General features: G+C 44.6%; 5 protein-coding genes across 6 annotated transcripts; 2 read left to right on the top strand and 3 right to left on the bottom strand.

Moving 5' to 3' along the window:
* Nucleotides 1-3,755: 3,755 nt before the first annotated feature.
* Nucleotides 3,756-5,267, bottom strand: LOC122621151. Its single transcript, XM_043798908.1, has one exon. The coding sequence runs from the start codon at nt 5,185-5,187 to the stop codon at nt 4,279-4,281; it is 909 nt and encodes a 302-aa protein (XP_043654843.1). The 5' UTR covers nt 5,188-5,267; the 3' UTR covers nt 3,756-4,278.
* Nucleotides 5,268-20,510: 15,243 nt separating this feature from the next.
* On the bottom strand, nt 20,511-40,102 carry LOC122622428 (la-related protein 1). 2 transcript variants are annotated; one of them, XM_043800847.1, is made up of 7 exons: nt 39,648-40,102; nt 37,312-38,305; nt 27,272-27,581; nt 26,554-26,621; nt 25,360-26,345; nt 23,042-25,155; nt 20,511-22,955 (listed from the first exon to the last, which is right to left on the bottom strand). In XM_043800847.1, the coding sequence occupies exons 2-7, from the start codon at nt 38,122-38,124 to the stop codon at nt 22,234-22,236; spliced, it is 5,013 nt and encodes a 1,670-aa protein (XP_043656782.1). In that variant the 5' UTR covers nt 38,125-38,305; nt 39,648-40,102; the 3' UTR covers nt 20,511-22,233. The 2 variants fall into 2 exon arrangements, with proteins under 2 accessions (XP_043656782.1, XP_043656783.1); XM_043800848.1 differs by lacking the exon at nt 39,648-40,102 and adding an exon at nt 38,899-39,204.
* A 615-nt stretch (nt 40,103-40,717) lies between these two features.
* Nucleotides 40,718-43,606, bottom strand: LOC122619207 (glutamine--fructose-6-phosphate aminotransferase [isomerizing] 2). Its single transcript, XM_043795972.1, has 2 exons — nt 41,618-43,606; nt 40,718-41,382 (listed from the first exon to the last, which is right to left on the bottom strand). The coding sequence occupies exons 1-2, from the start codon at nt 43,292-43,294 to the stop codon at nt 41,008-41,010; spliced, it is 2,052 nt and encodes a 683-aa protein (XP_043651907.1). The 5' UTR covers nt 43,295-43,606; the 3' UTR covers nt 40,718-41,007.
* A 491-nt stretch (nt 43,607-44,097) lies between these two features.
* LOC122620592 (peptidyl-prolyl cis-trans isomerase G) lies at nt 44,098-49,171 on the top strand. The gene is made up of 8 exons (XM_043798129.1): nt 44,098-44,499; nt 45,221-45,308; nt 46,035-46,064; nt 46,126-46,265; nt 46,325-46,469; nt 46,545-46,671; nt 46,738-46,932; nt 46,997-49,171. The coding sequence occupies exons 1-8, from the start codon at nt 44,196-44,198 to the stop codon at nt 48,998-49,000; spliced, it is 3,033 nt and encodes a 1,010-aa protein (XP_043654064.1). The 5' UTR covers nt 44,098-44,195; the 3' UTR covers nt 49,001-49,171.
* Nucleotides 49,172-56,509: 7,338 nt separating this feature from the next.
* Nucleotides 56,510-58,004, top strand: LOC122621540 (putative odorant receptor 98b). Its single transcript, XM_043799437.1, has 4 exons — nt 56,510-56,819; nt 56,912-57,098; nt 57,151-57,757; nt 57,954-58,004. Exons 1-4 carry the CDS (start codon nt 56,510-56,512, stop codon nt 58,002-58,004), a joined length of 1,155 nt encoding a protein of 384 aa, XP_043655372.1.
* The last annotated feature ends 12,771 nt before the right edge of the window (nt 58,005-70,775 follow it).

The raw sequence follows: 70,775 nt of genomic DNA, 5'->3' as shown, positions 1-70,775 counted from the left end.
GCATCCGCATCAGAGGAAGCCGTCTCCTGTCAGCCGTAATTTACGCGCATTCACGCTCACTCCGCTCGCAAATGGCAAACAAAAGACGCGGAAGGGCGACAGGCTCCGCAAATCGTTTTGATTTTGCACACACGTGACTGATTCACCGGCTGCCGGTGAAGGAATCCCCATAAAAGGCGGCTGACGCCACAAGACAGGCTCTCCAAGATGCGCTGAAGTTGCGCAAATGTAGTAAATGAAGCCCGTCGACGGCGTTTGAATGCGAATAATGAAAACTTGAATTTGGAAATGATTTGAGCTCGAAATATGGCATTAATTAAAGCTCTGCATATTCGATTGCTATGCAGTGTGAAAAGTTAATGCAAAGGGTCAGGGAAATCTTTTAACCAAAAGTAATCTCAACGAGTTCACAGCATTATTTAATTATTTGAACAATCGTTTTACCTCGGCTGCAAACACTGTAATAGCCAAAATACAAATCTCGTTTGGCCTGCCATTTGTAATGATAACAATTTAATTCAATAGAAAATAGTTTTGTGAGCTTACGGATACCCATGGAACATGACGTGCTTGGATAGCAAAATCAATTCCCCAGCAAACACACACAAGCACAAACACACACACACAAACACAGAAGTAAATGGGAGGTATGCGGGTGCCAAACAGGTGATCATTAGATTTGGCAAGTCGCAAACGATTCGCAACGTATTTACAACATTGAATCGACATTATTACGGAATGGCTGGCTGAATTGAATTGAATTATTATAACAGTTTCTGTTGTCAACGCTGCCAAAACGTGTGTATCTGTATCTTTTTGTGTATCTGTGTGTGCGTCGCGTCAATAATGTGCCTTTGTGTATTTGTATCTGTATCTGTGGCTGGCAAGTACGTGACAGACGCGGTTTGGCGCGATTAAATTACGTTTATGATTATATTTTGTTACAAACACAATGCTATCGCGCACACACACATCCACACAAACACACACGCACACACATCATAAACAATCGACACGCACACACGCATACATACTCAATCAAGAGGGCCATGTCACATTGTATTGAAGTGAAAATGGTTAACAATTGCGGCGGCAGCAACAACAAGGTCCCATTGAATGACGCTTGTGATGGATTTTGGATTTTCCTATTAAACACTCACTGCGCCCAACTAAACAAAAGCCTTAATTGAATTTTAATTTAATCAAGGGGTGGTTCCACTGCGAGCCAAAGTCAATCAAAATAATCGAACGTATTTGATTAAACGGCATATTCGTTTTTTGAAGCTTTCAACTCAATCAATAAAACTACCATTTAAGTGTAATTTCCAATAGTTTTGTATTTCGTTCTTCATTTCCGCTGAAGCACTGTGCACTGTTAATTTTTCACTTACCCTTCGACATCGACGAGATTAACCGCACTTTATGCAAATGGGATGCTCAAACACTTCTGGCAATCTCAACACTTTCGTGCTCCAAGGATCCACTTGAACTGCACCTCGAAGTCATCCTCTCGATGCCTCCGCCTCATCCACTCCTCCTACGGCCTCCTGACATTAAATATCATTCCGTCTGACGCTTATTGCTTATTGCAAACGGGCGGAAGGCAACAAAGGATATCGCAGTGGTGCTTACACATAATATGAAATTAATAACAATCATACGCCAAGTTGCCCGCCTGCCAGCTAGCCTCTCCAGCATCCCAGCATTCCGGCTGAGTTTGCCATTTGCCACTGACAGGCGCATTTGGGTTCATAAGTTCTGCTCGCGAAGATTTCTAAAACTGTCAGAAATTGCAGTAAAATTACGCAGGACATCGGAGGCTCGGGGAAATGGAAAATGGGAAATGGGAGGTGGTGGAGCGCAGCTGCCAGAACGCTTATTAAAATATAAATATGCTAAAACAAGAAGCGCGTGCGGACGCCAAATGGACGAAGGGCTTTCGCCCAGCGAAAGGCAAAACAACACAACAGCACAACGCAACACGGAGAGAGCACCGGGCAAAGTTAAAAAACTAAAGTTTTATACTATAAAATAATTTCAACTACTTGAAATAAGCACGAGAGCGCAGGGGGAAATCTCGAGAATTGGGCGAAGTGGGGGGAGGGGCACGGAAAAAAAAGAAACAAAAAGGCGAAAACAAAAAATTTACTACACAACACAACTAAAGTGGAAATTTCATGCGCGCTGTGGAAACTTTAGCACTTTCGCCCACCGCCTGGAAAACTGCATCGCCATCCCCCGGGAAACTCTGACAGCCAACAACAACAACAACCACAATAACGAGAGCAACAACTACTAACCATGCCAGTCAGCCAAGGCAGAAAGCAAAGTTGTTTCTTCGCAAACAATGCGCAGTTATTCTTTTGGCGAATTTCGGACCAAGGTTATTCCGATATGTATTATGCAGGCGCTGCCCGAGCTAAGGAATCTGCGTTACTGAAAATATTTAAAAACAAATAGCAGCAAAAGCAGCAGCAGCAGCAGGAGTAGCGGCAATCCATGGACTGGGCAAATACATTTTTGATTGACTGCTGGGCGGCACCGTTGGCTCCGTTGGCCATTATTCGATTTTCATTAGTGGATGCACACAAAGAGTACCAACTTCGGAGCGAGCGAATGCATTTGAAGCGCAATTAGGCAAACATTCTGGGCGGTATGTTCTGATGAGAGGCACTGCAACCACTCCAACAATCAATCAATTAGCCAATTAGTCGGCAAACTCATCACGCTCATCTATTCCCATGCAAAACTAACTAATTTGCGCACACAGCTAATCAAATTTAATTAAGACATCCAGTAAACATCGTGGCGAGCCGAGCAGCAAAGGCCTTACGCATACGCCTCCTTTTACCTGGAAGACAATTGCGGTGATGTAACTAGCAGCTGCTCCTGAAACTAATAGCCTTGAATGTAATAATAATCGAAATTAACTATGTAAATTGGAATGCCATTTGGATTTTTTCTAAGCAGATTGTTATTTGAATAAAAGACATGACAACGTGGCGAATACATAATGCTTAAAACAGCCTAAAACTATGCAACAATGTATTAAGATTTAATTGCTCTAGTTAACAGTAAGTAATCATCAGCTTAAAAGTATGCAAAGCCAACAATCTCATAACGGCTGCTTATAACCAGGCGTATGCAGAATGTTTTATCTGCCTGAAAGTGTGCAACAAAAAATACGTTTTTCATGCTCCGCGATAACATGGCGTATACATAATGTTAAAAATTATGCGCGAACATTTCATGTGCTCCCATTTATAGCATTGTGACCGCAACTGTTCTCTAACAAACTACGGGGCTTGAAGCCCATTGTCTGTTTGATTTTCCGGTGAAATATAGTAGTTGTACACGAAAGCAGGCCAAACTAAACTCGTTTCAAGTCCAAACATTTTCGGTTATCAATGCAAATGCGTGGCGTTGCTGCTCAGCGCCAAAAAGTGGGGCCACACCGCAAAAAGGCTTACCTGCAGACAATGCGTGCCACGCCCCCACGGCACTCATCGCCTGTATATGTATATGGCTCCACTGTACATGGCCAACGGCTGTGCTTTTGCTTGGAACTTTTCAGCTCGGTGTTACCTGCCACCACCTGCAGTTGCGTGTGGGCGAATAAATGGTCGATGGATGGGGCCTGGCATTCTACCAAATCGGTCGGACCTCGGGCAATTTTAGAGTTCTTTTATTGCCAACTTGTTAGCTGTTTATTTGGCGCATTATTGACTCAACCGCTACCCCAAAAACCCCAAGCAATTCCACCACTACTAGGCCTGGTGCTCCCGGATCCGGATTCCGGATACGGCGCCGTGCGTTTAGATAATCAACTAAACACTTCATTATTCCGTCCGGGGGGTGGTGCAAATTGCTTCCACTCCTCCGCCCACCATTTTTACGTAGGGGTAAATGTGCGAAAATCCTCTGGTTTATTTCGCGCATTTCCCATGCACGCGTTTTCCGCTGCTTTCCTCCCTTTTTTTTTAATTGAATGATAAAACATCGCTGCACAGCCTATTCCGATTCGCCGTGAGAGGCATTAATTTAGATTAGCGAACGAAAAGTGCGAGTTGAATGTTCTCAACGGGCTTTCTGTGTGTAAATAGTTGTTGAAAGCCCCGGCCCATTGAATTAGATCGCATGCATTAGATACTGGCACATCACCATACCGGTTGAATGGTTTCCTAATTGGTAAGCATACCATTCAATTTGAGATGAGATTGAAATAATGGTAAGTGCAAATACTTCTTTGCATATTATTTTACTTGTCTAGCTTTCAGTTCAATTGCCAAATATAGTTCCAACTGGGTATATGATAATCTTTCTCTCGCCATTCATGGGCAGCGTTTCATAGTGATAACCCCGATGCACACAAGCACTATACTTCCTCAGCTCGAATGCCCGTTTAATGGGCTCCATATCGACCGTAAAACAGTTGACCTTAAAGGTATCGAGTAGGTTCATCATGCCAATCACATCATAAACACTGGAAACCCGCTCATTCCAAATACTAACCGATGCGATTGGCAGGGGATATTCTTTTCTATATATCTGAGTGGCTTCGTAGGGCGTACGAAAAATGTGCATGGTTATAATGCCAGTGGGTCCTTCGCCCAGAAATTTTTGCGGTATGTCCCGCACCAACATGGGCGTGGCATCGGGCAGCACACGATCTGCAGGTCCTATTATAGTTTTCGGCCTAAGTTCGGCAATCTTTAGCAGAGTGCGCTTGTAGCACGGATGATTGGCCACCCGGGCGTCCAAGGGTTTCATCAGCATTTGAACTCGTTTTTCCATTTCTTCGACTAGAGATTCTTGGACCAAAATCACGCCTACCGCATCCAAAGCAAAGGGATCCTGTAGGGATTCGACTAGATGATGCAGGGCACAATTGAGATCGCCATCCTCGAAAATAACCATCATGCAGGGTGCATTCCACGCGTACCTAACTTCCTCTTCTTTGGGCTCCTCAGACTGCTCCTCCTTTTCGAGTTCAGAATCCATTTCCGATTCGTCTGCACTAGCTTCCTCCTCAGCCTCAGCCGATTTTTCATCGGAATTAATAGCTTCCGTTGGTGTTTTGATGGCATCGTCAATGATATCGGGCAGTGTTATCCTATCGGCTATTACACTTGGCAGGACATGCACCATTTGTCGAGTTATTACCGGATTGATCATTGTGTCAGCCATTATTTAAGTAGTTCTATTGATAATTTCGAGGATTGCAAGTATAAATTTTAACTCGGTTGTGAAATATAAACAAAAGAACACTAGAGACACACCATTAAAATAATGTATTATGGTTTAAGACCACAAACTATGTTGAATACTAATTGAAAATTAAAATAATTTATGAGGGAAAATAAATTTAAAAACGAAAACTCAAATTATTAAAAGGGGCGTACCAGAACAATAAACAAAAATTATAGTTCAATGAGCTTCCATTGAATTTGGCTGCTTGTGGCAGTGCTTGAATTTAAGAAAATAATCTATGAGCCGTAAATTCACAGCATATTTCACAAGATTTGGCCCGAGTCTCTGGATTTTGCGGAATATGAATTGGCCATTTTTCCACAATAACAGGCCTCCGGCAGTGAACAAGTCCAAAGCCAAGCTGTCTTGTTTGACATGCCTGAGGCAAATAAATATTAATGAAATGCATTTCATCAGCGATACCAAATTACAAAATGTGACTGCACTCGGAGCAGACCTAAGGCCAAGTTAATTCTTGACTGGACTTCAGCAAATCTTAAATGCAATTACGCTCTAGCATTTGTCGGATCTGCTTTTTGGTTTTGGGCTGCAGAGCAGTTAAGCTCAAGTTGATCCATTGTCAACTAATTGACAAATGAATGACTTGATTTGCTTGACAGCATTTGATTCGATGCTGTTGCCAAAATCGCAGCCAGCTCCTGAAACTGAAACTGAGCATGAGACGGAGACGTAGACGGAGAACGAGAATGAGAATGAGTCTGGGCCAGGACATGAGCATTTTACACTCATTAAGTTTAATTACATATTTTGCAGGGCCGGCTTGGGCATTCGAGGCTGAAGTGCCTGCAGTTGGATGAAGATTATCTCAGTTGAGTGGAACAATGGAGCTCCTTTGTGTCTGACTAAATTCAAAACCTAATAAACTGTCTACACTTTGGCAGTGCGGCATGACCACTTCGTTGGGCACTACAAATATGTGGCATTGAAAAAATAGTTTTTAAATAGTTTAAGCGAACTTAAATGCTAGCATAGGTTATAGCCATATTTCTTTATTAACAGCATTAAATATATTTCACCAACTTGCTCTCAATACACTTCCGTACGCTGAATTCATTGAAATCCATAAATTATTGTCGACATTTATGTAATCATGTTTGACGGCACTAATTAGGTTACAGTGATCAATTATCGGGTTTAAATTTAGTGAAGCTCCCATCAAGTTAACCCCTTATATGTATGTACTGCTCTTTAGGCGCTTTAAAACCAGCACGCATTACAAATCATTAAGGGGGTTATTTTGTTTAACATTTGTCAGACTGCAAGGATTCCACAGAGAGTTCCTTTCGGTTCCCCCATATCAGTACACGTTTTTTTCGGTTCGATGTCAAACAGTGGGATCGTAAAAACGATGCTCGTTAGAGGCAAAGTTTTATGCCTTTTATTACACGACCCAAGGAGGCATGTAGCGACCTCAATGTCGCCTTTTCATGAAGGATTCAGAGTTGTCAAGTTGCCAATTATTCTTCTTAGAAAATAGGCTTTCACGAAAATATTGCAACTATGTAACCTCAAATTTATGTATGTCTTCGAAAGTTAATATAGCTATAAGAGTATACTTGTTGAGCTTCATAGCTGGCACATATGTATTTCCTAGTTTAAAGTCATACATTTTTCAATATTTTGTAGTTTTTATATTTTCGACAACCCTGAAGAGGACGTGCAGAGTCTCCCGACGCACGTAAAACCAAATCAGACGAATGGACAAAACGTATTTGGGGTGTAGCGAGGCAGCTAGATTTTTATCCAGACCGAGCTGCATGATTGCATTTTATGCTTGTCTTAATTTTTTATGTCTACTCTGCGAGTGCGAGGCCATAAATAAAGCAACAATCAATTTTCATACGCACTCTTGTGCGACATCGCAGGCAACTGGAGTCGTAAAAACGTTGAGGAAAGGAAACCGAACTCCGAATTGTAATCGTATATTTTAACATAATATTATTGCACGCCCAGATGCGAACAAAACTGGCATTTGCAGCCCCGCACCGACTCACTTAAACATCATTAAATATGAAAATTCATCTGCAATTTATCAATTATTTATTTATGGCAATGCTCCTTTCGCATTTTACGCATGTGTTAATGAATAATTTTCTCGTTTTTCCCCCTTTGCTTGGGCCTTCCCCTCTGCCCCTCCGCCCCACCCCACTACCCCGTCTCCATTAACCATTGTGCGTGACTGAATGTAAGTATATGTCCTGTCCGATTCTGTTCAATCCATTCGGATTCGCTTTTGCATTTTTATTGCACTTTCCCGGTATGCAAATTGAAAGATTGCGATACGACTAAAGGATACCTCGCATATTAACGCATCAAGGGTAGCAATTAAACTATTTATAATGCTCATTACAGTAATTACCAACTACTAAATTTACAAAAATATATATGCATATGTAAACTCGATGTTAAACAATTAACCGTAAGTTTATAGTATAAATGAATTGCTTTCTGAATCGAAAGAGCTAGCTGCTACCTGTTACCTGCTACTTATCTACCAGCAAAGGGACTACATCTATGTACTCAGCAAGTACCCTGTAATGAAACAGAATAATACATGCATGCACCATTCAGATGAAAGGAAGAGTTTGAGAGAGTCCAGGGCCCATTTCTCAAATGTCGCACATTAATGCGCATGAAATTCTCGTTGTTGTGCGTTATTTTTATTGCACAAAAGAGCAGCAAATTGCATGCGGGTTGTTGGGGATGTGTGAAGACAGCAGCTGCCAGCGAGTACAGTGAAACAAAGCCAAACCGAACCGCGCCGCGTCGGCCCTTCTCCACCTCTTTAGGTTTATCTGTGATCCGAGGCGGGGTCGTCAACGCGGCATTTTTCAATCAAAATGCACACAATTTGCAATTTAAATGTTGATTTCGTTAATGCGGCGAATAACTCAATGGAATGAACACATATGGGCTGCTTGGGGCTGTGGCACTGAAACTGGCACTGGCTTTGTTATCGAACTGAAATGAATAGTTTATGCGGCGTCCGCACTTGTGGGTTGAGTTTTGAATGGGTTGAGTTTCGAATGGTTTTGAATGGTTTGGTTGGTTTGGATAGTGCGGATAAGTGCCGCGAAATTCGCTGCCTGGATGCGTTTTATAGCGAAGATGAATTGTAAATTGCATAGCAAATGAAATCAATTTTAATGGACATTGCTTATGTATTCGACAAATGCTTATTAAGCATTCATTATAAGCGAACCGCACTTTTATATGTGCACACGCATCGGAGCCATAAATTGTGAGAAAAGTATGGCCAGTTAAGCGGCTTATCAATGTTTGCAGATGCGTTGGCAATGGTAATTGAGTGCTCTTAAATCCGCTTCAAATCCATGTCGACTTATAATAAATTGCATGAGTTGCCCCATTTTTCACGTTTTAAAACAAATGATCTTTTTTAGAGACATTACTAATGAAATGAACCTGTCTTAAGATATTCATCTTTGTAGATACCCTATTAAGTAGTAGAGTAGTACCTACTTCTGGCACCCAGAGCGACCTTCTGCAATTGAGTGCTCCACCCTTCCGCAATTATTAGTCAGCCAGATCCTCCGCTGCTCCGTCAGCCATCACAGACCATTTGACAACTTGCTCAACACTTTCCGTCGCAACTACGCAACTTGACGCGTGGCCAACTGAGTGGGTGAGTGAATGGATGGATAGATGGCTAGATGGGTGGATGAGTGGGTGGGTGACGGGCTGAGTGAGTGGTGCCCTGAGTGGTGCAGTTGGCCCGGCCATGGCCATGTCTTCGTCGCCAGCCATCAGCCAGTCAGGCAGCAAATGAGCAAAGGGAAAATTACATTTGGGACGCCGGCGTGTCGCCTCCATTGGCATGCAACCCCAATGCCCCAACGTTTTTTTCGCTCTTCCGCTGCCGCCCACTGCCAGCCATCGAGTGCAAATTAAACCGAGCAGCGCACGAGGTTAATTTCACATGCATTTCACTGGCAATCAGTGCGTGCTCCACTCAACGGGTAATGCTACACGCAGAGAAAATGCGGCCTAGTTGGTACCTAAGTTGAAATCCTGCGATCGACGCAAAGAGGAATTCATCTACATCTTTCCAAATGGGAATCAAGCAGATCAAACTAAAAAGTGATTCATACCAACAGTACATAAATACATGATAAAATACCAAGAGAAGAAGTTATTTAATTTACTGCCAAGGGGCAACAGCCCATTTCGCTGAGTGTACTCCTGGTGTTAGTGGTGCCAGCCCCGGGTGGCGATAGTGGTGCTGCTGGTGGCACTTAGCCCAGGCTACTTACACTGCGCTTTGACTGCCTGATGACTGGGCGAGGAAGGAGTGGGAATGACTAGGTAATACGGGGGGTTCTCCTCTAATCCGAAACTCATTTTCCACCCCACGAAACGAATGGGGATGGGGATGGGAACTCCATCGGAGGGACAGGAACCGGGGACATGGCCCAAAGTGCAGTCCGCCCGGAGTTTCTTCTTGGCCCGTGGTTGAGATAATTGCGTGTAACAGGTGTGAAAGACGGAATTTACAATGGAGATAGTGCTCGGAAGAGCTTAAGAGGTTTCCAGCAGCTACACAAATTAACTTCAAGTCGTCGCATTTCGTTGGGAGCATACACAGCAAATAAAAGGGGTCAAATTTTGGACTACATGCAATTTATTAAACCTTTTACAGTGCTTTCAAAGGTAGCTCGTTTTTGTTGTAGGAAACAGCTTTTCCAATCAAATCAATACTTATTCTTTCAGCTAGATAGAGAGAACCATTATTTTTCAGTGAATTGAAAAGGCAGCTATCTCCATCAGCTGAAGTAAGGGGCACCGCAGGTTTCGAGGACAATCTTAATGGAAATTATTATTCAAGCACATTACGCGGCAAATGCTATCTGAACTCGCCCAGGATTCGTTCATCTACATACAGTATATACAATTCATTTGCAGCAGCAGCACCTCGAGGACCTCAAATTCCGTTTGTGTCATGAGTTTTGCCTTTTAATTAACACCGTCCATGGAGCAACAATGTTCCGGCACCAAGTCGCAACTCAAAAAGTTTCGTAGCTTATGCGTTTTTAGTGTCCTTTTGCCAGCAAAGGACTGACTGTCCTGGCAGCACTACGTTCTCATTAGGCGTTAGGTGAAACGAAGAAAAATTGCCATAGACTCTCCCTTTTGGCCCCCTTTTTCATTTCGTATCTTGTGGATACACGCAGTGCGCATGGTCCAATTAAATTATTGCCAGTGCTGTCGGCTAATAGAATAAGAAATCTTCTTTCTGCCAGCGCCACGCAAAAAGCATATGTTAATTTGCTTCCCAGAGTGCGAGTGCGAATGGGAGTGGGGGAGTGTGGTGGCTGGGGGGTTGGGGGGTTGGAAGGCGATAAGGTCCTGGGGCTCATTAGGATGTCCTTGCCACAACACTTGAAAGGGAATTTTTAATCCCGGCGTGCCAGTAATCTCCGTAGAAAACGGGCACGGCACTGAGACAAAGTTTGCCATTAGGTAAATGTGCATTGCCGCTCCAACAAATCGCAACAACTGTTAATGTTAATTATATTATATTCTGCCCCAGTCCTTAAAACACACACGCACACGCACACACCTACACAACGCACACAGCTAAAGCAGCCTTGGACTGGCTAAAAGTTTGAAGCCCATTTAAGGCCGAGAGTTCCAGTCAAAACAAATAAAGGGGTCCCAGCACTCAAGCACCTGACCCGCAGAAAAATTTCAAGGAAATTTTAGGGGGAATCCAAAGTCATTATGTTTGACACACATGCAAACCTTATAAGTAATACATCCAATATAAAAGATTCTTAGGTTTCACAGGACACCGGGTCACTACTTTACTACTTCCAAGGAAGAGACGTGCAATTATTAGTTATTCGACTAAGTGGCTCGATTATTTGAATACATCAAGAAAGTTCCCTCCATTTTTCCACCGCTAAGATAAACCCAAGGCATTTTCGGTAAATCACAAGTTGGAACTGCTATCTCGACGGAACCTTCCACCTGCATCATTACGGATATGTAGTTTCGGCTTGGTTACACGCACAGAAAGGCGTGGCGCATTTGCATGCAGCGCCGTGATGCAAATGAAACATAATGAAATTGTAAAAGTTAGTTTCAGCGAAAGATAAAATTTGCATTTCTCACAAAAGCCGCGATTCGGGACACGCGGAATTCGCGGGGCGCTCGACAAAACTTTGACATTTTTTTGTGGCTTGCATTGCATTTGGTGCGATTTGCTTAGAAATTGTCTTTAGCTTGCGCGTACTTGACATTTAAACGTGTGACAAACATTTCGGGGGGACAAGTTTATCGAGCCGAAGGATAAAGGATAAAGGCCAAAGGATACAAGCAGGCCACAGTGCAGAGGTTGCAAACTTTTGTATTTGTAAATGCAGATACGCAGCGACAGTTTGGGATGCACTGGAGCATGTGGTGGACGGAAGCGAAGCGTGAGAGCTCCCGGAATATTTAGCGGCGACATCCACGGGAAATGAAGAACGTGTTCGGAATGAGTTGATCAAACAGTGTAGAAGCTAACTTAGTTTCTAACTCGCAAGTTAGTTGTCTGGCGTTTTTAGGAATAAACTATAAATGCAGCTTAGCTGTAACTTCATTCTTTCAGCCAACAACCATACTACGAGTATAAAACAAATATTATTTATTGAAAATGTAGTTCTCTATGAATGGACCATAATTAACTTTTCGACTTTTTCGAAAAGTCTTACAAATGATTGGGTAATTCATTTAAATTGGAATTTCAACTGGAGAGCTTAATAAAACTCGCAATAAATCCAAAGAGCCACCTTTCGTTTGTTCAATTTACATATCAGATAGACGTTTATTGACTTTCCACGCCATTTGGCAAGTTAATTCGGTTTCCCGAATGCTGTAAACTATATTCAAAATTAATAAGTGGCCAGGAAAGCGTTGATGAGTTTATTTGCATGCGAAGAAAAATGCATATAATTCGTTAATTGCAATTAAAATATAACAAAATTTAACGCTCCACGGCCAGAGGATATGGCGAAATATGATTGAATTCGGACACGCATGCAAATTCCATACTTTTTAGCCGTGAATCCTGGAATCATGAATCTCTCGCTTAATATCCGATTCGATTTCGACCAGGCACTGCACTTTATTCACTATTATGGTGCATAAATAAAATCACAGCAAGAGGCCAAAAATGTCGGATGTCGACACGGACTGACCTCTGGGAAAATACGAAAAAAAAAGTAGGAAAAAGGCAGCGAGCCACTGAAATACCCAAATACAGTGCGAAAAATTGTGCTCATAATTTTTAGCAGTTGGACAATTTATTGTCGCATGCAATTAGGCGAACTCGTAAATTCTGCGAGACTGTCGCAACGCACAGGAAAATAAATAAAATTAAAGAACAGCTAACGGAAAAAGCGAAGCACAAGAAATGTATTTAAAGGAAACTATAATTCATAATTTGCTGCCCCGCAGCCATGGCTTTCTGCTCCTGTTTCGCCAGTTGGCTATTTATGAGCAATTGCCCGAACGTGGCCAAGATTCACGAAAGGATTCTTAAGATCCTGCAGCAATAAACACAGTCCAATACATAAATAAGTGCGCATATCAAGAGGCAAAATGTGTAAATATGCTTATTGTAAGCCCGAGCATGTTTGAAAATCTTAAAGTATCCAACTTTAGATGCGCTGCATTCCCGCCATGAATGCCACACTCATGGATTCAATTGTGGGGGCTAAGCTGGGGCTAGTTTACCTCTTCTCGAGACGAGAATCGTGCATTAGTGAAACAATTCTGTGGCATAAAGAAAACTCACCCCACCTGCCACCCACCACCTGCCCCCACCCACACATGCATGTGTGAGCTGCTCGTATCAAAGCACCCGGAGCAAACAACAAAACGGCCATTAGGTTGCACAATAAAAATGTTTAAAATACTATATGGTGGGGCATTCCGTTTGTGTGGAGCAACGAATCCGTGTTGAGGTATTGAAGAGTTGAAGACGAATGAAAAATGTTCTGCCACTTAATTGATTGCCACTGGAATGCATTACAATTAAAGTCGCACAAAATGTTATAAAGGTAAATAAATAAAAATATTCAGAAGCACAGATACATCATTTTTTTAAATCAAGGCAAATTAAATACATATTGCTTATAATATAAAATTCTGATAATACTTACTCCATATCCTCGAGTTCCTGAGTTGATTTTAGAGTATCCATCTGGCCAAGATGACCCAAGTTCCACCTTTTGTTGCCGGCAACCATTCGTGGCATTTTGTTGTGCATAAATAGCCAGACTGTTTGCGCTTTTAGACGCCCGGTACGTGTCTTGTGGCATGCCTCGTCGGCTTAAAGCCCGCCTCAAGCAGCCGAGTCAGGTCAAGCGGCTTTAATGCGGCCATGCTGCGTATACTCAATACGCGACCAGGGGCCAAATCAGGACATCTATTTTGCATGGCCGTCAATATAGACGCGCCAGCGTTGAAAGCCTGCCAGCGCAGCTTCACATTTATGACAGGCGGCTCTTTTTTTGCCATTAACCAAATGCGACGCTGATGAGCAGGGCACAAAGGGGGAAAAAACGCAGAAACACTGCACTTGGAGGCAGCGCACTTAGCGGGCATGCACTGTGAGAAGGCAGTGGTGTATTAGGTTCAGGTCATTTTCACTCTTCTTATATGCACGAATGGTGTCTAAATCACTTATTTATACTATGGAAATTAGAAGAATTCATTGCGAAAAGTGTCTGTTTCTTCGCATCTATATCCATTTTAAATAAATCTCTTGGTAAATATAATTTACTTCTCCACAACATGAGTGCTGAATTAATGACAATGATAATGTTCTCATTTTCTGGCGGTGCAAAATAGAGGGACAACTAGGATGGCAGCACGGCTGGATGGCAGGCAAACCAATGAGTGTCCTTTGCCGGCAGGATGGCAGGATGGCTGGCTGGCTGTATGGCTGGCTGGCCGGATGGCTTGCTGGCATAGCAATTGAAGTCGAGTTTGAAGTAGCATCTCGTTGGGCTATCAACGCCATCATTGCCATCATCATCAACGCCAGGACGAAGCCGCTGTCGCCGTGGCAAAGGGCAAGCCGGAATGGATCCTTGTTGGTGCCACCGACGCGGTGCCTCCGCCGATGCAGCTGCTGTTTTTATTATTGTTATGGGCCCATAACTGTCAGCGCAATAAATTTTCCATTTTGCTCAAGCACCACTCTCATTACAAATGCAACGTTGTCGTTGTTGCTATTGCTATTGCCATGGCCATTGCCGCTGAAGGATATTCAAGGAGCTGCCTGGCTGACTGCCTGCCTGGCTGGCTGCCTGCCTGTTTGCAAATCAGTCGGCCACGCAGTCGTGACGATGTCCATCAGCCAAGGCCAAGGGTTAATTAAAAAGCGCCAAATCAGCGCCATTAGCGCCTTCAATTTGCCGGGCTCTTTCCTTGTCCACTGCACAGATCCTTTGGCGAACTTCGTTTTATCATATTTTTGGAGCGGTTAGGTGTCGCCGCGTAAAACCCTTGCCCGCCAGCCATTTTAATTTAATTGCAATCCGACAGCGGAAGTGGACGCAGCGGGGCTGTTGAAAGGGTCCAACCGGAAATGCTCGCGGCGGTGCAGCTTTTGTGTGTTTAATTGCGGCGGCTGTTGCCCTCACTTAACCAGCGAACTAGAGATGAGCATTCCACTCAATGAAGCTGACGAGTTACTTGATTACAAGCTTAGGACTTATAATTATAAATATGAATATGAAGAAAACAGATAACTTATAACTTATCACACCTTAAATGTTGAAGTTGGCATAAGTGTATATTTTTACATATCTGTTTATGTTTAGTTAATGCTCCTGTATTCAATATATTTTATACTTTTTGATCCAGTCTCGCTATCATTTTCTGAAGGATTCCAGAACACCTACTTCTTTCCTTATCCTGCCGCCGCTGCTGTCGTTGTTCGGCCAAAATTTCGCATTCGGCCATGGAAAAACATGACGCTCTTAGTTTTGGTCCTGCCGTATCCTTGTTGCTTGCTCTCGTTTTGGCCGCTGGTCATCCGGCTGCCCAACTTTGGAACTGCCCATCTCCTTTCCGCTGGCCAGCGGCATTTGGCATCCGAGGAAAACATGTTTGCTTGCACAGGTGCAAATGTGTGTGTGTGTGTGATGGCGGCATGTTTTTTGGCCAAACACACACAGATGCACTCACGCAGATGCAGAGGGGCGGCACATCTAAAATTCATTGTTCATAAGACATGAACGCATTTTGCATGGCCCAGCGCATTCCCGTGTCGCCTGCAGGTGTGTTTCCGCCACGCCCCTCCGCCGCCCGCCTCACCGCCCATCGCCTATCCGGCCGGAGTCTGTTGTACTTCTGCCGTAGTATTCCGGCAGTTTGTTTACGGGTGTGCTGGTGTGCTAGTGAGTGTGTGTGTGTGTGTGTGTGTGTCTTTGCCTAGCGACTCATACAAAATGGCGTCGTTTGGCTGCAGGCGCATTAATTAATGTTTTGAGCCGCAACAACGACGGCATCAGCAAACAACAACAGCGCCGCTCCGGATAGCAAATCCAGTGCTCAGATACACTTAAAAATTTGCTGAACATTAGGAAATTAATTCATGATTCTGAGTATTTCATCAAGAAATCCAGAGAAACCGCTTTTACAGAAGTGTGGAATTATGCCAAGATCAAGATTTTTACAGCAATTTGACTTATTTCAAACGAGAGTCTGGTGCAAGTTAAAAATCAAGATAAAATCGTAATATATTCTCCGCATCTGCACATTTCAAATAAAAGGTTTTGAATCCCATTGAGCAGCAGTCAAACGATCACACATCGCATCCTAATTGCCAGCTTAGTTGGGACAGGGAAGTGGCCACAATTCACCGGGGCGATTTCCATTAGATACATTATACACACACCCCACACACACGCACACACGCACACACAATGGAGGGCTTTCAATTTAATTGCCACAGGTAAGCAAGGCAACCGATTGGAGTTGCCAATGTCTTCGACACTCAGTCAGGTCCTTGTGGTTGGTCCTTATAGGCAACACATCCCCCCCCCCCCATCTTCAGCTCCACTTCAATCTCCGGCTCCACCCGTTTGCAATCGCAAAATGCTGTCTCATGCCTGCGAAGCAAAGTCGCAGGATAAGACCGAAGCAAACGAACGCACACAATATTTCTTCATCAACAGCTTAAGGCGGCGGGCAGGCAATAAATTCTGCGCTGTTAATTTGTCACATGATTTTAGTTGGCCAATTACAACTATCGGACAACAACAGTGGCCGTGCTCCTCGGACAGGACAGGACACAGCACACACAAAGGATGGCCACAATGGCAGCTTAACTGACTGGCCAAGCAGCAGAGGTCCTGGGGTCACAGAGTGTACAAAAATGCCAACGGGGCAGAAAAAACAAAGCAAATGGGTGCGGGGGCTGGGAAACAACAACGAAAAAAAGGCAGCAGACGACAGGAGCTAGTGGCTGTGCGTGTCTTGGTATTTATCTAATTGTCCTTTAGCCGCACACCAATGCCAATGCCTTTAAGGACATTTTTAGCTTGCTCAATTCCTCCGCCAGATAAATGCTTGTGCGTTCATAAAAATACGCTTGTATACATCTAATTGCACCCTATGTGTGTGCTTGTGTGTATCATTGTGGAGCAATTGATCCTGGCCAGCCTGACGTTTAATAAATATCCGAGCACTGGCGAGTACCGCTGACGCACTTCCGTTTCCTGTTTATTGGCACTCGACTCAGCAGACGTCAATTTCGATACCCAAATTATGTGATTCTGTATGTGGATGGTGATGTTTCCGGATATTTGTTTGTTTTTTAAGGTCATTGTGGGACTTACTTGAATAATTTTACTATTATTTTTATGCCTAATAAGAAAAATTCTTAAAAACAACTATATATAAGCCCAACGCACATATGTTTCGGTACATTGGCATCTCTGTTCGGATCTCAGCCCAACGTTGTCGGCAGGAGGCAGACCTTGCGTTAATGTCCTTAAATAAGAAATTCATATCATTAATTTGATTCCGTCTCCCTGTCGGTCGGTGGGTCCTCGGCCAGCTTTGTGACAATTTGTCAGGTCTGGAGTGGGTGCGGGGGGTGTACTTGTGTAGTGCATTTCAAATGAAATGTAATTGCTGTGTAAGCCCTACCCATTAAGGTCCTGGCAAGTGCGTGGGCTACATAATGGCAATGCAAATAGTTTGAGTAGACCCAAACAGAGCGGAGTTGAGTCCGAATTAATGGAATTGCATTCCGGCACAGATCCTCGAATTTGCAGCCTCCTCCCAACAGAACAACTCGTCTAATTGGGCAAGTGAAACATGGAAATTAATCGCAGAAAATATTGTTCAGTATATATCAGTATTCCAGCCGTTGTTGATTTTTATACCAGATAGGCAGACATTAATTAACCCTAATAATCTGACGGAAGTAAATATTTTGAAAAGCGAATAAAAATGCGTATTTTAAACCTGCTTAATGTTTAAGCGACGCCATAGGAAACCAGTTGAAATTCATAGCCAGACTATAAATTTGATATATTTATTGCTCATGTACTGTATTTACCATGGTCAACGGCTTCGGTTGATTCCACCAATCATAGAAAACCCTAAAATATAATTAGTTTTTCGATGGAACGCGCCGCTACTGTGCAGCCGGAAACCATTTTATGAAATATTTTATTTAATTATTTCGACTATTGGGATCATTTTTTTGGCCACGCCATGCCATGCCAGTATTATTGCGGGTTCCGGCCATTTCTGTTGCGGTGATACAATTTTGACACAGGTTTGTCGACTACTGCCACGCCCCCTCGATCCGGCACACGAAATCCGGAATTCCCCGACCGGGTCGAACTAATTAGACGGCGCACCAAAGCGAAAATTTCGGTATTAAAATTGCTGAAAGCTCAAAATTATATTTATGGATCGCGGCAATAATTACGCTAAGCCAAAGTGCAAATTGTTATGCCTGTGGTTTCCCCGCGCCCCAAACTCTTTGGCCCATCACATGCCGAATGTTTGTTCAGCCTGTGGAAAGTGGGCGAGTTCTCTGTGTGCAATCTGTACTCGTATCCTGATGCAGTATGTGGATAGCAGGGGGGTCTGTTTAGCGACAACTTATGACAGGTTGTGTGGGTTGTCCGGTAGCAGAGCAAGGATTAAAGATTGTCTAAAGGGGTTGTAGAACAGCAGGCGTTATTAAAGCACAACCCTTTAACATACTCTATACATACTCGTATACATATTCTATTCTACAAAGTTCGTTGTCAGCAGGTGTGGCAAGTTTCAGCTGTTGAATGGAGCAGCAGTCACTGGATATTAGAGGAAATGCCAATAAATTGCAACATTGACGGGTATTCCAGTCAGCCGAACTCCGAAGCACACGACTTTCCTGCGGAAGCATGTGCGTGAGCTAAGTGCGGACAAAGTTCAAAGGCGACTCACACGTTAAACGCCCATTGAATTTAGCTTCGATATGAATGCGATATGTGACCCCGCCCCTGCCACACGAGAAGGGGTCACGTGTGATTAGACCTGGTCGCGGTCACGCCAGCCGAAAGGCCTTATCCCCATTGAGCCATAAATATTGGTAACACAATCTAAGCTCTGGCGGGGTCAGGACTTGTGCTTGAGGTGCGAAAAGTCGCACTGCCACTCGCACTCGCACGCCATCTGCCGACCCGCACCGCCACTCATTTCGTGGCGCCCCAGGACCTGAACTTCTGCCCCATCCAATCGTCTGTTTTAAATCGCTACAAAATTGGTTTTCAATTTTTAAACGCCTCGCCGGGCTATCGCCTGCTAGGTGCCAGGTCCTAGGTCCTTCGTCCTTCGTCCTCCGGTTCAGGTCCTTGCGTGCCTTTGCGTCTTGTCCTTTTGTCGACATAAGGCCGCACAAGCACTCATTCGGTGCACTTGGAAAAATAGTTTATTGTATTGGAATCGATTTAAGTACTTTTCATTTAAAAAACAAATGTTTATCTTAATTATTATTTGGGCAAAGAGAATAAATAAGGACAAATTTAGAAATTTAATACAATTGGGTTGAATTATGTACGCTGAAGAGCAAAGTTCATAATAAACTCTAGTGTAAATGCCTTTGTGGGTGGCGCTTATGTTTTATACATGATTTTTCCCCGCGCTCGACCGGATTTTGCGGAGTAGTTTGCTCTGGAGCCGGGAGCCAGGAGCCAGGCCATAATTCACGTAAGGCGTTAATCTGTGACACCCAATGCTCTCCAAAGCCAACAACATGTGTCGGGGATGGAGATCACAGCTGCTGCATGGGATGATGTTCGTAGTGGGAGCCCCTGCCTGCATTTTGTCGCCGGGTGAAATATGGCACACACACTCGAAGGGGTTAATTACTCAAAGGGACAATCGATTGGGCGTGTTTCGAGTCCTTTTGTTGTGTCATTTGAAGTGAAAAGGCAGTTCTGCCTAAATTTGGAAAGTTTCCCATACCAAATAACCGAAAAATGAGCCCATCAGCATTAGTACGAAACGCAGATATATTGGTTTTTTCAAGTTTTTTTTTATTCATTTTTTTGTTTTAGTTTTTCTACTCATTGTTTTTAACATTTTTTTGTGTTGGAAAATTTAAAAAAATTTTTTACTTTTTTTGTTCACGTTAGTTTAGAAATTTTTGTGGTTTCCGTTTTACACATACATGTCCATATATATGCATCGTATAATTAATTATTAATATAATAATAGTAGTAAATATTACTCTTTATGGTTTAAACTATCACGTTTTTCACAATAATCATTCCTTTCGTTTTGCTTAGTTTTCCTCTCGCATTTTTCATATTTAAGTAGCTTACAAAATTACTTTTAATAGAGTTTCCATTATGTTCATTTTGTAGGTCTGTGTGTGTGTGTGTATCGTATCATATCATATTCGTAGAGTTAAGTTTAAATTATTCATATAAAAGTTGCAAACTTAAAGGGCACATAAAAGTCAGTGATCAATGTGTGGTTGTGTGTGTTATCATAAACTAAAGTCAACACTTCATGTGAAAAACAAAATGGTTGTGGCAGAACTATGTATAATTACGCAACAGCCGATTGAATTGTCGTCGGACATCTCTCTCATTTTGTAATATCTATAATATTGATAGATCGGTTCGTTAAGCTCATACAGATACAGAAGCGTCTGGCCAATATGGATGTGATTGTGTTTATGTGTGGATAAAATTGTATCAATTGATAAGGCGACATTTTAAAAAGAAGCTGGGAAATATATTTACAGATATCTAATGATTACGAAATAATATTTAATGAAACGTTCTTTGCACTTTTCGTATTTGTGTGGTTTGTAGTGTGTGGTGTTGTGTGTTGAGTGTTGTGTGTATGCTTGCTTAAGCTAGATGAGCGAAGCAAAATCGAGGAGCTGAAGGACCTTGAGAGAGTTTCGCAAACTGCTCGACTGCAACTTCACCGTTTGCCTCTTATTTAGTTATGGTATTTTCAAACTGCAGTCACGCTTTAAAGTCTCTCTATATGTGTTTGGATATATGCAGATATATGTATATAGTTATTATCCGTATTAAGCTTAGGTTTGATTTCTCACATATGTTTAAGATTAGGTCTATTCACTATGCGAAACAAACTTCATTATTTCTGAATGCTTTTTTTTTCGTTTGCATGATTTGCCTTTTCGTTTTTTAAAGTTTTAAACTTTTTTTGGACTTGACAATTTTTGTGTGATTTTAAATTTTTTTTGTGTTTTTTTCTAGCTTTTTCTGTAGTCGTAGCTTTCTCGAATTAAAAGTTAACAAGTGCAAAAACTAAAGGTAAAAAATAAATGGTTTTGACATGCTTCTAAATGCTTGGCGGGGTACTGAGGTTTTCGGGGGTTAACCAATTCGATAGATTGGATTGATATAGACTGGGGGGGCAGTGCAGTGCGACAAGGGAAGCAGTGAACCCGAGTCCAAGTCGGATTCCTATTCCTATTCCGCTGGCGATTGCAATTGCGCTGGACTGGCTTGTGGTAAATGCTTAAATAACTAAAATTCGCTGGCACTTGAGCCCCGCTTGCCTCAATTGGGTTTAAGGATTACAAGATCTCGCTGCCTCTTAAACAAATACATTTTACATTTGCGCTAAGGTCACACACACAAAAAATAATCATAATTATAGTTAGTAATCATATTCTTATGTACGCGTTTTCATGGCTTCAGTGTACCTTTGCATATAAAGTTATATATGTATTTATATATATATATTTATGTATATATATGTTCTTTTGTAATTTACAAAATTTATTTGCATTAAGATCATTTGGTTTTTGTTGTTGGTTGTGTATCAATTTCGATTGATTGGTTTTCAGTTTTCGTTAGGTAATATATGCATAGGTTATATCGTTATCGTTATGGTTATTAGCTTTAACTTTAATCGTATAGTACAACAGTTCATGGCATTACGTCAACTATTAACGCTGCTCTAAGTAGGAAAATCTTTGCCTGGATTTTTGCATCGCATAAAAATAAGGAGAATAATCAACAGAACAAAAAATATAAGGGCAATCGTTTCGTTATTTTCCAAGATCATGGCTGGTTGGCACTGGTACAAAGCAGACAGACCCCGCTGTGTGTAGTTGGTGTGTGTGTGTGTTTTGTGTGAGCATTGAGCATTTCGTAAGCAACCATTGTTTTAGTTTTTTGTCGAGGGTATGCGAGAAACAAACATTTAGAATCGTAACTACTAAACCAACGCGCGCTAGGCAAATTGCAATAAACAAATTTCAAAAATTTCACTTAATTATGCTAAACGCTAACGACTGTTCCCACTTTACGCTTGACTCGAATACTACAAAAGAATAATAAGAATGAATAAACAAAAGAGTGTGGAGCCATCAAATACGAGTGCCCCCTGAAAACTAAGTCGTAGATATTAACTTATGCCTAATCCAAAAAGTGTCTCTGCATTATCGTGTAACTACTTCTGCGACGAGGATGACCCCGATACCGTTACCGCTGGCGTCGCTGCTGCCGTTCCCGCTGCTGTTGATGTTGCTGCTGATGAGGCTGCTGATGCAGCTGCCGCTGATGTGGTGGCACGTGCCGAGTTTGTCTGTGCTCCTGCTCCGGGCTTCGGCTTCTGTTGCTGCTGCTGTCGCTTGTGTGGCGCCAGGCCAGAATTGCTACCGCCGCGTCGCAACTCGTGCTGCGATCCCTGATTGCGATTGGCCACCTGCGGCTTGTTGCCCAGGGAGCCGCTGCGAATGCGCACTGTGCTGCTGCCGAAGGAGCCTGTGCGCCTGCGGTTTTGCTGCTGATTGTAGCCGCCGTATCCCTGCTGATACTGGTGATGCTGCTGCTGCTGCTGCTGCTGCTGCTGTTGTTGGTGCTGTTGCTGCAGCAACCTGCCCACATAGTCGCTGCGGTTGGTGATGGTTGTGTTGAGGCGGCGTCCGCCGCCTGCAACTACAGCTGTGCCATCACTCTCCGACACACTACGGTGGCGGTTAAGCTGGCGGCCTGGATTAAGACTGCCCACTCCTTGCAGCATCTCGTTGATCTCCGGCTCCACCACGCGGAAGTCCTCGATGTTCTTGAAGCTCTTCAGGTACTCGGCCAGCTTGGGCTGCACCTCCAACTTCTCACCGTTCTTGTAGTATTTCAGGAAAGCCCAGAACTTCTCGAGGCCGTACAGTTGACCTGGTGAAAATGTGTAAAATTAGTAATGAATCATATTTCAAGAATAAGGTTACAAGCTTTTTTTTATGTGCCCAATTAATTCTTACCTGTTTCATAATCGGCAACCGTCTCGTCCTGGAAATCCTCATAGACATTCGGTCTGAACTTCTTCTCCAAGCCGTACGAGAAGAACCGGAAGAGGCACTCAAGACCGTAACGGAAACCATTGCCGGCATCCTCCAGCGCCAACGACCGGAACTCGTTGTACATGCTCTTGTTGAAGTTCTCGCGCAGGAAGAACGACCAGAATCGGTACAAGGTGTTCATCTCCTGCGATTGACCGTAGCCCAAGCGCCGGCGCTCCTTGAGGCAGCGCGAATGGTACTTGTGGTAGGCCTGTTGGGTGAAGTTGTTCTCCTTGAGAAGAGCATGTGATGGATGCTGGAACACGGGCAGCGACTGTGGCACCGACGATCCAAACGATCCGTACGAAGAGGCGGTGGGCGATGTGCCCGCCGAGGATCCCATCGAAGTGGTGCGAGGACGGTGCTCCACGGTGTCGAGCAGCCAACCGACGTGGGCCTCCACTGGCGGATTGGCGGTGTGGCGGAGTTTCCTCTTCCTTGGCGTTCGGGGATCAATCGAGTGCGAGTTGGGAGCAGCATAGAAGCGGGCACGTCGAGACTTCAGAGTGTTGTTCAGCGTGGAGTTGAGAGTGGTGTCACCGACCAGGGTTTCATCAAGATCTTCCTCAAATGGTGGCGGTGGTGGAACCACCTGTGGCGGCAACACTGATTTGTTTCGGCCACCGGCCAGTTTTTCGAAGTCCGCCTGGGAAATCACATTGACAGTCTTGTAATCGGCAACCACATTGGTGGTGGTCCACAGATCCTCTTCGTAGTTGACCAGACCATCGTTGATGATGTTCTCCAGATCCTGGGTGATTTTCGTGCGCGACGTAAAGTCGGCGGTGCGGTCGTAGCCCTCGTGTTTAGGTGCGCGACCCACTTGGGCCACAATCAGCAGCTTGTTGATGTCGCGATCGGCAAACTCGTAATCGGACTCGTCGTCGTCGGAGAAGTTTTCGGTGAAGTTGTTGATGCGTCCGGTTCCGGGGGGTAGGGGGTCCATTAGCTCCTCGTCAAACTGGAAGTCTAGTTCTTCCTTTTCGGCATGGCACTGAGCGGATGGCGGAGCAGCTGTTTTGGATGAGGATTTGGAGTGGGTTTTGGAGTAAGCAGCATTGCCAGATTTAATGTTGTTGTTCGTGGTGGTAGTGGCGGTGGAGGTGGTTGTGGTTTTGGTGGTTGCTTTGGTGGCTGAGGAAGCATTGTTCGTGGTTACACACACAGTGGCTGATGATGAGGCGTTGGATGGGGCGTTGTTGGACGAGGACTTGGACTTGGACGAGGTGTTGTTCGTTTTGACATTATCGTTATTGTTGTTGAGCGTTTGTGAAAGCGGTGGCTGTTGTTGTTGTGGTGGTGTAGTAGCGTTTTCTTTGATAGCATTTGTTTTGGAGCGTCTCTTTACCTCTTTCCATATGCCATCCGGCTCCGCCACCAAAGCAGCTGCTGACCCAGCTCCATTGCCCGCTGAAGCAGCAGTTCTCTTGTCCGGCGTCGATGTCGACTTTGGCTTTACACTCTCAGCCAGTCCACTCAAATGTCCAGCCAGCTCAGCGGCACCACCCTCCACTTGCTGGGTCAGCGCACTGATCGCATTCACAGAGTTTAGAGCCGCAATGGTCGAGGGTCTCGACTGTTGCTTATCCTGCAACATTTTTGGCACCAGACTCTGGGAGTTCCTTGGCACAGGCGGTGGCGGAATGCTGCTCAACGGCTTTGTGGCCATCGCCGATGTTAGAATGGGCGGCGGCGAACCGACCTCAGTCTGCTCCTCCAGTTTCTCCTGGCCATCAATCGGCTCCAACTGCTCCGGCTCCAGTGTGCCGATGGCCTTTTGTTCCCCTTCGGTGACTTCCGGCACATCCGTGATAGGCCAGGTGGTTGGTGTCGTCTTGGTGCGCACCTTGTAGCCCTCGAAGAGCTCCAGTTTATCCGATTCCTTAATGGCGTTCACGATCACAGCCACATCGGTGGTCAGTGCGAGAACGCGATGGAACGAGGCGATCAGGGTAACTGGGATATAGCCCTCGGGGTCCATTTTGCGGCGCAAAAAGAAGTCGCCGGTAAGATTATCGACGCTGAAATAGTATTCACTATGGGGGGCAAATGGAGAGAGTTTGGGAGTCAACAAAGGGGTTCTTAGAATCAACGGAGATAATGCCTTTAGTCCAGTTTATAAATATATATAACAATTTAAAATTAAATGTGCCGAGTTCTTAACATGTTATAAATAAATCGACTTTTCTAATATTTATCCAGCAAAAGGCATTAGGCGAAATGTATCGATATATACTTACACTTGCTTCTTGATGGCCTCCTTGACGCTGTTGGCGTCCATTTCGATGTAGGCGGCGGGCACGTTGCCAAAGTAGTGGGTGCCCATGAGCACATACGAGGACTGCGAGTCGGCGCCGGCGGCGTCCGCCGGCAGATAGTTGGCATACTCGCCCGAAGCTAGCAGATGGCGTGGTATGCGATGAGTCGGGCGACCTGGTCCCTGTCGGGAGAATCCGCCCCGGCCTTGCCGCCCGCCACGGTACGGCGTCCGGTAGCGACGCGGCCCGCGCGTGGCTGAACCAGCTCCCGCTCCCGCTGACCCGGCACCACCCGCTGCTCCAGAGCGCTGCTCATCGAGCGCTGCGGTGGTGGTGCTGCTGCTGCTACGCCAGGAATCCACGCGCTCGGACGTAGCAGTCGCTGGGCGTGACCCGTACGGATGCCGGCCAGCGTGTGGATGCCGCGACTCGCCTCCCGCTCCTCCAGCACCTGGCTGACGGTCGTGGTAGACGCGCGGCGGACGGCGCTGGTCGGCACCATCGTCGCTAAACCGCCGATTTGGCCGGCCGCCAATCGGCTTGGGGCGACTGGACTTAGCCAGATCGATGGGCAGCGGACGCCACTTGTGCTTGGGTATCTTCTTTGTGAGGGCAGGCCCGGCAGAGGTGCCAGTAGCTCCTGCAGCAGAATTGGCCGCTGGCTCTGTGTCTCGCTGGGCTTTGGCATCATGACTCGTGCTGGCAACAGGTGCAGTTGTGGCTTGGCTGTTGCTAGTGCTGCTGCTGCTGGGATTGCTGCTGCTGGTTGTTGTGGATGCGACGTTAGACTCTGTGGCAACTTCACTTGAAGTGGTATTGCTGCTGCTGGCTGCTACTGCGGCTGCTGTTTTGGCTGGCTGCTGTTTTTTCGTTGGGTTGCGCTTGGGTTCGTTGCTGGTGGCTTTGCCACTGCCAGAAGTTCCGCCAATAAGCGTCGGCCAGTCACCAACGTTGCTAAAGTCGCTGGCCTGAAAGAGATGGATTCGCTGTTTAGAATGCTGTTTGTGTGCCTGCATGAAGTGGTGGCTATGGGCATCTTACGAAAACAAATCCCACATTAAAATGGTGCCATTGAAATGTATGATTATTAAGTTTCAATTCGACGCTTATTTCAATGATAGATTTTTTATGAGACATCACTATATACCATTTCGTTGGCTAAAGTTAGGTACCCACCTTTTGATTGACCTTCTTTTTGTCCTTTACCACGACTTTGGCAAGAGCATCCGCCTGACTGGCATCAACTGTAATGAAACAAGCAGTTCTGGGCTGAGCATATCGAAGTACAAGAAAAGTGTTTTAAAAATAAGAAATCAGGCCATGTCGCGGCATATGCGTCGCCACAAACCGACACCTTCTCTCGGAGCATCGGGTCAACAGAGAGCCGGAGAATCGGAGAGTCGGTGAGCGGGAGCCACGTGAGCAAGGACGGCAGAGAACAAGAACCAGAGCAGTCACATGGTGACGGTGGTCTGGTGGTCGGGTCCAGGTTCTCTCATCCTTCTCTTGCATCAAAACAACTCCCCAGGGGGTAGATAATATATATATAAATATATAGGAATTTACAGAAATACACAAATGTATTTTGCTTCTAAACATTACTGGGGAAATTGCCTTGACACACAACTAGATAAAGAACATGGTACTAAATCTTAATAATCTTCATAGTATACATGAGCTTTCTTGAGGTTGCTGAACTATTGAGATATTCGCAGCATGTTAATATTTTATGAAAATTCAGCATAATAAAAATAGATTGCTTTCCATAAATTATTGAATGTAAACATACAGCCACTTAATTTTTTGGCTCACATCTAGCAGTTATATTTATAGTTCACTTGAGATCAATTAAGTTAAGTACGGAAAGTTTTCAATCCTCCACTGGGGCACTCACCAGTTGTTGTTGTTGCGGTTTCAGTTGTTGCTGCTGCTACTGCTGCTGCTGCTGATGTGCTTGCTGCGACTGATGTGCTTGCTGCGACTGCTGCTGCTGCTGTGGCTGCTGTTGTCTGTGTGGTTGTTGTTGCTCCCTGTTGAGGTTGTTGTTGCTGCTGTGTCTTTTTGTTGCTGGCGGTGTTCTGTGCGTTGTTGTTTTGGCTGGCAGTTTGTTTAGTTTGTTGCTGCTGCTGTGCCTTGGGCTGCAAAACACGTTTGTCCAATGGTGAGGTTCCTGCCTTTGGGCTGCCGGATTGTTTGGCCGATATCTGTGGAAGTAGCAGAATGAAGAATTCAAGAATGTGAGTTACACTTCGCAGAGTTGGTAGCACCGAAAAACGGGTAAAAATCAATGCAACTCCAGCTCCAGCTCCACTCCCTATGCGCAGTGCCCCTAACCCAGATTTAGTTCGCGACGAGGGTGGCTGACTCCTATATCGACTTCTATATCGCGTATATATGTATGCATTTTGGAGAGCGGCTAATTTCTCGATCTGCCCACTGGAAAATTACCTCGTTTTGTACAAGAACTTTCAGTCGCCTTGCCTCGGTTCACTTCTAATCAGTTCTCACTGCGGGCTTTTCTCTTATCGTTGTTTGTTTTGCTTTTCATACAACACCTTTGCTAAACTAGCAATTGGCACAGTTGTTGTTCTTGCTGGCACTATTATTTTTATTGGGCCTCTGGCTTTGTTTAAACAATTGTCTGCTGGTTACGAACGACTGGTGCGTCCGTTCTCTCGAAACGTTGGATGAGTTCTGTGCGATAGCGACAGTTTTTCGACTCGAATAAGCCTCCGCCTCCGTTTTGCTCTGCCCTTTCTTCCTCTCCGGCTCTCCGTCGCTCCCGCTCTCTTTCCACTTTTCGCTGTCCACGCGTTGGCTACGTGAGCAGAAACGACGAAGTAGATGGCACAACAACAAAGGCGGAGGCGAGGGCATAAAGCACAGCAACAACAACTGGTTTTACAGCGCAACATAAAAAAGGGTACAGTAAAGCTTCGACTGTCGCCTATACTACAGTCCATACACATTTGCCTTCACACAAATGACTTCTAGTTCCATCTGAAAAAGCACCACTGTGGCCTCAGATCCAAAACAAAAACAAAACAGAAAACAGCCGATGCGCCGGTTCATGGATGCGTGAGAGAGGAGGAAGCGGAGAGCCGGAGAGTTTCGCCGGCGAGAGAGTGAGCGCAGGGCACCCTGTATCTGTATCTCAATCTGAAGCTCTATGTGTATGCGATGGATACAGGTTTTCGTTCAGTGTGCGTACGTGCGTTTATTTTATCGTTTTGTTTTTGCACGCATTTTCTACAAATGTTGTTTTGATCCGCATTAAAGTTCACACACCCACAACGCATCGATCATAGGTCGAAAACAGGTGATACGCATATCTCCAAACAAACAAAAACCTAACAATTATAAACATAAACATTGGCCATCTCGCTCGCTCCAGATGTAACAGTAACCGAGCATAAAAAAGAGGCAAAACAAAACAACATGTGATTTTCGGCACGTAGGCCATCCGAAGGAGAGCCGAAAACGAAGAAACGTGGTGGAAAAACTTCAAAACAAAGAGAGTGGATTAAGAAGAGAAAGAGAAAATCGTGTTAATGCTTAAATAAGCCTATAAAAAATATTACACACAGATAAAAGTTCACAAAGATACAATTGAAAATTGCTGCTGAAGTGACAACAAAAACAAGGCGTAAATTGGAACTTGAACGATATAGTTCTGACCTTAAAACAATATCAACTCATATATCATATCAGAAAACCTTTATGGCTTCCTATAAGACATGACAAATTATTTCACTCTCCTTGAAGTTACGTTCATAATAAACGATATCGGGTTTGATATAAATGTTATTTCCCTACCCTAATATATACAGTGGCGAGCAAAAGTGAGTGCATGTTCATAACTCTCGACTTTCATCATCTATAAAAGCAAAACTAAAGCAGGTAATCCAATAATTTTTTTTATTTTTGTTTACCTATCCTATTTTTAACAAATAGGACAAAAAAAACCGTAACAATATGTATTCAGCGAAGACTTAGAAAATAAAAACCAAAAAAAGTCGCAAAAACTCACTTTTGCACGTTATAAGAAAATAAAGAAAAAATTAATTTTTAATATATTATCCATAGAGCCATATTATAAATTACTTGATTTACTCGAGATGGCATACTCTCTACCAAGTTTTCAATGAGTTCCTTGGAAATTCGGTTCCATTCATCTTGTACACGCTCCCAAAGATTGGTCATGTTTGTTGGAGCTGAGTCGTACTGCCCGAGCCTTCGTTTCACGATTGACCAAAGATTTTCAATCGGATTGAGGTCAGGACTTTGTGCTGGCCACTCCATCAACTTGAAATTTGGTTCACCAATCCATTCCTTGACAATTTTCGCTCGGTATAAGCAGTGATTGCAGCTCAAAAACGCCGAAATGTGACATCCAGATCGCAACAGAAAGGTCGCAAAAAATTATTATCGGACTCAGATGCCCGACTAAGGAATAAGGAATATCCCAGATGAGAAAAAATAGGCTGCTAACACCTAAAGAAGCATCTTTGGCCATAAACAAAAACGTTAGCGAGTGGACTGCCAGAAGAGCGCTGCGCAACATTGGATATGCAGCGGCTGTTAAAAAAAACAAACCTGCATTATCCGAAAAAAATGTTAAGGCGCGTCTAAAATTTGCGAGAGAGCACAAAGATTGGACCACAGATGATTGGAAACGTGTTGTCTGGTCTGATGAGTCCAAGTTCAACCGTTTCCAGTCAGATAGTAAACAATACCGCTGGCGTAGATCCGGAGAAAGGATTCAAAGACACCATGTGAAGCAAACGGTTAAACATGGCGGCGGAAATATAAGTCTGCCCCCTGCATTTAATAGATGGCATTATGCGAAAGGAGGACTATCCGCATATTTTGCAAACCCATCTTCCCATTTTTATGGAGAAATGTGCGTATTCGGAAGAAGATATTATTTTTCAACAAGAAGGCGATCCGAAGCACACAGCGAAAATTGTCAAGGAATAGATTGGTGAACAAAATTTCAAGTTGATGGAGTGGCCAGCACAAAGTCCTGACCTCAATCCGATTGAAAATCTTTGGTCAATCGTGAAACGAAGGCTCGGGCAGTACGACTCAGCTCCAACAAACATGACCAATCTTTGGGAGCGTGTACAAGATGAATGGAACCGAATTTCCAAGGAAGTCATTGAAAACTTGGTAGAGAGTATGCCATCTCGAGTAAATCAAGTAATTTATAATATGGCTCTATGGACAATATATTAAAAATTAATTTTGTCTTTATTTTCTTATAACGTGCAAAAGTGAGTTTTTGCGACTTTTTTTGGTTTTTATTTTCTAAGTCTTCGCTGAATACATATTGTTACGGTTTTTTTTGTCCTATTTGTTAAAAATAGGATAGGTAAACAAAAATAAAAAAAATTATTGGATTACCTGCTTTAGTTTTGTTTTTATAGATGATGAAAGTCGAGATTTATGAACATGGACTCACTTTTGCTCGCCACTGTATGTAAATAGTTAGGACCCTTATTAAACATTTTCTTTTAGTGTAACGAATTGTGTCAGGCTTATGCTAAAAATATTGAAACACTTTCCATGCAGTTGATCACGTATTCGTATGAATTTCCAAGGATAAATGCATGATGTGTGCCAATAAACTATTCACCATTGCAAACAACATTCATTGCGAATAGTTTAGGAAAAGTACGCAATAAAAGCCATGACTCCACCCAATTGCAGGGACATCATGAGTCACAAGGATTTGTCATTTTGCGCAGAGGAATGTCCTTTTCCTATGAGTCACAAGGTAACCATTGGAGTTTGTAATTTTCCATTATGCGTACCTATAAGAAACACTTTCCCCACAAACCTAAGATTATCGAGTGCCACTTGTCAAGCACATGTTTCCAATACTATATTTACACAAGCATGGCTCTTATCACTTTTGGACATTTTGAACCCCCACATAATTGCTGACGTACTTGGCTGTTTGTCATTCATTTTGGAATACTATAATACCCATAGGTAAGCTATTTTCAAGCAGAGATTATACATTCATTAGGATGGCAGGTTCAAGGTCAATCATAGTATAAAAAGCAATCGAAATGGATTGCAGTGAACAAGTGATTCATAGGGAACTGTGCCATTGCAATTCACTTTTGCATACAGCACTACAAACTTGAACTTGCCTTTAAATAGCTCTTCAAGTATCCAGCGTTTTTCAGTTTTTCGCCATTAAGAAAACACCACTTTTAATGAATAATACTGTATATCTCTGGGATCTGCGTAAGTGCACCACATCGAGCGATCGCTCAAAGACAACTGAGGCGCCTGCAGTGCGAAAATACTATTTTAAATGGCACTAGAATCAGTCGTCTAGCACGATAGCAACTGAAATCGCACAAAATACGACAAAGAGAAGTACAAATAATGCCAAACAATGACCGAGAGCCGGGTAAACGTGCAAAAAGACCCACATTCAGCGGTTCTCGTTCTCTAAGTCAACAACCCAGCCGAATGGCTCGCAATCAGTTTGAGGTTATAGTGCAGGCGGGATCGGGGTTGGGTTATAGTATATACATTCTATACCCCTTTTTGAGGTTGCGAGTCGGTCGACGGGTCTTTCTGCGTCTTAGCAAATTGAAAAATACGAGTAGAATGCAAAAACCAGTCAATAATGCCGGCCGCAAGACATTATGTAAAATTATTGTAAAAAAAATTGAGAATAAAACCAGAAAACGTGCTCAGCCAATCGAGTGGCTAGCAAAAAGATGGAAAAAAAGTTACGCGAGCAACAAAATTAAAGAATTCATATGGAGAACAAATACCGACAATCAGCTCAGCTTACATGAATAGTAATAAATTTACTAACACACACAGAAAACTGATAGTGCTCAAATCTCTAGGTGTTATGTAGACCAAAAGATACTCAGGTGTTATAATACACAATCTCTCTTTAAAACAGATGGAATAAGAATCAATTTAACGAAATATTCTAGTGCTACTAGATAAAAAAATTTAGACAAAGATACAAAAAATACAAAACGGCATTCTATCTTATAACTACAGCATACCCCACAATTGATGGATAGGAAAAAGGTCGCCCAGCTTTAAACGCAAACAGTTTAATGACTACAATTCGTTTTTCTCTTTCTATTTATAGTTTCATTCGTGATTAAATTAAGCGATTAAACTACCAGCCGATTGCCATACGCAGAAAGCTGAGTAGAGTGCCAAAGCCGGGTAATTTTGATGCGAGGCGACGAACTCCATCGACACTCATCGCACAAACACCGATGATAACACTCCAAGTTTATAGGGGGTGTGTGCGAGAAGTTGTTTACGTTTGTAGCGAGTGGAGCAACTTTATTTAATGCGTAGCTGGCTTAGGAACATAAGTCTTATCGAGGTCCCCCCAGGGAGGTAAACAAGCCGAGAACAAATATGCTCAAGAATCTTGTTTAAATTCTATATTCCGCATTTAGTTGTGAAAGTAAAACAGACGTCGTCGCTAGGGATTTCTATAATTTGCGAATAAATATTTGAGGTAGTCTCCGTCACCTCATGGTTTTATAATCACTCACGTATCAGTATCGACTAAATATATATTATAATGAGTAAATTCCACAGATTACTTCTATCAGTAGTTTGAGTAACTGAATGGAACTTACATAAAGTGATTGGAAAAACAGTTTGCGCTGTGACCTTAACTCTACTTTTCATATTGTGACTTCTAGAAACTGCGAAAGCTCGAAAGTATTGCGCAAATAATTAGTGGATCGCCTTTTTCAGTGCAAATAATTACTCAAGGATCAACAGGTAGATAAATGAATGATAAAAGAACTGAGGTAGCGCTGCTCTACTGGCTATATAAATAAGAGATTAAAGGCAGCAATCAAAAGTGTGCGTTAAAGAATTACTTAATGTACTACCAACAGTTATCCAATACATTCTGAAGCACATCATCTTATCTTAAAACTTTTGTAGTACTTTATATGGTTAAATAATACAAGAAGGTAATTGGATCGGTATTACAAAACTGTTGGGAAATCTAATTATTTCATTAATTTGTTATACAATAAAACCAATTGGTCTAGGAAATTGCCTGTTGTTATGTGTACATTAAATTATCTTAAAAATTTAAATTAAATTAACACAGGGGCCCGATCTTCGCACATGTGCATCTATACTGTAAAGTGCATTTATACGTAAATATTTTGCCATTTTCTCTTGGCGACAAGGGAAAAATATTTATCGCAAGCACAAAGAAGTAGGAAGCGCAAGAAAATAAAAAGAAACGAATAAAAACTGATAATAAAGGCAAATACTGTATGTATCCATCCATATCAACCACAAAGATGACAGCAACCTGGGAAACAATGGAAAATGAATACGACTGCGATTGTACCTTGGGATTTTCCGAACCCAGCGTGAATGGAAAAGTACAACTTACAGCTCATTCGATACTTTGATAAGAGGCTTATGAAGCCTGAAATTCACATTTCGCTTCAGTTTGAAATTCGAATAGTACTGCAACGTAATATCCGGCAAAAGGGACGGGAAAAAGATATAACCCACAATGAAACGTCAACGTAATTGAGACAAATTAATGTTATTAATCTCCGGTTGCAACTGAATGCCTAAAAATAGAACATTGTGTTACAATGGATGGGGCCACAATAACAACAATTGCAAATATCGGTGATCATTGACTTTTAATGGGCTTATAATTACAGCAGTGAAGGGTGGTGGTTGTGGAACTAGTACATGAATTTAGTTCAAGCTTGACAGTTAAGTACTATTTGTTTAAATAAAACTTGTATCGGATGTCCACTGTACTCGGTGACACATTTTGTTTCTAAATTTGAGCCTAGAGTCTGTTTTTTAATTAAATTGTTAAGATGATTGCATATTTACTTTCGTTTTCATGTTCATTATTCTTTTTTTGTTTTGTTCCGTCGAAGAAAAAGAGAGAGAGAGAGCGCGCGCAAGAGAGAGTGTGGCTTCTTATCACTCTCTGCAATACGTAGCCCTACGTTACGTAGCGCACCGCAACGTTAGCGGGAGGAAGCGAGAGCGCGATAAGCAGGGCGTTGAAATATCAACAAGTATATCGAGTTTTAGCTTCCACGTCGGCGGCACACGCGATTTCCAGCCTTCCAGCTGTATATGTGTACATTATTCTAATTTTGGTTAGTTATACTGCTTAAGCGCCTCGCAACAGTAACGAACCGGCCATTTCACCACGTGGTGAGTTCGGTAACACGTGCCGTTCCAGCTGTTTACGTTCCTAACTTTTGAATTTCTGATTTCCCGTTCCGATCGCACTTTCTAATATTGAAAAAAATTAGAAAAAAAATAGTGGGAGTTTGCCAAGTTTTCCCAGCCGCGAACTCTTCCAGAACACACGTCAACGGCAACTGGCGTGGAAAAATAGACGGAAACACGAATTTGAATTGCTGCTCTGCAACGCTGCCGCTGCGCAGCTGCAGCTCTGCCAGCGTCGGCGTCGTAGTAAAAAACAAGTATCTATGATAACCAAATTTAAGCCACTCTTTTTCGATCTTTACCTTAATTAATTAGTTTTATTAACATTAATACCTTTTGATATTAATTAACATAACCCTAAATAATCCCAAAACTTTAAAGTTACATTTAATAAAACCATAGTCCTAATATAAAGTCCTTATTGTTGAATAAAAAAAGTAAGATTATTAGATATGTTAATTTTATTGTTGTTAAGGCAATTGCCTTGGTTGTCTTTTAAATATTGATTTCAAGTAGTCGAATAAGTTTATAACTTTTAATACAGTACATGCTCATTTAAACATTTAAAGCAATTTTGATGCATATTTTTAGCCTCAAATGCAATTAGAATAGATGTGGAAAATCGAATTAGCAACGCTTGGAAATTGTGAATCATTCCGAGATTAATTTCACAACGATATGCATACAATCAAAATGCAGTAGTTGTTTAAAACGAATTTAAGTGATGGCAATGTATAATTCGTTTCTGGCTGAACAATTATCATTGTAATCACACTAATGACTGTGATTAGCGAGCAGGAGACTATATCTACCTAAAAATGCACCTAGTTCTGCACAAACTTCAACTTACTAATCTCTAGAAATCAAGGTAAATCTTCTTGAATTTCTAAAAGCATTTTTAGAGCATTTTGCTTAGTTTCAGGTCCAAACTTCCGGATTAGTGCGATTTGCATAAGCCGAGAATGTCAAAAGCGAGCGAGATGTTTGCATATCCATGCCAAGTGGCTCAAAACGCTTTCGAAAGCAGAGCGAATTTCAAACTCCCGCTTGACGACAAGTTAGTTGAGTTATCAACTTTTGAACGTGTAAACTTTTGGCTTTCAGCTTTTTCCACAGAAAGAAAATTAGCCACACCTTTTTGCCTTTTACAGTGTGTGTGTGTGTTCTGCTTTCGCCCTCTGTTTATTTGGCTCTCCCTTTTGCGCACGCTTTCGTCATGTTTGCGGGGGGTAAAGTGAGTGGTGGGTGGTGGGAGGCGGCCGCCTGACGGGATAGATAAACGACAAGCGGCGGCTGACCTTGACATTTATTTTTAGTTGTGAAATATTTAACTTTTTCTCTCGTTCGTTGCGACACCGAAAACAGATGTGCCATTATAGATACACACGAAAAACAGAAACAAAACAAATGAAAAGCAAGAAATTTGAATTTCAGCTTCACCGCCGTAGCAACAAACAAAACAAAGTTATTGGGTGGGTGACAAAATTAATATACAGTCTGCACTTGAGAAGTAGAAAAAGCTTTGCATACATATTATTATGGAAAATATAAGTCGGTGCAAGCTTTAGAGGCTTTACTTTAGCCCAGATAAGCGAGCATGTTTTTGTTTTTGCCAAAAAGAACACAATTTTTAGAACGGCGAGCAGCAAACAAAAGGCGAAATACCGGCGGCAATTGGCGCTGACATTGCGTAATAAGAAACAGTCGAGAATAAATAGAAATAAACACAATTGCCCGTTTGTTTCTCTCGATTTTGTTTTGCTTTTGATGACAAACTGCCTGCCAGACATTATGCAACCTGCCGTTGTATATCTGTGAGATACAATTTTGCCATCGTAATCGGTTTTTTTTTTCTATGCATTCGCATAACGGATAACGGTGATAAGGGCATGAAAAAGCACAGCACAACAAAAAGCGGAAAACGTGTTTCCACTGCACCGCGTGTGCTTGTTGTTGCTGCCCCTCGCACTCTGGTTTATCGGTCGCCCTGCTTTGCTCCCTCTCTTCGCCTCCGCCATTCTACGCACATTTGTTTACCAACAACCACACACACGCACGCACACTCAGCACAGTGGCCACACATGCATGGACATGTTTTTCCATCATTTTTAAGACGCAATTTGAACAAAACAAAATGAAGGTGAAACCGAAAAACGAGAAACAACAAAGAGTGTGAACTTCACTTTGGGGTTCCCTAAAAACTGCCTTATCGCTATTTACAGTGGGTACTCGCATACTGTATCGGTACCATTTCATTTTCCATGACTTTACTGATTACTGTTCATATTGGTGCACTGCTTGTCTAGATTTTCTTAGGTTTCCAAAGTATAACTTATAACTTCCACTTCGGAGAAGCCATAAAAAATGGTCTTTAACATTAGTTTGAGGCATATTTGCATTGACTTTTGAATAGATTTCATTTTAACGGAGATGTTCATTAGCATTTCCCCATGTTTTGTTAGTTTATATTTTTTTTGCCAATGCAAATATGCCTAATTCTATTCTCTATTCCGGTGCACTTCTAGAACGTCTGACTATCTGAATACATTAAGATTTCCAATTAGGAGGCTCCAAAGAACACTCTGCGCACTAATCGAAGTATGAATAACTCTAATGAAACCCCTGCTATCCAAGATACACCCGCAACTACACTCAATCAAAAAGTAACACAAAATCAATCTTGCAATCACTCACCTTCCATGCGTTGACCTTGGGCGGTGGGGCGGCAATGAATCGCTTGGGGGGCGGAGCAGCTCCAGCGGCCCCCTTCTCGCCCGCCTGCTGATCACCGTCGCCGGACTTGGCCTCGTTGCCGCTGCTCCCGGCTCCTTCGATGCTGGCGCTGGGCGAGGTGTCCTTGCGGTCCTTGTGTACTCTCGGTCCAGCAGGAGCAGCGGAGGACACGGCTCCGGCATTGGATCCGGCTGCGCCAGCAGCTCCGGCTGCCGATTTGCGGGGACTACCGCCGCGTGGAGCACGGGGGCGCACTGGCTTGCGATCGGTGTCGGAGGATCCGGGGATGCGGCGGCCACCAGCCTGCTGGGATTTCTGACCATCGCCACGTCCTCCGGCCGGCTGTTGATCGCGCGGCTTCTCCTTGCGCGCCTTTTTGCGATCGCGGCGGTGATGCGATAGTACCGGCACAAAGTCGTTGTTGTCGTCCAATTCCGATGAGTTCTCGGCGGTGTTATCTCCACCGGAGGCGGCGGCACGCTTCTCACCCGTCTGGGCCAAACTAACGCTGCCGACGAGTGGGGCTTCACCGGCTGCCTCGGCGGCGGCGGTTTCAGCGCTCCACGACTTGAAGCTCTTCAGATTGGGCTGGTTCTCTTTGTTGTCCACGGTGGCACTGGTGGTGGTCGTGGTGATGGTGGTGCTGGTGGCGGACTTCTTGGTGTCCAGGTTTTGCACCACATTGGCGTAGGAAGTGGTGGCGCTGCCCGAGGCGGCGACGGTGGCCACAGGAGCGGCACCTCCCGTGGATGGCGTCTCCTCCTTGCTGGACATGCTGCTACTCCTGCGGTTTCTGCGACTCCGGTTTCCTCTCCAGAGTGGGCAGCACACTCGCTGCTCCTGCTCCTGTTCCGGCTTCGTCAGCGGCTGATCCTCGTTGTCGGGTCGGGGAAACTCTTGGCTGCTTCCTTGCCGGCTCAACGGGATGCGGTGGCTCGAGCGATTGGCTTCCGAACTGAAAGGGTTGGCAAGGGAGGGATGCGGTTAGTTTTTTCACAGTGTAGCTCAAGTATAACGTAAGCCTGCCTGTTTGTTGGATATAGGAGGAAAATCTATTCGAAATACTGCAATTACGTCATCTAATACCTTTTGCAAGAAAAGTTGTTATAGCTAAGCTTGACTGTATTGGGTCATTTACATATTGAATTATTCAGGGCAACTCTGCGGTCAATACTGATGCAATTTGTATAATACTTTGCATTAACTTAAAATTTTAAAGGTAGTTGAGAAACTTAATTTCTCGAATTTTAATAGTTACACTTGTAAAAAAAAATAATTTCGAATATATACTGAAACCTATGAAGAGATTAAAACGCAATTTAAATGAATACGAAACTATCCGAAACTAAAAGTTCTTCAATGGAAATACGGAATGTCCATTAAGCCGAGCTTTACTGTGCCTGCTAGGATTTTCCAACTAGATTGCGAGATGGGCGAACTCGAGGTGTTTGTTGCTCAATTAAAGTGATTAATCTCAAGTTCGCCCCTCCTGCATATTTATTTACTTAATGCAACTATTACAGCACACACACAAACACACACACATACACTGCACTTTGAACTTGGGGTTTTCGCAACGGGGATTAATATTCTTGTGGGACTGCAGAAAAGCCTCCCGAGGAGTGCGGTGATTTTTTAGGAACTAGCCATCGGAAAGGAAAAGCCTCTCCCAGCGGCCGATTTTCTCGATTTTCCTCAGCTGTCACGCTGCTCGGCGAATTGAATTAACTGCCACGGATTTTGCACGATTATATACTGCAGTTTGGGGGAGCGGAGAAAATCAGTTGCGAGGCACGACCAATCGTGAATCGAGAGGTATTATATTATTATGCAGCAGCCACACACAGCAGTGTTCCAAAGAAGAAGAAGAAGTGAGGTTAGATTTTTGCCCCACACAAGAGGAAGAGGAAGCAGCAACACAACGCTAAGCGACCAGGGCTGCGGCAAAGCGCGCTGTCCACTTGCCAGGCTGGAGTATAACGTAATGGCATTGCGTAGAACGTAACTGGACTACGACAGGAAATCAAAAGGAGTTAAAGGCTCAGATAAAATAAACTAAGTTTACAGATATCATTTGGGTTAAGCATACACTGTGGCCCGCAACAATAACCCTGTTTTTGCTTCACCCAATATTATGCAATATCAAATGCACTCGGCTAACGGCCTGCAGTGTTGTTAGTGCCGCCCTGGTCAGGGCTTTGAAAACAGCTGATTTCGACTGCAACTCGCCTCGAATTTCAAAATGATGCACGCGGTCACACACACAAGCAAAGGATCAGATTGATTTGAATACGCACCAGAAAATGAAATGGAAACCAGAATTGTATTTTATTCCGCTATCTCTCCCACTTCTTGTTTCGTATGCTTCGTATGTTCACTACGCACTTTCCGCTCCGCGTGTGAATACGTACACGAGTGTGTGTGTGCGTGCGTGTGTTGTTATTGTTGCTTTGCTTTTGCTTTTGCGGGTTTCCTCGCACACACACTTTCGCACTGCTACGCTCCTCGAATCGCTGCCTCTCGCTCGCACTCACTCACGCGCTGGTGGTCAGAACGTTACGAATATTATTTATCGCGTTTTTTTCGCAATTCCACACACACTCGCTGCGTTGTTTGTTGCACCGTACTTTCGCCGTTCACTGGTCTTGTCAATTAACCGCAATTAATCAATTAATTGGAGCATTATACCGCCGAAACAAAAATCAAAATCGGTTACCAGACATGTGGTTCTACGGGTCCAAAAGAAAAAGAGCAGGGTTGTTGTTCAATTCGTGTTCGTTGCGTTGCGATAGCTATCGGCTGCTGCGATACCTACGGTTATTAGGGATGGACATATCAGCGCGCATCTGATTTCCTTTAGTTTTTGTTGTTTTAAATTATGATTAAAATTCATAATTCAAAAATGCAATTATAAATAGCTTTTTAAAAACATAAAATTTTTTTCCCATTTACCACTTGATTTTAAATCATAAAAAGAAAGTTTAAATTTATGCGATCTATCGATTTCACACTCCTCATGTGCCTAATTTTAGGAATATTACATTTTAATTTTGTTAACATGTTTAAAATTTATCAAATTTCCCAAAATTATGCATAATAATAAGTAATTATTTACTTATATCTAAAATACACGTGTTAACATAACGTAAGCAAAATATTTATACGTTTACAGCAATAACGTGACGTGGCGTTTGATTTTTAAATTATCTACCTTTAAATTGTTTAAAAAGGTGGTTAATGCCAGATAAGCATTTTATGTAAGAAAGCTTTAGTTTTTAATATAAACTGCAGTGTAGTGTGTTCCTATTTGAAGATATATTCAATGCTGCGACCTTTTCCATTCCACTTTTAATTCAAAACAGCAAGATACTTTTAAAGAAAAACTGGAAATATTTATATTTCAATTGCACATTCACAAGTAGTGGGTCCACAATACAAAGGGTCAGCACAGGCTACAAATGCTACAAATGCATGGGTTAAACAGACTCGGCTTCAGCCGGATGGGGCACAATGGGTTAACGGAGTAGGTCGGATTTTAATCCGAGAAAATACCAGAAGATTTCAACTTAAGAGCTAGGGTTTGTTTTTGTTTTTGTTTTTCTCAGGCAGATACTAAAATGGAATTCTTGCGCAGCGTGAGCCAGATAGTTGGGTTGCCTACTCCACGGTCACCGACTTGGCCAGGTTCCTGGGGCAGTCCACGTCGCATCCGCGAAGCACGGCGATGTGGTAGGACAGCAGCTGGAGCGGAATCACCGTGAGCACACCCTGCAGACAGTCCACGGTCCTGGGGATCTGCAGCGAGCGCGTGGAGAAGGACATGGTCTCGTTATCGCCCTCCTCGCAGATCAGTATCGGTCTGCCTTTGCGGGATGTCACCTGCTGCAGGGCATTCATGCACTTGGTGTACACCGGATCCCGCAGCACGATCATCAGCACGGGCATCTCGTCGTCCACCAGGGCCAGTGGTCCGTGTTTCAGTTCTCCAGCCAGGATTCCCTCGCTGTGCATGTACGTCAGCTCCTTGACTTTCTGCAATGAGCCAGTAAATTGGATAAATTAGCTTATAAATCGTGGGACAAACATAATGATTAGTTGAGGTGCACTTGGCAAGTAGTATATTACTGCAATAAACAAGTTAAGTGATTTGTTGACGTAGGTTATTTTCCATCAAGCAATACCATTACGTTCTCATGCATATATTAGGATGAGATCTGATTAAATTACAGCTGACATAGATGAAATGCAAAGAACATTCATCACTTACCAGTGCTCCCTCCAAGCAGGTGGCGAAATTGAAGCCTCTGCCCATGATGAGCAGCGACTTGTGCTGGTACAACTCCTTGGCAAGCTGCTGCACCTGCGAGTTCAGATTCAGGACAGTCCTAATGTGCTCGTCCAGCTGGGACAGCCCATTGATGATCTCCAAGCGGCGCTGTTGCAGGGAGAGACGATCCTCCGACATGACCAAAGCGAACATGACCAGCGAAATGAACTGCGAGGTGTACGCCTTCGTGGAGGCCACTCCGATCTCGGGTCCAGCGTTGATGTGGACGCCACAGTGTGACTCGCGGCAAATGCTGCTGCCCACCGTGTTGGTAACGCCCACGATGAGGGCTCCTCGCTGCTTGCAGTACCTGAGGGCCATCAGTGTGTCCGCTGTCTCACCCGACTGGGAGATAAAGAAGCACACGTCGTCCCTGAAAATGGGCGTATTTCTGTCCAGGAAATCAGAGGCCAGTTCTACCATAACAGGTAGTTCGGTCAGTTCCTCCAGCAGCTGCCTGGTGGCCACTGCACTGTGGTAGGACGTGCCGCACGCAATCAGCATTAAGCGGCGACAGCGCTTGATCTCCGGTATGTACTCCTTGATGCCGCCCAGAACCACGGTCTTCGTATCGAACCTCATCCTGCCGCGCATGGTGTTGACCACTGATTCCGGCTGCTCGAAGATCTCCTTCAGCATGAAGTAGTCGTAGTTGCCCTTCATGATCTGCTGGATCTCCATCTTCAGGGTGATAATCTCGCGGGCGTGCGTATCATCGGAGGATTTGTTTAGGCGATGAATGCTGAGGGTGCCATCGCTCTTGACAGCGGCCACATCGTCATCTTCCAGGTAAATCACCCGATTCGTGTGCTCTATAACGGCTGAGGCGTCGGAGGCGAAGAAGTACTCCACTTCCTTGCGCTCCAGCGGCTGAAACTCGGCTTTGCAATCGCCGGGCGGCAATACTTGATAGGCCTGCTGCTGCGGCTGACCATGTGGGCGATGGGCCTTGGCGTACAGAATGGGTATGTGATCGGTGGCCAGCTTGGTCTTGGCCTTGATGCCCACCAAGAGCGGCGATCCCCGTCTAGAGGCCACGCACTCGCCTGGGAAGTGCCTCGACTTGAAGGCGATGGCAAAGGCGCCCTCCAGCTGCTGAATGGCCTGCTCCACGAGCTCGCCGAAGGTGTAGCCAGGATGCTGCTGCCACAGGTGGTGCACCAGCTTGGCAATCACCTCCGTGTCCGTGTCGGACTCGAACACATAGCCGCGCTTCTCCAGCAGGGTCTTCACGTCCTTGTAGTTGGTAATGATGCCGTTGTGCACCACCACAAAGCTGTTCTCCTCATCGGATCGCTGCGGATGTGAGTTGAGCTCGGAGGGCACACCGTGGGTGGCCCAGCGCGTGTGTGCTATGCCTATGTGGGTGTCGATGGGCAGGGAGTAGTCCTGGCCCAGGCAAACCTCCGCCACCGCATCCTCTAGGACTTTTACCTTCCCTGTGCGCTTCACCAGCAGAATGGCCTGTGCCTCGCCAGAGTTCAGCGCATCGATGGCTATGCCCGTGGAGTCGTAGCCACGGTACTCCAATCGCTTCAGTCCCTGCAGCAGGAGATCGAGGACCTCCTGACGCGACTTGGGCGTCAAGTAATTTAGATACGCAAATATGCCACACATTCTGAAATGCAATTGCTCGTCTTTAAATTTTCGAGTGGTTGGAGGATTTCCACGTCGCAATGTAAACTTTCCGGTCAGCTGAGGCTGATCGTTCGCTTCTGAAGCGGTCGCAATGCGATTGTCGTGTTTTTATCGCGACACTGGCGGGAGTTTTTTTGTTTTTCTCTGATAAAACCAATTATTTGCTTTTTCGGCGAAAAGAACACGTCTTCGCCTTGCTCTCTCGCTTGCACTCACACTCCCGCCGCCCTTGCGCCGCTCTTGCGTTCTCGTTCACGCACACAGCTACACACACACGCGAGCTGCCATGTAAACATTGGCTTTGTGTGACCGTATTACAGCCAGGGATGGAACGGCTTCTGTAATGAATTGTAATTATTTTTCGTATGGAAGTTGCTTTTAAATAATATAATACTTTTAAAATTGTTTACTCATATATCACCTGTCTATTTTATCGTAAAAAGGTCTGAATAATATATCCAGAAAAACCGAATTTCAATTCATTGTTGTTTTGAAAACAATATTTTTTTTTTCAAAAAAATGCGCATTGAAGATATGATTTCAACCCCATGCACAAGATATATTCGGGATTATATTAAAAAGAATGAACTGAAAATTGGTTGCTGTAAGACTCAAATTAAATGTTTTGGCTATGAATAACCCCGATATTACAGTATTTTAAAACGCAAATATAAATTTATTAACAAATTTAGCAAATAATAAAGTAAAAAATAAAATGTCGATAATCAAAAAATGCGAAGTGTTGGATATCGATATTTGTAACTGTATGTTTTTGACATCCCATGTTTTAAAAAGAGCTGGCAACGCCGACATTGTGCAACGCGAAAACGGCGAGAAATACGTATTAACCAGCATTTATTGGCGAAAATCGGCGGCAATTATGACGGTAAACAAACGCGACGCGGGTGCCACGCGACCGCGATGCTTCTTCGACATTTCCCTGGGCGGACTGGGCGTGGGCCGCATTGTTTTCGAGCTCTACAGCGATGTGGCGCCCAAGACGGCGGAGAATTTCCGCGCACTCTGCACGGGCGAAAAGGGATTGGGCCTGGTCACCGGCAAGAAGCTGCAGTACAAGGGCGTGATATTCCACCGGGTGGTCAAGGACTTCATGGTCCAGGCGGGCGACTTCTCTGCGGGAAACGGCACCGGCGGCGAGTCCATCTACGGCGGGACATTCGAGGGTGAGTTCTTCCGGTCACATACAGATATCTATGTATATATGTATGTATGTACATGCGTCTGCCGCAAAAATCAATACAGTGGGTATCTGATAAGAGGAACAGAAAACAGAACGGATTATACAGGATTTTAGAAGCCAAGATTCAGAGAGATTCAATTTACAAGTAAAAATGGAAAAAACTTTCAAACGTTTAAGAACGACACTTATTTTGGTAGTCATTATGCCTGATTGTATGATTCCTATTTGGGCCTTTTAAAAAGTTCCAACCAATTACCTCTAAACTACACTACAATAATCCACTTAGTTTAACAAGCTGCAAAGATTTAGAAAGAAGATCTGTGTAGAAAAGACTAGAAACCTTTTGATGTGCCCTTATTTTCATATGCACCAGCCAGAATGAACAAATACCCCATTTAAATGTCAAAAATAAATGCGCATTTCGCATCGTCGCTCAAGCGACTCAATTTAAATGTACATTTTGGCATATATTTCCATTAGAAGTATAAGGGAATGGTGCATACTCATTTACATGTTGATAATTATACGTCTGGGTGGAAAATGAGTAGAAAATGGGTCAAATATGCAAATAGAAGCGATTTTAGGCAACTCCAATTGCATGCGCATTAAAAAGTTGTTTAGAAGATTGAGGTTTTTGAGGTGCTCATCTAGGGCTTTTAAGCACCATGTGGAATTGGTTTAAGCAATCTTACTCCTCTTTCCAGATGAGAGCTTCGACAAGAAGCACGATCGTCCCTTCCTGCTGTCGATGGCCAACCGGGGCAAGAACACCAATGGCTCGCAGTTCTTTATGTAAGTGCTCTCAATGGAGGGCCGTAACCGGCTGGTCCGGACTAACGTGGCCGTAAATTTAGTTTCAGTTCTGTTTCAGGCACCGATAATTCAGCTAAAACTCTCTTCGCCTTCTTTTTGATCTATACTTAAACCTCTGTTGTTGTTCATTAATCTATTGCCATTTAGCCTTAGCCCGTGGGCAGTAAAGTGTGTGCTTGCGTCCCACTGACCAGCGGACAGATGCATCGCAATCTGTCCTCCATCGGCCGATGCACCGCCATCCACCATCCCCAGTGCATTTGGTCTGTGGGTCCAAAAACCAAGTGAAAGACGATGCAGCTCTTTCAGCTCCCTGGTCTTTGGTCTCTAAGTCTCCGGGCCTTGGTTCTCGTTCCTGGGTCTCAGTGTGTGTCTCTCTCTCTCGCTGTCGGCTCTTTGTGGATCTTTTGGCGGAATCTTGGTGTGGATCCTCCCGATGGATCTGCTAGATGACGATGTGCTGGCCATGGCCAGCTGCAGCGACTCTTGTGGTTGGTGGCTTGCCAAAATCCTGTGTGCCACCTCTGCCACCTACACCTAGAAACCTTTAAACTTTGTTGCACATGACATTGTCTCCACCTCAACCGACAACAACAACAACTGAACCAACAACACCGATTTCAACTACAACTGCCTACTGCAGCCCAACAACCAGTTAGCCAAAGTGTAAAGAATATTTTTCTCTTCTTCTGTTTCTCATTGTAGTACAACACAGCCTGCGCCACATTTGGACAAGTAAGTTAGCCCTAAGCACGTTAAAAGATCACTTTTCTGACGTCATGTTTCCTCGTTGCAGTATCCATGTTGTATTCGGCCAAGTTATATCGGGTCAGGAGTTGGTGCGACAATTGGAGGATTTGCCCGTCGATCGGAACTCTCGCCCGCTGCAGGATGCAGCCATTGCCAACTGTGGCGAACTAGTTAGACAGACAAAGGGTACGACTGTCATCCATTTTCACATACCTATTATACTTGACATGCCTTTCGTCACTTAGCCAAAAAGGAGAAGAAGCGAAAGAGGCGCTCCACGGCCACTGATGAGTCACAGAGCGAGGAAAGTGAGGCTGAGGCCAAGGCCGAGCGCAAGGACAAGAAGAAAAAACGCAGCCGCAAGGAGACAAAGTCCAGCGATAGCGAAGAGTATGTGATAGTGCAATAACTTGTATATATTCGGTTTATAGTTTTTATTTTGTAATTCGTTTCACATTTGTATAGCGATGAAGCAACCCGTGGCAACGGAAAGCATGACCAGAATCCGCAGGATGATGACGAGGATCGCGAAGAAGGCGAGCTGCATCCGTTGGTCACGATTACAAAGATAGATCCTAACGAGATACCAGAGGTAGGTGAACTGGATTCTCTTTTTCTATTATTGCATATCCATATTCTTGTATCCTTTTGTATTCAGGTATCGAACAAATTCCTAATGCGCGCAGAGCGATCAAAGTCGCGAGATCGCGAGGACCGTGGAGCACGTGGACAGGAACGCGATCGAGGCAGGGATCAGGAGAGAGAGCGCAATCGTAACCACTTCGGTTGGTCAAAGAAACAGGCACCGCCCACATCGCGCAGCGGTCGCATTGTCAAAGGTCGTGGAGTGTTTGTGAGTATAGAACGAAAACTACTTGTAATTTTATAAACAATTTCTAATATGAACAACTTTACAGCGCTTTCGCACCCCGTCGCGTAGTCGTTCGCGAAGCACAACGCCGCCTCACTGGAAACACGCCCAGAAGCGCACCATCAAGTTGTCCGACTTGGAGCGCATCGAGGAGGAGAGCAAGATGCGCGAGGAGGAGGTGAAGCGTCGCGAGCACGAGAGGAAGCGTCGCCACGAGGAGGCCACGAAGAATCCCAAGCAGTCGTTTTTCGAGCTATCCCATGCCAGCACGTACGGTGGTAAAGTAACTCCGGATAGGTTCTCTCCAGAGCACAAAACCAAGTCAAAGGACACCGGTGATCGCGGTAAAGCCAAGGAGAGAGAAAAAGCCAGCGAGAAGGATAAAGCGAAGGAAGTGACACCTGTCAAGCGCCGCAAGTCCATGGACATGAACGCCTTGGACTACGAGCAGCAGACAGAAAGCGAAGCCGAGTCCGAAGACGAGGAACAGTTGAAGGTGAAACCACCAACCAAGCAGGATATCAAAGTGGAGTCATCGACCAGCAAGGATCGCAACGCTAAACGCGATGAGCGCAAGCCCGAGGACAAAGCCAAGCCAAAGCGCAGTCGCTCCCGGAGCCCTCGTCGCCAGTCCCCTGCACGTCGTCAGCAGCGTTCGCCCGCCCGACGTCCTGGCCAAAACATTAACCAATCCAATCAAAATCAGTTTAATCGTGGCAATCGCCGTAATCCGTTCGCAGACAGGGATCGCCGCCGTCGCTCGCGCTCCCAGGATAATGAGTACCGCAATCGTTTCCCCCTCTCGCCAATCAGAGGACGAGGCTCGCCCAGTGGCGACCGCCGGAGGCAGCAGCGTTCCCGCAGTCAGAACCGTAGGCAGGATTCACCCAGCCAGAGGCGTCAGCTGTCGCCGGGCAGAAAACGTCAGGATTCGCCGGGTAGGAAGCGTCCAAACTCAACGGACAGAAAGCGACGAGACTCGCCTGAAAGAAAGCGAGAGGATTCGAACGACAGGAAGCGAGAGGCTTCTCCCAACTGGAAGCGTGAGGATTCACCTGGACGGAAGCGCAAGGACTCCGCCAACAGAAAAAGGGAGGATTCCCAAGATAAAAAGATACAGGACAGCAACAAACCGGAGGATTCTGCGGGAAAGAAACGGGATGATAGCCCGAGCAAGAAGCGAAAGGATTCTGACAAGAAGCGTCAGGACTCTCCTGTGAAAAGACAAGAATCGCCTGGCAGAAAGCGTCAGGACTCGCAAGACAAAAAGCGGCCAGATTCGCCAGGCAGAAAACAGGATTCTCCTGCCAAAAAACGAGCGGAGTCCGCCGACAAAAAGCAACAAGACTCTGTTGCCAAAAGACACGAATCACCAGGCAGAAGGCGTAAGGACTCGCCGGAAAGAAAACGCAGGGACTCGCCTGACAGAAGGCGCAAGGATTCACCGCCCAGACGACGCCAGGAATCCTCCGGCAGAAGGCGTCAGGACTCCGATGGCAGAAGGCGCCGCGAATCATCCGGCAACCGACGCAGTCGCAGCCGCGGACGCCGGCACAGCTCGTCGCGCAGTCGCAGTCCCTCAACTAGTCGCTCCCGCCGCCGCCGCTCGCGCAGCCCGCTGCCCAAGCTCACCTCCGCGCTGCCCATGAGCGAGGAACGCGAGAAGGCGGCCCGCGAGAAGATGCAGAAGCGTGCGGAGGCCGCGCTGCTGATGAAGGAGCACATGCGCAACGAGATCGCCAAGGAGGAGGAACGGCGCCTGGAGAAGCAGCGCCAGGACGACATGGAGAAGGAGCGCACCACCCGCGAACTCAACGAACTGGAGCGCCTCAAGGCCGAGACGCTCAGAAAGCTGCAGGACGAGGAACGTGTGGATTCCGTGGGCCCGGAAGCGGTTGCTGCCACCGGAAGTGAGGCCAAAACCGATGCCACCAGCACCAGCGCCAGCACCAGGAGCAAACGCGAGTCCAGCACGGAGGATCGGCATCGCGACAAGAAGCGCAAGCACAAGAAGTCCAAGAAGTCCTCGGCGCGATCCGATTCCGATTAATCAAAATCAAACTAATCCTAGACCGTAGTTGACACCCCTAAACAGCGACAGACCTGGTCATGTTCCACCAATTTCAGGCCTCCCTCGAAATTGCAATTGTAAAAATCGCGACCCCCAAGTTTTTGTAGCTAAGTCCGTTTAATAAAGCTAAACGTCACTGTACTGATCGAATGTCCTTTTATTTATTTATTTTTTTATTAGTAGTATTACTAGCTACGAAGCTACCGTCTACGTACATTTATTTTATACCTTTTTTGGAACTTGCAAAGATTGATACATATTTTGGTTTTCCCAACAAACTAACACTTTTAAACGTGTTATATTTATAAACTATAAATCTGAATATTATTAAATTGTTTATTGATATGATTTTTAGTACTGGTACATATAATTTATAAAAGACAATAATTTAAAATATTTATTTTTACTATCCCAAAGCCCTGGAAAAAATGCAGCCGTGTTTCGCACCTAGCCAAGCCATACGCCAAGGTGGTGAGCTCGGATACTCGCTTAGTGCAGCCCATACAAAACGTGCCAGTGCCATTTGCTTGGCAGCACTCTTTTAGGAAGGTTCAGGCACTAGGTGGCGCCACTTCTACGAGGACTTAAAGGACATTTATGTTTCTCTATTTTGTGATTTCTTGCAAGGCCTTCTTTCGCGCTAATTGATTAAATATTGCGTAGGAACAATATGTATTAACTAATTGCTGATGTCTTTAAAATATATACTTTTTATACATATTTAATATATATTTTAAATTTCCTTTTGTACCATCTGCAATCAGAGAGCTTTCCAACATAATCCATCCACCACACAAATCCAAAGAGTTGCAAAGCAAAGTGTAATTGTTGAACAAATTACGCTCTGCAATATATTTTTAATTTCCGAGCAGATTTGTCGGAATTGCAATTTTCTTACTTGTTTAAACGCTCTAATTGCCAAGGGAACTTGCATAAACACTCGTATATCCTCTGACCAAATTGCCCAGTGTTTGCCTAATATTCTTATATTTTATGTGCATTTCTTTCGGACCGAAGACGACCCTTTGGTTTCGAGAGACAAACAATGGCGAAGGAAGAAAAATAACAAAACTGCAAGTTCAACTTTTGGGCTGTGGGTTGTGTTGTGGCTGTCGTTGCAAGCTGCAGGTGCAGCATTCCACAGCAAGAAAATGTGCCATAAAATGCAATATCTCGAAGGGAGTATATTATGCACATGGAATGTTACAAAAATGCATAGGACCGGAAAATCAATGAACAAAGTGTTACATATTTTTAGACACTTTTATAACAAAAGATTTTCGATTGCTTTCTTCTTTAGTTTAAAAGGATGTAAATTTGAACGTAAAAATCTTTATTTGTAAATCCGATTCAATTTTATTGATTAATTTCATTTAACAATAGAGGCGCACACATTTCGGCCTGGCATTTTGTTGGTTTTTCCTTGTGTGTCGGTAGTTTTTCCTCTTGTAGCTCGTGCGTTGCAAGTTGCTGGTGTTGTTGTTGCGCCTAGGTGGTTGCTGGTTGCAAGTGCCACTGACAAACACAGCTGTCGAGTGCGGCGCTTAAATGGCAAGTAAACTGCAGCCGAGCGTTTGCTTTGCTAATTTTGCAGGCATTCAGCCTTTCCAGCCTTTGGAGCCTTTTCTCTAGTGCCACACCTACTTGGCCCGCCCTCGCCTCCGCCCCCTCCGACAATTGTGTGGGCGTGGCTGTGCACTTGCTGCTTATTATTTGCACTCGGCAAGGCCAACAGCATAATAAATTGGGCGACAGGAGGAGGCGGTTTGCTCGGTTTGGTCGGTTCTGGTGTCGGGGTGAATCGGAAAATCTTTTATTCATGAATGCCGCCCCCAGCCACCCACTGCGTCCATAAAAATTGCACAATTTGAAGCGCTTTTCCCACTTTCCCCACGAGCCGCTTAGTCTGAGACGTATGTCCCCTAAAAAAAAAAAACGAAGACGAGGCGCCCAAGAAAGGAATTTACGCGCCTCGAGCGGCTCTCTCAAGGATTTCGGCAATGGCTCTCCTGGAGTCCTGCCCCACCCACTTCTGGCTGCAGGCGATAGTTGCATAAATCATAAAAGCCCCACTTGTTGTTGTCCTTGCACCCACCCTCCTGCCCAACCCCCACCCCCCCCCAACCTTCCCTCGCTTTACTGGCAGGACTTTACGACACTTAAGTAACGCAAGTGGGCGGCGTGAGTGTCGCCAAATGTCTGAATTTGATTGCACGGCCACAACAGCGACTCAAGAGGTGCCACTCCCACTCCCACTTCCACTCCCACTTCCACTTCCAGTGCCCATCTCCATCACCATCTGCTTTACAAGGATAAAGGATTCAACTCCCCGCGAAGAACTTGGCGCATTTATTTATGAAGGTCTAAAGGTCTACCGAAATCCTTCTCCGCCCGCCGATTTCGTTCTTCAAATTCTATTACCGGAATATTTGAGTGAAAGAGCAGCGATGCTGCAGGAAAATGTTCTGGTAAAGTGGATAAAACTTCAACAGGTTGGTTTGCCTAACCAAAATAGTGGATTTGTGACCACAACACTGGCTTTCAGCAACAACAAACTACTGCCAAAAATGCCATTTACTTCGAGTTATAACAACGTTAGTTTCTAAAAATATATTACCTTTTCAATACTGAAGTAAAGTTGTTTCTAGGCAGTAAGTGGCTGTAAGTGCTGCTCATGCATCAATGTATGCTTTTGAAAACATGTTTCAAAACTAAGAAAATCCTCGAAAACCGCTTAATGCAAGTGCTCGATTGGCCACCTGCCACCAGCGAACAAGTGGCGCCCAACGAGCACCACACTCGCCGCCATTTGAGGAGGGCCACGCACTTAATTTATGACTCGCCGTGCAATAATTCAAAGTCATAGGCCTCCAGAGGCCATTCAGGGAGCACTCGGCCACTCATTCGCTCAAGGGGCTCCTAGAGGGGGCTTCTAGGGGGGGGGCATCTGGAGGGGGGCATCTGGAGGGGTTGTTGGCCAGGCTGTTAGCCGGGCTTATGGCAACACCTCGCTCTGCGGCGGCATTTTGCGGAGGAATTTTTAATTAAAATATTAAAGCATCGGCTGGCTGGCTGGCTGTGAGGTGTGTTTTTAATCTTGAAAATTGTTTTAATTGTTATTTAGGATTTGTTGCCGATGCTTGTTGTTTGTGCCCATCTTGTTTGTGGTGCAATTTATGTGCGCCTAATTAGAACAGACACAGCCGCGGTGTCAGAGGTTCCCGCTTCCCTGCTCCACATCCACCTCCTCTCCATTTCTTGTTTTTCTGTTTTCCCGCCTTACACAAAAGCCGCTTCATAATTACCATATTTTCAAATTACCATTGGCCAGGCCAGGCCAGGGCCATGGCCGCCATTTTCCTTCGGGCCCGCGGCCATAAAAGCTAATTGTATGCGTGCGTGGCTCGGGAGGAGGGTGTGTGGTGGGGTGGGGAAAGGTAAATCCTTGGCATGTTGTTTCCCCGGTGATTTATATTTAATTGTTGTCATTATGGTCATCAGAAAGCGTGTGAAGTTCCTGCAGGACCTGGCGGCACTCTAGCACTGTCCTGGGATGATGGAGTGCCCCAGCTGCTGGCGGGAATTCTTCCTTCGAGTGTTGCCTGGGTCAACACGCTGACAGATGTCTAATTGCTGGCCAAAGTTTTCCCACAGCGATCTCTCTCTTTCTGAGCACTTTCCGCTCTCTTAGCATTTGGCAAAGAGTAGCTTCGTGCGGCGGAATGATGGCATTGGAACAGGACATCCGCGGCGCATGACTTGCAACCATTTCCTTTATTCCGTGCGGACGCGCTTGGCCATCGTTTGTGGCGCCTCGTTTCAGTTGCGGCCCGTCGATGGCTCCACTTGGTCGTTGGGGGACTGCTGTTGGTTGTGGGCTGCGGCTGGAGCGTGAGTTTAATCGAATTTGAGCAGAATATTCGATATTGATATTCATTAAATGCAATTCAATTAAATTCGGCTCTGATTGGGTCTTGGCCGAATTATTCTCACACGAGGCCGTGTGTCTCATTGGAGTGACGCAGACGTAATTGAATAGTTGTGGATTTGATTATGCAATTGTGCCCCTCAAGTGGGCAAAGCGGACAGTCAATTTGCCGCTGGCCATAGGAGTTCATCAGCATTCCGACCACCGGCAGAGCAATAAATAATTTTAATTATTCATAAAATAAAAGCGAACACTTATTTGCCTGATTAATACAATTTCCCCCCGTTGCGTTCCAGCGTCCTCTCTCGTCCTGCCACAAATGAAATTAAACATTTTTTTTCTTTATCGCGATCTGGATGCAAACGATGTTGAGCGATGTTGAATGAAATCATCAGCACGAACAGCACGAGAGCTGTATTCATTAGTTGCATTAATTCAATATGACATCCCGTTTGCCATTTGTTTTGATGTCTCCCCTTAATCAACCCGCCAGCGATTGTATTTTAAATGATTATTAATTTAAATGCGTTTTATAGCTCCTCATGCGTAGCTTTTACCCTATCGAAAGATACAAAAAGTCTGCGAGAGGCGGCACTTTTAAATACGCCACTATCTGATTGCTAACTCCATAGCTGGAAAGCGGATACTTTCGCTTTAATGAACATTAAAAGCTATTAAATAACTAAGAAAATATATGCATTTGAATAAGTTTATTACTGTAAACGTAGCTGTTTCTAAGCTAGAATTTCCATTTATTAGTATATTATCCAACTTTTTATTTCACTTTTCCTGTAGTTCATAGAGTATCTTGAAAAGAGGCGTATTGCATGTTGCCCATTTTTAATTGACTTATAGCATAGTTGTGGCCATAGTTGTTGCAATTATTTACAAGCGTTTGTTATTAATGAAGCATGGCAATCGGAAAAATGACTGGCGTTAATGTAATTTCCCGATTTTAACAGTTGCATCCAGCTTTTGCAAATTAGCTCAGCAAAAAAGAAAAGCGGTAAGCGGGGAAAAAAAGTAAAAAAAATAAACCATTTACAATGGGGTTCGAGGCGATGGATGGCCTGTTTTCCCACGAAAATGGGTTTTTCTCGATGGGGATGGGGAGAAAAACAAATTACTTGGAACTTGTTTGTTTTGCAAAAATACTTCCCCATTTGCGATTGGGTTGCGGGCCCAGACAATGAGTGCCTCGAGATGAAAATAGGGCTTCGTCATTTGCAAATTCGACAGTTTTCCTCGAGCGTATCAAATCAAGCCACAAACAGCGGCGCACAACCGCACTTACAGGTATCGAAAGTCGAGTATCCTGCGGCGATGGGGTCCTTCGGGGAGCCCGACCAGCAATATATTCCAATAAATATGAGACGGGAAATAAAATATCTCTCATTAAATGATGACAGAAGCAAATATGAAAACACGCTCGGGGCGGAAAATCATCCACCAAGTAGGAGTAGATGCTGGTGCTTGGTAACGAAAACCAACCAAGATACGCAGCTCATTCGTGGGGGAGAATGGACCTGGTTGGGGCATTAATTACAACTGTCTAAGTACGATTCTGGATGGCCCCACAACAAAGGTGGAAATGTGGAAATTTGGGGGTGGAAGGGGGAAGAAGGCCAGGCATGGGGAAAGCACTTGAGCTAAACAAATATTTAAGTTGATTGGGCGGGCGGCGCCAGCGAGCAAATGCAAAAAGTTTCCACTCAAGGAGTTCACCAAATTCGCATAAATTCAATGCGTGCCAGGGCAGCCGTGAACTTTTTAATGTATTTTAAAACACTTTCCACTAAACATTTTAAGCAAACTGCTTCCCCAGGCCTTCACTTCGCTTTAGTCGCACTCGTCGCACTCGTCGCCATCCCGTCCCCTGCCAAGTTGACTTCCTGCGAGAGCGGCAAAGTTTTCGCCCCTCCGGAGTTGCAGGCAAAATCCCACGGAGGCTGAAATCAAGTATTTCATTTTGGATTCAACTGCTGTCCGGGCAGTGCAACAACTAAATGGCAAAGTATTTCAGCGCTCAGGCAGCAGGCGGCCCAGCACCAAGTTGGGGATACCCAGTTACCCTATTACCCTGCTACCCTGTTGTCCACGTAACTTTAGTTCCATTCGAACTATATTTCCACCTCGAAACAAATGAACTGATAAGTGTTGAGGCGGCAGCCGAGAAACAATAGTTATCAAGTGACTGTGGCTCAAGTATTATAATTCCTGCGAGTTCTTAAGTCGAATATTTCACGCCTGCCCCGAAAAGGAAATCCGAGTTTCGTCGAGAGCTGGCTGCCATGGATACAGTGGAGCATTCGACCAGTCGACCAGTCGAGGAGTCGAGCAGCATCAACGTGGTAATAACAATGCCAGGAATAAGAAAAAGTTCTTGAACACTTTTCGGCCACCCCCCCAGATGGTTTTCCATTTCCCTCTTCTGTCAGCTGCCAGCCAACCAGCCAGCCAGCCAGCCAGGCGAGTTTTCCAGCAAGTTTTGCTTTACCGAAAATATATAAACTCCATTTTCCATTTTCGTGGGCTTCGTGGTGCCCTGGTCAGTGTGTCAATGTTTGTTTTATGTGCCTAGGCCGAAACTTATTCCTTTCCCAGTGGATTGCCATTGCCTGTGGTGCTGGTGGTGGTGGCTCTGTTTTCAATCTAAGAGGTAAGAACTCGTAATTAATTACTCCGTCTGACGACGGTTAATAATTGAGTAAATAGAATCGGACCTCTGCCACACTACGGCATTCACGACACTCACGACATTCAAGACATTCACACATTCGAATGCATAATGCTGCAAAAGTCGCTGCAAAATCTGTGGCATTTGTACTGAACTCAATTTGTGTGTGCTTTATGACTCCACTTAGGCCTTAGCCCAGGTCTTAAGCTGCCAGCATGTAATTGCATTAATTTATTTTGCCCATCTAAATTCTCCGACCAAACGATGGCCAAACTTTGCCAGTTGGCCAGCTGGCCAGCTGCTGTGATTCTTGACCACGACAACAATACCGATACGATAGAGCCGGTAAAAGTCTCGAGCTTAGCAGTAATTAAAACCCTGAAATGTTAGACGAATCCCAAAACAGCAGCATGCAACTCGGATCTGCAGGATGCGAGCGGCAGGCAAAAGTTTTCACATTTGAAATGCAGCTAGGATTTGTTTTAGTTTTTGCTTAGCATTGCTGCCAAATATTTGCAGTGGCTCAGAGATTTGCCGCTTGCAACACCACAGGCCTGGTTGCAATTGGAATTTGCTTTTAATTGTTTTTAATTAAGTATAATTTATTGTGCAAACATCAGAGGGCCAAGATTTGTATGCTGATGCATTCAAAATTCCCCACTCAGCCAGACACTTTTGCAACCGCCACTTCATTTGCCAGCTCGCACATGCAGAAGGTCCTGCCACTCGAATTTAAATAATAGATACCATTTTGGGTTGCTCGCTTTAATGGCTTATTGATTTTACTTAGCCGCTAATGAGCAGTGACCTCCAGTGAGCTTTCCCATTTCCCATTTCCCATTAACCAGGACTCAATCACTTTTCACTACTCACCCAGCTCGACATGCTGACGGACAAGTTCCTTCGACTGCAGTCCGTCTTCTTTCGGCTTCTCGGACTGGAATTGTTGCACGAACAGGATGCTGGCCATCGATATCCTTGGCGCAGCATCTGCTGCATCCTCTCGGTGGCCAGCTTCTTGCCACTGACCATCGCCTTTGGCCTGCAGAACATCCAAAACGTGGAGCAATTAACCGACTCACTCTGCTCGGTGCTGGTGGATTTGCTGGCCCTCTGCAAAATCGGTGTGTTCCTTTGGCTCTACAAGGACTTTAGGTTCCTGATACGGCAGTTCTATTGTGTTTTGCAAACGGGTAAGCCAGCTGTTGTTAAAATACGGAGACAATAGTATGTAGCTTGAATGAAATGTATGTTTGCAACTCTATTTTCGGTTCATGTTTCTCAGAAACTCACTGCCTTGTTGGTGAAACGATAGTATCCAGGGAAAGTCGCCGGGATCAGTTCATTAGTGCTATATATGCCTACTGTTTCATTACGGCTGGTCTCTCGGCCTGTCTGATGTCTCCTCTGGCCATGCTGATCAGCTACCAACGCACAGGTGAATTGCAGCCGGACTTTCCCTTTCCCAGTGTGTAAGTAAAAGGAGTCCATAATAACCAGAATAATAGCCAACTTTTTCTACAGTTATCCCTGGGACAATAAGAAGCTGTCCAATTACCTAATTTCCTATTTGTGGAATGCGAGTGCTGCCCTGGGCGTGGCACTGCCCACCGTTTGTGTGGACACCCTCTTCTGTTCTCTGAGCCATCATCTCTGTGCCCTGTTCCAGATTGCCAGGCACAAGATGATGCACTTTGAGGGCCGCAATGCTGAGGAGACTCGTGAGAACTTAAGGCACGTGTTTCAACTATATGAGATGTGCTTGGAGCTGGGCCATTCCTTAAACGCGTACTTCAGACCGCTCATCTTCGCCCAGTTTGTGGCAGCCTCGCTGCACTTGTGTGTGCTGTGCTACCAACTATCTGCCAATATCCTGCAGCCAGCCTTGCTGTTCTATGCCGCATTCACGGCTGCGATTGTTGGCCAGGTGTCCATCTACTGTTTCTGCGGCTCGAGCGTCCACTCGGAGTCTCAGCTTTTTGGCCAGGCCATCTACGAGTCCAGCTGGCTGCATTTGCTGCAGGAAAACCCGCTGCTTGTAAGCTCCCTAAAAATCGCCATGATGCGATCGAGTTTGGGCTGTCCCATCGATGGCTTCTTCTTCGCGGCCAATCGAGAGACGCTTATCAGGGTAAGAAAAGCATCAAAGAGTTTAGAAATCGCTTATAAAAAAGTCCAAAAGTATGCAGCATAATGCTTAAAATCGAAGAGCACTGCACACTTTGGGGCACCTTCAATGAATGATTAATCTATACTATTAATTACTTACTTTCAACTACATAGTTTATTTATTAATTGCATTTCCTTTTCCACCGATTACTTCACAGATTGTGCGCTCTGCCATATCCTATGTAACGCTACTCAGATCCCTGGCCTAGCTGAACAGCCCGGGTTTCATTATTCAGGGAGTGGCGCTGGTTTGGTTTAAGTCCGGAAATATTTACAATTATGCTTTAAGCCGGTGTTGTTACAGCCAGTTGGCTAATTAAGCCATGTTAATGGCAATAACTGCTATGTGTGGCAAACCAGTGCCTGGGCCTGTTAATGCCTTTTGCATTATTGGCCTTGCTTGCAACCCCGTCAGGACATTGAACGCACGTATACGTAATATTTGCTGTCGCCCTCTTGTCCGCCGTTGTAATTTGCTCTTGTTGTTTTTGTGTGCGCTTTTTGTTGTCCTTTTTTAATGTTTTTTTTTTGTTGTTGTGTGTGCCATCCTCGCACAACATTGCGGTTGTCTGCACGTGCTCGACCAACGATTATGTATAAAAGTGTGACATGGTCAAAGGATTTGGCCGATTTAACTTTGTTTTGGCCGATAGACAGGCGGGGCCCGACACCCCCCCTCCGCCCACCGAGTGTGTGATCCCGTGATCCCGTGTGTGTGTGGGTGTGTGTGGAGGCTGCACGTGAGTGCGGTTGGGAAAAAGCCAATTGCAGTTACCGGGATTTCAGCGCATCCGCCGGCGGCGCTTTACTCATAAACTGCACGCAACACGGCGGCTTAAGTTTAGCCGATTTTGTAATTTGTTTGTAGCCACAATGCGTTTGCTGACAGGCTCTACTGTACACGCAGCGAAAAAGGTTACAAAAGCGTATCAAATTGTTAATAAAGTTAAGTGTAGATATACTATTATTTTATTTAAGTATTGAATAAATTGGAAGTTTACCAAATGACAAGAGGAACTTAAAACTTACTTGAAAGAATTTATTGCATCCCTTTTTAATTTTATTCAAGCTGCTTTTAAGCCAAGCTCTTTGTATCTATGGCAACTTATAAATACATCATTACTGATGCTATTTTTGTTTGATTTCTCCCTGTGTAATTACAACAGCATCGATCTTACAAGCCGTAATGAGTGAATGGCCCATCTGGTTTATGATTCATTTGCTGATTATGTGCGCACTCCTCTGAACTTTTGCTCGATTGACAAAACTGTGTGTAATTGCTGGTGTTAGCCCCTTTCCCCTTTCCCCCGGGACAACGACGATGTCTGGTCGGTGCTCAGAGTTGGCCAGGAAAGGCGAGGCAGAGGGACAGACAAACAAAATCAAAGACAGTCAACACTTTTGGCCGGAGCGAAAGTGGCGAAAATATACCCCGAGGGCATTGGACTATCTCACTGGCGATGTGGCGATGTGGGTTCGTCGTCCGTGTCCTTTCTGCAGTCCTCTAGTTGCCAGTTGTCTGTGTTTCTGCCTCTTTCTCTGTCTTCGATTCTCCGGCTGTGTCCTTTGGCGTGTCGTGTGGCGCTTTGTGGCCCATTGAGGCAAATAGTTTCGGTTTAGTCCAATAATGATGCTATTGCAACAGAGCTTTCCCCGCCCGTCTCTCGCTCACTCCATCAGCACGAGAGTGTGTGTGTGGGTGTGTGTGTGTGTGTGTGGGTGGGTGGAAGGTCGGTGGGTGGGCTTCCGTCCACTTTCATTCAATTGACGCTCTCCCAGTTGAAATGCCATAATAAATTCAATTGTGCCAGTGAGGCCCCCGGCGCCTGTCACTTTGTGTCAGCCCAGATCGGTTACAGCCTCCGCTTTCCCTTTATTTCCCTTTATTTAGCCCTCATCATTTATTATTTTTTGGTTTCTAACATTGTCATAACATTCTCATTCATTCCCTTTACTTCCTTTTGCTGCTTTTGCCGACCTCCTTGCTCGCCTTTTGCGAATGAAATTCTTCCCTTTTAATTTGCCAATTAATTGAATCAATCGTTCGCACTTCCTTCCGTCCTCTGCTCTTTTTTTTGTGGGCCATTTTCGGGCCGCCTTTCTTTTGGCATTTTAATGCCGCTAATTTATGTGGTCAATTGTTTTTAGTTTTAACGAGCATTCCGGCCATTTTTTATGGCCAAATGACCGCTTACATTTTCCGCCTTGCACTGTGTCGAAGTTGATTTTATATATATATAACTGCTGAAATAACTTGCAATTATTTCGGTGTGCACACATGACTTTAAGCCAAGTTCAGGTCCGGGTTGTACCCTCAATTAGAGCATAAATATCAACTACTGCGTATACGACCCGTACACCGCTCGCTTGCCATTGTGCATATATGTATGTATGCGTATATGTGCGAGTATATGAAAAGCAAATGAATTCATTTATGTAGATTGCCTGGTAAACGGCCGAAACGAAAATAGTTTGAATGGCTGTCGGCCAGCTAGATGAAGCCATCTTGAGGCGTCCGACGGCACATCAGCATGGCGAGTTTTAAATTTCTGCCGTGCAGGATGCACACAACACACAACGCACAACGCACAACACACAACACACAAAGGTGGGCCAACGACTTTTTGTCGAATGCAGCAGAAGAGCTCGGCATTGTGCACGAAATTGTTATAAAGAGCTAACCGGATATTTTCGGAATTTTTAATTAATTCGTCTGCACTGGCCCCCCGACTTACCGATACATGTATACACATTGCTGACTACCTATCTACACACACACACACACACACACACTGGAGCTGTTGTCCGGTGCTGAGCTGTCCTTGCGCCCACTTTCGTAGCTGCAACTTGCAAGTCAGGCAGCTCTGCAAGTGACCACACTGGGAAAAATAATGCCCATAGCTTAGATGGGGCTTTCATTTAGGCAACTATCCTCAGCAAAGTTTGTATTTCTGTTTGGCTTGGTTTGCTGGCGCCCTTTGCTTTACTCATTAGTCATTATTTTGGGCAGCAACTTTTTGCTCAGTGCACGTATGTTCCATTTGCCGTTGCAGCCATTGTCAGGGAGCGAGCGAGGCGAGCTGCAACAATTTTCGGCAATTGCTGTCCTGCCAGGACACTGGGACACACTTGCCCCCTTGTGCTGCCACTGCTCCTGCTACTGGTACTGCTAGTGGTACTGCTACTGGCACTGGTACTGATTCTGCTCTGCTGCTGCTTTGTTGCTGCTCATTCATTGTGCAAAGTTTGTATAAATTTTTGATTTCTTTACACAAAATGCTGTGCATGTCTCTCCGACTGTCTGATGTCCTGCCACTGATGCTCCGCTGGGCACGGGAAGGGAGAGGACCTTCTGCCCCCCAAAACCCCTTCGTGTTACCATTCTCATCCAACTGATGCTTCCTTTGCTGCTTTTCTGCTCCTGCTGCTTTTGCTGCCTTTGCTGCTGGCACAACACAAATGCCATTGATTGAGTCACATCGCCTGGGCATATAAATCTCCACCGATGGGGTGTGGCACGCTCTCGACTTGTGTCAGAAATTCCGGGCTGCCTACCTTAAAGTTTTCGCCGTGCTGAGTCACTGTCACCGTCACACTCACACTCACACTCACACTAACACTCACAGTCACACTCACACTTACACACACATTTTCATCCTGATCCCAGCCCATCGACGAATGGAAGTCTGCTGCTGTGGCGTTTGGCGTAACTTGGCCGATGATTTCGTTATTGTTCGATTGACAATAAAAAATCAACTGAAAGTTGCAAAAGGCACAAACTGTCATTGAATTTGCGCACATACACAGACAGACCTACATGTACATAGGGTCAGGATGGCCAGAATTTGGTTCCGGAGGAGTTGTAAGCATATAAAAATAAGTCCCCTGGGGGCTTCCCACTTTACTCTAACCATTTTGTCAGTGGCCACCAAAAAATGTATATGCAAAAATGCAATAAGCGAGCGGAGCTTAAATAAAATGCATTTCAATGATTGCATTTTGGATTAAACCAACAAACATTTCGACTGGGCACCAGCACAATAACATCCCGAGCAGTCGACATCTCTTTGTGTAATACCTACATACATACCCCTTACTATATATGTAGAGTGCCCATTTCCATGCATATTTATTAAAACTTTTCACCTTGCTTTTTAACGGCAGCCAAATGGAACTGACAGACAGTGCATATCTCTCAGCTTGCTGCTCCGTTTAGGTTTAATGAAGTGCGAACGAAAATATTTTCAATTAGAGCCAAGGCAAACCAAACCGAGCTGCAACCGAGAAAACCAACGACCAACAGCGAAATGAAAAGGTAAAAGTCGAAAATGCAAAGGCAGGTGAGCCAGTGAACAGGTAAGCAGGCGAACAAGTGAACAGGTAAACAGTTGAACAGGTGAGTGGCATGCAAATGCAACTTGGATCTGGCTGTGGATCTGGTGCAACGTGGTGCACTCACCTTAAGCCCGGCTTGCTGTCGGCTTTTGGCCGGGCCAGAAGTACGCTCCGTTTCGTGGCCAACAAAGTGCTGTCAGCCAGATGGATCCCCGATCCTGGCAGAAAACTGGAGTGGGGAGGGGGGCTTCCAAATATCGCCAGGATAATCCGGCACAGACCACGTGCTTGATTTATGCCAAAAGTCGGTGGGGGAGGGGGCTTCGTTGCCTTTTGTTTGGCGTCGACTAAACATTCAATAAATAAGCGAAGGCAAGAAAGCAAATTACGATTCGCTGATGTTTTTACGACAGCGACGTGCCCATTTAAAAGTGTTTTTGATTTGTGTTGCCACTGCCACTGCTACTGCCACTGCCACTGCCACCGCTGGCGGCACATTAAATTTATATCCAAAGATTTCACGCACTCCTAATTTATGTGGCGTGGCCAAAAGTCGTTGTTGCAAGTCATATTCAGCCGCCCAGGCAACTTTATTATTATGATATTCAGCCATTCCATCACTTAGGCGATGACATTTTTATATGCGACCATCAAAAACAAAAGCGTTCTCGTTCGCAAATTGTTAACATAACGATTTTATGCCAAGGCGTAGCAAATGAAACTATTTTACTGAATAAATGGCAACTTGCATGGCTTACAGTCAAGTGTTTATTGCATCGAGCTGCGTCATTATATCCAAAGATGCTGCGTACTTTAATTGCTGGGAGATCCTTCACAAGTTTGAAGTTTGTTTTGGATTGTGGCTCACAATTTGTCAGGATTACAAGTACAAGTATGCAGCTAGGAAACTGAAGTTTATTTGGCACAAATAAACTGTCCTTATTAAATGTCAACATGGATGGAAGGAATGTTTAACCGAAAACTGCAGCTCCTCATAGATACGAACTACTTTTGTCCTTTAAAATTAGTCAGTAAGTACGACGAAATATTCTATAAAATCCATGAAAATACTCCGTTCTTTTCCAAGTTAATACAACCTTTACGGATTTATCTGCTTAACCTTAACACTGATATATAGTATCCTTGATGCAGTAATTAAGTTTTTCTTGAGTTGCCCTTGAAAATCGGAGAAGTACCCTTCGGGCCGAACATGCCCCTCCACGCACACGGTACTGCGGCAGCAACAATTTGCAGAAGTTTTCAACTTTTGGCTCGCAATTGTTGTTGCCACTGTGCTGCACCCTCGTAAGTATTTTTTGTTATTCGCAACGCTCAGTGGTTGTTGTTTGCCGAGTCGCAGGCGTAGACATATAGCCATAATGCTCACCTGAGCGAAAGCACGGCAAAAAAAATATACGAAAATTTGCATGAAATCGCTTAAGTGCTTTTGCCATAACTTTACAAGAGGAGCGGGTCCTGCGGAGCAAGGACGAGGATCGGTTGGTTGAGGAGCTTCAGCTTCAGGGCCCCACAGCAAATGCTGTTGTGAGTTTTGCATAAAAGGCAGCTACAAAAAAATTGTTTGGCTGTTGCTCGCCGGGTGTATAAATAAAAAGTTTCGCACATGTGACGAGCAATAAATGCAGCAAATTAAACAGAATTCAACAAATTAAATCCGCAACAGTTATGGCAGTCATTTGCAGCGTTGTTTCACTCGCTATATCGCTGATGTACGGCCATTTAAATCTGCCACATCGTTTCGCAGGCGAAAACTTCCGCATTGAGTGCAATGTAGTCATCTTTTGTGGCCAGCACCAAAACAGCCTTGAGCTGTGGCAACGACACTGAATCAAACTTAGAATAAGCAGCAAATGCTCTCATGTGCTTCCGTGTCCTGGCGCTTCCTTCTCCGGCTCTCCTTTTTTTTTTTGCGACCTGTCAACCCATCCATCTATCCATAGCTTGGCTCTACTGAAAGCAGCTGTTTCGTCCTGCCTTCGTCCTTCTTGCAATCCTCTTCATTTGCTGCTTTTCTTCCACTTCTACCTGGCTGCATTGTCTGCTGTGTGTAACTAGCTCCGGGCGCCATGTGTTTTGTAATTTCCTTTCCTCTCCGGATTGTTGCCACTTTCTTGGCTTCTATTCCACAATTGTGCAGGTGCATTGACCTACTGACACAATCTAATCTCCCACTCAGACGGAAAGGTAAATGTGGGCGAAGAGTTCCATCTAGTGGCAAGAAAAAGTTAACACAACTTCAAATTCAATGGAAACTTAAAAATACATAATAACAAAAACGTAAAAGATAAGATTACGCATCATTATCTTATCTCTTCGAGTGAGTGTAACTATAGGAAAAGTTGAAGCTAACTTTAGTTAAGTGGATTTTTGTATTGCTGTACAACTCATTAGTTAATCAACTACTTGACCGATTCCACTGCAATTTAATTTCAAATTTATTGGGAAATGCCGTAGCTGAAGCAATTAAATTTGACAAAATGCACGCCGAGTTGGGTGAGAAACGAGCTGCATGTTGGCCACTGGCCACAACTGAGTGGAAAAACTCAAATGAAATTTAATTAGTGCCAAAATGTGGATACGTGTTCACTAATGACACGGCAAACCAATTTACTTGCGGCTCAGCACGTCCGTCCCTCGACGCCCCCCCTCTGTCACTCCAGCGTGCATATTTACTAGCATTTATTTGTGTTTTTGTGGCATTTATGGGGCGTGGTGGGAGTTGGCCTGTGACCCCCGTGACCCTATCATTTTAATTCATTGCGTTTGCCCATTCATCTGTTTTGTCGTGAAAAGTTTTTGGCCGTTGGTTTTGGGCCAACGGTGGGCGGTCGAAATTCGCTTGTTTGCTGCGTGGCAAGCAAGCTTATCATTGATTTTATTGGCATAATCAGCGTGAAAATTTGCGTTACAAACTTTTTGGCAAACGGCCACGCCCCCGAATGCGATAAACATTTATCTTCATTATCAAATTTGCGGCATCCCGTTTCGGCTGAAGCCAAGGACTCGGTTGCCACCTCTTCGTGTCCTCATCCTTTCCCTGTTTTTTTTTGTGGAGCGGACAGACCGCCTTCGCCATCATCATCATCGTTGGCAGCTTAATGAAAAACTTTTTGCCTCGCGCGCATAACCCTTTTTAATTTTTATTAAGCAGAAAATTGCCTGCCGGCCAGGGTCCTTCTTTCGCCCCGAGTCCTTGGAGGCCGAGGAAATGGCGTGGGCACTGAGAGGCAAAAAATGTAAGCGGAAAGTAGCATAAAAATAACAACAGGCCAAGTGCGTGGCCTTGGCTTCACGAACTTTCGGTGCGCTACCACAGGAGCATAAATGCGAATATAGGAAGCAAGCCCTTCAAGGATATGGCAGATATTATAACTTTAGGGAGTTCAAAAAATTATGGAAAAATAATTTTAAAGGAGAATGCAATTTGCGTTGAAGAGCGTAACTTTCGAATTATACTCGGTTGCTAGAAGAATATTTCAATTAAGCTTTTACTGTGACATGCTATGTTTTTATTATTTAGTTATTTTGCATTAGGATTAAGAGATTCTCACCTCTTGTATCTGCTTCAAGTTTACAACTGCAGCGTGCTCGATTTTCCCCTTCGCTTGGCCTAAACCCGATTATATGGCCCGTTTCGGTTAGGCCACTTTGCTTTATCAACTTTTGCCTTGTTTATTTTGCTTCGCATTTTTTGCGTTGTTGTCCTGGTTATTCTCACAAAATCTTTGGGCCACATTTTAAGCTGATTCGCAGAGCTCGAGGGGCAGGGGGCGGGAAGAAGAGGGGCTGGGAAACAAATTAGGAAAGAAATAATTGCTTTCTTATTAGACCGAGGAGTTCGCTCGAAATATTTTCAATCAATGACGAGGACATGAAGGACGTGTCGCCTGTTTGCAGTTCATTATTGCTAGCTCATTCATCAGTTGATTGTGTTGCTATTGCATGCACAATGTACATGCATTGGTGGCACAATGAATATTTAAATAATTCCCCGCTTGCTGACATAGTATATGTTGTTTTTTGTAGCAGCAGCAGCGGCAGCGGCAGCAGCAGCATTCAATTTAATTACACGCTTTTGTGAAAAACGATTCTTTGGCCCCCGCTTCACGCAAAGTGTGGTAGTTAATTAAATTTTAATTTTATGTGCCATTAAAATATTTAACCAAATTTAGCAGAGCTTAATAAAACGCTTAATGGTTTATTTAGTTTGGCTAATTGAAATCATTTGCGGCTCACACGGCGTATGAGTAATGGCCGGGCATTAGAAAACTTGCATGTTTTATTCGTTGCGACGTATGTACGGTGCGTACTGCAAGCGATTAAAAGGATAATCAATTATACATTATTTATAATTCCCGCACACACACACACACCCAGATAAACGGGTGTGGGAAAATTCGGAAAATCAGGAAAAGAACTGGCTTAGCACAGCAGGCAGCCTGCTTGTCGTTTTGTAAGCAACAAATTTGGCCACGCTTGCTTATTTAGTTAATTATCGCAGATTACTTGCTCTTGATTATTTTGTACCCATGAAGCTGGGCTGGAATCCGGTTTCAGTTTCAGTTTCTGTTTCAGTTTCGGTTTTCCAGGCCAGGGGCTGGCTGTAAAGTCAGCAAGTTTGCTTGTTGTCTGGGCGCTTGGTCCCGTCATGTTTACTTATTTTGACGCAGCATGTGGCAACTGCCAGCAGCTCACAGCGGGCCAATGCCAACTTGGATTTTCTTAGCTGACAACGGGAAGGACGAGGCCGAACGCAGGACGCAGGACACTTGTCTCCGAGAAACTCGAAGACTCTGTCGCTGAAATTGAGTCTGTGGCCGATTCATTTGTAGCGTCGCCATATCAACAATTAAATTAAACGTGTTTGCCCTACCCAAGCGAGCTTAGGCGTTCAATCAGCGTTCGGAAGCTCAGGCCGAAGGACGCAGGACGCAGGACGCAGGAGATGAAGGTGGGTGGGTACGGGATGCTCTACAAGAGCTATTCAATGCACGTGCGGCATTTTAAATTACTAATTACCAGTGTTACAGGTAACATTTGCTTTCACCAGCTTCACTTGCCTGGCCTCGCCCCTTTTTTCGGTCACATAATTAGGTGCAGCTCGTAAAGGGACTTTCTGCTGGCCAAATGGCAAAAACCAACAACGAAAACCAAAGTCTGGCTACCATTCAAAATGAGCTCCAGCTCATTGTGCAGCTTATTCAACCTAGCTAGCTAAATGAAATTCCCATGAAATATGAATGTTGTGCAGCTTCCAGGCACTCGAGGCCCTTAAAGCCGTTTTTTGGCTACCGGATTTAATGGTGAGCGATTTGTCAGTCCGCTGGCTGCATATTTCGCAGCCAATTGCCGTGCCACTGATTTCGTTTGCAGCCACGTATTGCGGTCAACATTAACAGGCCCGCGAGGCGCATCATTATCGGCTTTGGAGCTGGGCAAACATGGCAGTTGGGCACTATCGATTAAGTCTATGCGGTATTAGGGTTCATATGCAGGAGCTCATCAGCGGGATCTGTTTAAACTCTGCGATTTCTCTTTGCAACAGCCACTTGTGCCAGCTTTCATATCACAAGTATCTACCAAACTGTATGGCTGTATACCTTGCACCGACTGCCATCGCTAAGCGACGCCAGCAACATTATCATCATCATCATCAAGGCAGGGCAGGGCAGGGCAGCGCAGAAAGCGAGCCCCAAACCAAACTCAATTCCCAATCCCATCATGCAGCTGACCATCCTGCTGCACACGTTGCAGTGCAAATAAATACGCAGGCTGCAGTTGCAACGGCGACCCAAAGCGTTCGCATGGCCCGTTGCAAATGAGCGGCAATAAACGCCAAAAGCAGAAAATTCAAGTTAATTACGTTTTTCAATTAAGCACTGGCTCGCCAACTGCCCCCCTTTTTGCCACGCCCCCTGGTCGATGGGTATTGAAAAAGTCACGCAGTCAACGTGGGGCTGGGAACAACAATTTGGCATTGAAATTGAATTGATGTTGCAAGCTTAAATCGAAATCACTTTATTATTTCCCCTGGCCTTTCCCCTGGCTTCGAACGAACGAACGATCGGTTAATGAAAAAGGACTTCAGGTCACTTCACAGAGTTTGGATCGGCTTTGTAAACTTCTCGGCGGATTCCAAAAATTGTGTTGTGTGCCATTGGGGTATATTTTATTGGTGCGCTGTGAAATATGGATTCCAAATTGACCACCGAATATAATTCATCATTCATGTGTCCAAACTGACACGTCTGTGGCCGCAAAAATAAAACATAAAAAAACGAAATTCACTTTGTTTGCGGTTGCCAATTGTATAAAGTAAGCTTCGTTTTATTTGCTATGCCCTTTGCTTAACCAATTTTTGCGTATCTCTTTTTTATTTTATATGTACGTTTGCTGGCGCTTTGTGGCATGAAATATTCATGGTGCGCATTTTATATCGGCACAGAATTAATCAGGAAAATACGCGGCCAAGTGGAAATTTTTGTAATCATCGCGGTTGGCAGTCGATTAGCAGGAGGATATTCAGGTGCTGCTCGGCTAGCTATCAAGCTGGGCTAATAACTCGCGCTGGTTGGCATTACAAATTTACACAATTTTAATTTTTAAATAGGCCGAAGGCAACTTGAGTGCCCCACCCCCCAAACCGCCCACCTATTTTCCTCTTAGCCACCGAAGCCACTCGAAGCCGTATAAATCCAAGATTGTGGCCGCCAACTTGTCGCATATGGGAGTGTGTGTGTGCGTGTGTGTGTGTTTGGGTTTGAGTCCTTGTGAGTGCTCCTCGCGTGTGTGTGAGTGTGTGTGTGTGGTTGCTATCTTGACTTCATCCTTGAATGGCAACTGGGGGCTGGCTCGCCTCTCTGGCTTTGACTGTAATTGAAGCAAAATGAAAATCTTTTATTCATGAGGCTATAAAATTGCCCAATTTTCAGGCCATTAGCAAAATTTACGCCTTTTTCTCTGCACGCAGCGCATAGTGGCCATTAAACACAGTCGCCTGCATAAGTATGCAGGCCATGGCTCCATGGGCGTTTAGATTTCATTTCCCACTCATCGCGTCTGGATTTTCTTCTTTTTATTTTGTTATTTTTTGTTTGATTTTTAAATACGTGGCACAACGACACCTATCGAGCAACAAGGCATGGGATGATGAGCAAGTATCTTCCTGGCAAATCGTGACACAACGCGGCGTATGCTTGATTTCTGTCTTGCTGCCTCTTGACAGGACATCTACCACCACCACCATCACCACCAGCAGCGACGACGTCATGGCCTAATCCTATTAGGCCCGCTCGGCTTGTATCGAAAGCAGCTTAGACATGTCAACGTTGTAATTAAAAGCAGTTGAAAACATCAGACTCTGTCATCTCGTCTCTTGGCTCGCCCCGAAAATGCTGCCAAGTCACGCGTTTCCTGTCGGCTTTCTCAGCTGGAAGCTGGAGTGCCCAGTTGCCTTTCAGCCCGCTTTTCTGGCCAATTATTATGTTAATTTTATGGTCAAGTGCCGCTCTCCATTGCGAGTAATTAAAGTGCAGCCAACGAGCCTGTGGTGGCCAGGCCACAAAAGGCAGTGTTTTCGTTCCACTAATTAGTTTGTTCTTAGAAACATATTTGCATGGCCCTGATTGTTTTGCCCTTAAACGCATATTATGTTCTGTGGTGGGCTGAACCCAGCCGATTAATCCGTTTGCAATTAAATTTGAGCCGCCGAGTGCTGCGTTGGCAATTAATCCAGCTTTGTCTGAACTTGACATTCCGGCGACTGGATAATACCCAATAGATTTTCAATTTCAATTTTCCAGCTATTGAGTTGGCACACACGCAGCAGAAGCAGAAGGAGAAGCACCAGCCTCCTCGTCACATTTGTGTTTTTACGCCAGTGCATATAGCTCACACTCCGGCAGTTTTCCTTGCCATTGAGCCTGGGCCTCCAGATCGAAGCAGTGTCAGCGGTTTATGGTCCTTTTGTTCCAGGAACACTGCACTCCAGCACAGCAAGAAAAGCAGGACGATGTTGCTTCTAACAACGTTTTGAAATGATATTAAATCTTGTTTTGAAGGGGTTTGAAAATATGCTTTAAATATTAATAGTGATACGGTTTATTGGGTTTCTTTAAATTATACATCGTATCATGGAACTTTTCTCTCCGTGTGCGGTTTGCATCTGTTTCAGTTCCCATTTAATCGAATTTTCCCAGCCCCAACCAATAGCTTTTCAATCTTTCTCAATCTCGACTCCGTTTAGCCACATTGGGTATTCACACACGGCGGCTGGGGCCACACCCAAATGTATTACTTATAAATAAATAGCCGCAGGCATTCACAGCAGACACTTTGGTCAGCCTGGGCTTAATAAATATTTATGAAATCCCCCGAGCAGGCGATCTCTAGGCGATTCCTCTGGACCAGTTAGTTAGCAACCGCTCTAATCCGGCCATCCAGGCATCAGGATATCAGGGCATCCAGGGCATCCCACAATCCCGGTACATGAGCTTAAATTATATTCAATTCCGTTAGAAATCAAACAACAATGGACAGGCGTAGCTGGGCCAGTTGGTTTGGCCATGGTCATGTTCAACATGCAAACAAATGGTCGAAAAAAAATGTTTGTTCACACAAACAGG

Source organism: Drosophila teissieri, chromosome 3R (assembly GCF_016746235.2).
Source record: "Drosophila teissieri strain GT53w chromosome 3R, Prin_Dtei_1.1, whole genome shotgun sequence".
Taxonomy (NCBI): domain Eukaryota; kingdom Metazoa; phylum Arthropoda; class Insecta; order Diptera; family Drosophilidae; genus Drosophila; species Drosophila teissieri.
Note: the sequence above shows the minus strand (reverse complement) of the source record. Positions and strands in the feature narration are given on the sequence as shown.

Bases quoted from the DNA above. Each gene is read 5' to 3' on its own strand.
- LOC122621151 (XM_043798908.1), bottom strand. From the start codon at position 5,187: ATGGCTGACACAATGATCAATCCGGTAATAACTCGACAAATGGTGCAT.
- LOC122622428 (XM_043800847.1), bottom strand. From the start codon at position 38,124: ATGTCCAGCAAGGAGGAGACGCCATCCACGGGAGGTGCCGCTCCTGTG. The intron at 27,582-37,311 runs GTGAGTGATTGC...CTACTTCCACAG, and splicing joins CCAAGGTCAACGCATGGAAG to ATATCGGCCAAACAATCCGG. The intron at 26,622-27,271 runs GTGAGTGCCCCA...GTTTCATTACAG, and splicing joins AACCGCAACAACAACAACTG to TTGATGCCAGTCAGGCGGAT.
- LOC122619207 (XM_043795972.1), bottom strand. From the start codon at position 43,294: ATGTGTGGCATATTTGCGTATCTAAATTACTTGACGCCCAAGTCGCGT. The intron at 41,383-41,617 runs GTAAGTGATGAA...GGCTCATTGCAG, and splicing joins CCTGCTTGGAGGGAGCACTG to AAAGTCAAGGAGCTGACGTA.
- LOC122620592 (XM_043798129.1), top strand. From the start codon at position 44,196: ATGACGGTAAACAAACGCGACGCGGGTGCCACGCGACCGCGATGCTTC. The intron at 45,309-46,034 runs GTAAGTGCTCTC...TTCTCATTGTAG, and splicing joins AATGGCTCGCAGTTCTTTAT to TACAACACAGCCTGCGCCAC. The intron at 46,266-46,324 runs GTACGACTGTCA...TTCGTCACTTAG, and splicing joins ACTAGTTAGACAGACAAAGG to CCAAAAAGGAGAAGAAGCGA.
- LOC122621540 (XM_043799437.1), top strand. From the start codon at position 56,510: ATGCTGACGGACAAGTTCCTTCGACTGCAGTCCGTCTTCTTTCGGCTT. The intron at 56,820-56,911 runs GTAAGCCAGCTG...CATGTTTCTCAG, and splicing joins CTATTGTGTTTTGCAAACGG to AAACTCACTGCCTTGTTGGT. The intron at 57,099-57,150 runs GTAAGTAAAAGG...CTTTTTCTACAG, and splicing joins GACTTTCCCTTTCCCAGTGT to TTATCCCTGGGACAATAAGA.